The sequence below is a fragment of the Lepidothrix coronata genome, unplaced genomic scaffold (genome assembly GCF_001604755.1).
Source record: "Lepidothrix coronata isolate B3197 unplaced genomic scaffold, Lepidothrix_coronata-1.0 Scaffold24, whole genome shotgun sequence".
In the NCBI taxonomy this organism is placed as follows: domain Eukaryota; kingdom Metazoa; phylum Chordata; class Aves; order Passeriformes; family Pipridae; genus Lepidothrix; species Lepidothrix coronata.
The window spans coordinates 964,567-1,035,024 of record NW_016690204.1 but is presented as its reverse complement, the minus strand read 5'-3'; the positions used below and the strand labels follow the sequence as shown (position 1 = coordinate 1,035,024).

The window sequence follows — 70,458 nt, the reverse complement described above, 5'->3', positions numbered from 1 at the left end:
GAGATGACTTTTGCTGGGTGCTGCTGCATCTTGTGCTTTTTTTCCCTCAAAAGTGGCTGCTGGGTGCCTTGGGAAGAGTCATTGTAACGGTTCAGTGTAATAAAAACCCAGGGAAAACATTTCAATTGGTGAGTGCCCTGTGGGAAATCAAATCCCTGAGCCAGCCCCATGGGATTTCTGCCAGGCAGCTCTTCAGGAAAACATCCTCAGGACGAAGGACTCTGAATAAAACCACTATTTTGCTGTGAGCAGAAGGAAATGATAAAGTCCTGAAAATGCCATCGAATCATAGAATCATTAAGGTTGGAAAGGACCTCCAAGATCACAGTCCAACCATTCCCCCAGCCCTGACAGGACTATCACTAACCCATGTCCCCAGGTGCCACATCCACATGGCTTTTAAATCCATCCAGGGATGGGGACTCCACCTCTGCCATGAGGAAATTTTCCCAATATCCAACCTGAGCCTCCCTTGGCACAGCTTGAGGACATTTCCTTTGGTCTTGTCCCTTGTTCCCTGGGAGCAGAGCCTGACCCCCCCCGGCTCCCCCCTCCTGTCAGGGGGTTGCAGAGCCAGAAGGTCCCCCCTGAGCCTCCTTTTCTCCAGGCTGAGCCCCCCCAGCTCCCTCAGCCCCTCCTGCTGCTCCAGCCCCTTCCCCAGCTCTGTCCCCATCTCTAGTGCAAAAAGCTGAGTGTTTTGCTTGTGGGGAGCTGGGTTTTGGGAGCAGTGAGGATACAGGGATGCTCAGGGCTGGTGCAGGACTGTGGAGCATCACCCACGTGTGGCTGGAACTGCACCTGCTGGGAGACGCCTCCAAAAGCCTCTGTGACATCTCAGCAGAGAAGGACAAACTCACAGGCATCATGTTTTTGAGTTTTTAAGTGGGATGTTGGAAGACGGAGACTTAGAAAACTCCGAACTATAATCCAAGGAGTACTTTTAAAGAAGTACTTGTAAAGAGTTTTTAAAAAAGTGTCACCTCCTTGATCTTACTCAGACCCCCTGTGAGGGCCGTGGTGAGAGCTCTCCAGCCCTGGCACTGTGAGCAAATAAGGTTTCAACAAAACCTTATTGTCACCTTCTATTCCAGCTATTATTATTTTTCCTGACTCACTGGTTATTACCTCCTCTCCAAAGCCTGAAAACAGCCTGTGTTTTCCACCCTCTGCTGTGCTGCCTCCTGCTAAAACAGCTTCCACTGTTCATTCTCCTCCTGCTCTCCAGGAGGATCTCACTGCTTCCTTCACAGTCCTGTTGCGTGACACCTTTTCCAGAGGGATGCAAACCTATTCCTGGCTGACAGGTGCTGCAGAGTTCCCCAAAACACCCTCATTGCCCACATAACCCTCCATTTTAACTGTTTCCAAGTTGACTACCATTAAATAGCTCTGGGTTTGCTCGGATTTTTGACAAATTCAGAGCATGCTCGATCCTATGCAATGACTTAGTGGAGATGGGTCACATTCTTGACCTAATGTATCATAGAATCACTGATTATGCTGAGCTGGAAGGGAATCATAAGTCCAACTCCTGGCCCTGCACAGGCACCCCAACAATCCCCCCCATCCCTGAGAGTGTCGTCCAAACGCTCCTGGAGCTCTGGCAGCCTTGGTGCTGTGCCCACTGCCCTGGGGAGCCTGGTCAGTGCCCAACCACCCTCTGGGGGAAGAACCTTTTCCTGAGATCCAACCTGACCCTGCCCTGGCACAGCTCCAGCCATTCCCTCAGGTCCTGTCTCTGGTCACAGAGAGCAGAGATGGGAGCTGCCCCTCATGATGAAGCCACAGGCCCTGACGAGTTTCCCCTCACTCTCCTCTTCTCCAGGCTTCTCCAGGCTGAACGTACTTTGTATTTTAAATATGAAAGTGAGATTTCACTCCGTATTCAGAATTGGGAGTGCAGAAACAACCTCCATAAGCACGACAGGATGGAGAGACAGCGTGGTCCCTGCACCTCTAATGGAACCTGATTTTAGTCTGGCAGAAACCCCTGATGCTGTAACCACCTCTGGCATTTTACCTTGATAATGCCATGGGATTTACAGCCTTTTTAACACACTTCATGACAAACTGCTGGTTTGTACCTCGTGTTCTCAAGAGCAGTGAGAGGTAATGAGGACCTTCTGTCATTTTCTGCCATCTCCACAAGTTCCATGTGCAGGGATTCAGGAAAAATGGGGTTTGCATCTTGTCAGGTGGGAGGCACAGACCAAGAGTGGTGTGGGGTTGTCATGATCATAGAGTTATGGAATCATTTAGGTTGGAAAAGCCCTCCAAGATCATCGAGTCCAACCATTCCCCCACCACTAACCCATGTCCCGAAGTGCCACATCCTCATGGCTTTTAAACCCCTCCAGGGGTGGGGACTCCAAAACTGCCCTGGATAGCCTGACCCAATATCCAATCTTAACCTTTCCTGGTGCAACTTGAGGCTGTTTCCTCTGGTTCTGTCCCTTGTTCCTTGATCCCAAGGAGCAGAGGGAACACCCAGGTTTCTTGTCCTGCTGCATCTCAGTCCAATATTGGAGCATTTTTTTCCTTCCACTGAGTACAAGTTCTTCCTGCTCCTCAGCACTGCACGCTGGGCACCAACATATTTTTATTTTGAGTAAAAAAACCAGCAGAATGGTGTCTTAAGATTGGAAGTGGGTATTCCATGGGTGGTTTAGCTGCATCCTGGGTGTCTGAAGCACCGTGCTTTCCTGTCTCCCTTGGCATAGCACAGCTTGTATGTGTTTGTTAGATGGGCTTTAATTGCTAATTTTTGGGATGAGCAGCCATGGGCAGCTTCTCCCTGGTCTCAAGGGGCTGCCAGGGCAAGGTGGGTCACTGACACACAGCCCCAAAATTGAAAAAAATAGGGAACATGGGCATAGAGGTCATGGGAGAGTTTGTTGTAAATGATGGGGCCCATGGGTCTCATTCTTGGAATGAAAATAGGGTGTTTTATAATGCTCCATATAGGAGTGTTGTGGTTTAACCCCAACTGGCAACAAAGGACCAGGGAGCTACTGACTCACTTCCCAGCCTCCCTGGTGGGGAGGAGAATTGGAAAGAAAAGATAAACTTTGTGGGCTGTGTGCTGGTTTAAGAGTTAACCAGCAGGGGTAATGAACCCAACTCAAAGGAGAGATTATAAAATCAGAATAACAATTTATTAAAATAATACAGTAAGTACAATCATACAAACAAACAATTGGTCTTAACCCACAAAACCCAAATGTATAACCCAGTACCTTGGGGGCATGAACAAAGTGGTGTTCCCTGGGCCCCGCTTAAGTCCAAAGTAAAGGGAGAGGGGAAAAACCTGCTGGTGGGAGAGCTGTTGCAGTCTGGTCAGAAGCGGTGATTGCAGTCCAGCTGAGGTTGAGAGCGATGAGCTGCAGTCTTCCTTCTGGATCCCACGAGTGGTTGAAAAGTTCTGAAAACTCCAGGTTTATATATTCTCCAGTTCAGGCAGGAATGGTCAGTTCTTTCCTTCAGGGAGTTCCATAAAAGGTAGGAGCATCCTCCTATCTCACAGGCCTCTTAACACCTAGTTTATAGCCTGAGGAGTCAGGCTTTTATGGGCAGAGGTGCTAATAGTCTATTGACAACAGTTTCTGGGAAATGGCATGGAAGGCTATAGAATACACAGTTTTGGGTTACACCCATACCATGATGAACTCAGCTGTCCTAACTAGGACAGGCTGAGATAAGAACAGTTTAATAATTAAAACAAAATAAAATATAACAATAATGAAAATGTAGTGAAAAGGAGAGAGAGAGAGAGAATGAATACCCCAGGCAGAGAAGTGATACCCAATACAGTCTCTCACCACCCACTGCCCCTTAGCAGGCTCCTGGCAACCTCCCCAGTTTCTGTACTGGGCATGATGTTCCATGGTCTGGAATATCCCTCTGGCCAGTTTGGATCAGCTGTCCTGGCCATGATCCCTCCCAGTTCCTGTCACCTCCTCGCTGGCAGAGCATGGGAAATGGAAAATCCTTGACTTAGGGAGAGCACTGCTCAGCAACAACCAAACCATCAGTGTGTCACCAACATTGTTCTCATCCTAAATCCCAACCAGAGCCCTGGACCAGCTTCTGGGAAGAAAATTAACCCTATCCCAGCAAAAGAGGGACAGGGAGCCCATGCCTTTCCTGGGGGCTGTGCATCCCACTGCCCCCTTCCCAGCCCCGAGTCTGCTGGTGGGGAGGGTTTCAAAATGATCCTCTGTGGCAGGACATCCCTCCTGGAATATGACCAAGACAATGATCTATTTGCCAATGGTTAAGTGGTGGGCTCAGAGGGGCACCAGGAGATGTTAAAACCAGCCTGACTTCAACCCCAAATTAACATCCTGGTGGTGAGGCAGCCACTGGGGTCAGGTGACTGTCAGTCAATCACTTTATACCGTGAAAGTCCAGTCCCCTTTCATACAGGCGGGTTCTTCTAACATAACCCTTCTTGGGGTGTCTGAGTGCAGATTCCTCCCCGGGGTGGGGATGCCCCTCAAGGTCACTCCTCGAGGTTGAGCAGTAGAGATGTCCCCACAAGCCTTGGGGGGTCTGGATAACATCAAATCTCTAAGCAGTAATTACTTCTTTTTGCTAGCTTTAATATAATTGCTTCAAGATAGTGCACTATTTTATCCTATACTAAACTACTACTAGTTTTAACTTTCATACTGTGTAGCAAATAATTCTGATTAAGATCTTTCATCTATTTATTCATCCGATAATTTGTAATAATAAATGATTTGTTTTATATAAATGTTCTCAGTTTGCCATCATTAAAACCCGAGTGACAAAGGGGTTCAATCACACCTCTATAATGCCTCAAATTTAAACTGTTGACAAAATCCAAGGCTGAGATTGGATCCAGCTGCACCCAGGCTCCTCTGGAGAAGGATTTTGGAAAGCAAAAGTGTCCTTTCTGCACCTTGTGACTCAACAGCAGGGCTTCTTTAATAAACTAAAAGCCTAAAGGCTGCACTGCCCCATCCCCCTGTGACAGCAGGAGCACAGCCCGGCGGAAGGAGCCACCTGTCCCCGGCGGGGCCTGGCACGGTTGTGGCACCGGCGGCTCCGGCCCATCTGCTCCTCACCCTGGCGGGGGGACAGCAGGTGGGATGGCAGCAGGGGCTGGGATGTCTGTGCTGAAGGGTGGAGGGGTTTGCCCCATGGGCTCTGGCTGGGCACGGTGCCAAGATGTCCCTGGCAGGTGCCGAGCACGGTGAGTCCTCTGCCATCCTCCCTTCCTGGCTCATGGCAGCCCTGGCTCAGGCTGCTTCAACTCCTCAGCCTTGGGGCTGTGCCCACTGCCCTGGGGAGCCTGGGCAGTGTCCAACCACCCTCTGGGGGAAGAACCTTTTCCTGAGATCCAACCTGAGCCTGCCCTGACACAGCTCCAGCCATTCCCTGGGTCCTGTCCCTGGTCCCCTCAGAGCAGAGCTCAGTCCCTGCCCCTCCTCTGGCCCTGCCCAGGGAGCTGGAACTGCACTGAGGTCTCCCCTCAGTCTCCTCCAGCTGAACACACCAAGTGCCCTCAGTGTCCTCACATGGCTTCCCCTCAGGGCCCTTCACCATCTTTGTGTTCCTTGCTCTCTGATGGCTTCATGTCTCATCTTCCTTACACTGCAGTGCCCAAAACTGCACCAGTGTTGCAGGTGAGGCCGACCCGGGTCAGAGCAGAGCGGGACAATCCCCTCCCTCGGCACAGGCACAGACACACCAACACCCACACCTGATGGACAGGCACGTGGGGTCCTGCTGAACACAATCCCTCTGAGCCTCTACAGGCACCAGCTGCCTGACTCATGGAGAGCTGAGCTCAAGGCTCAGCTCTGGCAAATTCCATATGAAAAATGGGACCAAATTACAGGGTTTCTGTGCCTCAGTTCCCTTTTGCCCAGGGAAGAAAATACCTCCTTCTTTCCTTCAGAGCATGAGCTCCTCTAGTGGAAGGTGTCCCTGCCCATGGCAGGGGGTGGAACGAGAGGAGCTGGATGTCCCATCCAACCCAAACTATTCTGTGATTCTATGATTTTCAGGTCTTGCATCAAGGCTGAGGCTCCGGGCACTGCTCCAAAAACCTTGCAGCCAGCAAAGATGTTTATGAAGGGTTTTTTCAGGCTTGTGGTAAAACTCACATTATTTCTAACCCCCACCTGGGGGACCTGCCATCCAGTGTCACCAGAGGTTTGCCCCTGGGTGTGGGCAGAACACACCACATGGTGCCATGGTGCTTTGCAAGAACCCAATTCACTTAAGATCTGCTCTGATGTCCTGGTGCTCTGACAAACAAAGTGAATAAACTCTGAGCTGATGCAGGAGATACCTTGAGCAGGAAGCACAGCTGGCCTTTTCCAGGGCTCTGGAGCAGTCTCTGAACTGGGACTGTATGTGGTGACACAGGGAGAACCTGCCATCCCTCAGCATAGCTCTGGGGAGGGATTAGAATTGCTCAAGAAACTTCAGGGGGAGCATTTGGGAGCCTGGGAATAGTCACAGCATTTGGAACCAGAACCAGGAAAGCAGAGGGATGCAGGCCCATAGATTTATGAAATGATTGGGATTGGGACATTAAAGATCATCCAGTGACACTCCCTGCTATGGGCAGGGACATTTTCCACTAGCCCAGGTGAATCCAAGCCCTGTCCAACCTGGCCTTGGACACTTCCAGGGATCCAGGGGCAGCCACAGCTTCTCTGGGCAACCTGTGCCAGGGCCTCACCACCCTCACAGCCAAGAATTCCTTCCCAATATCCATCTAACCCTGCCCTCTGGCAGTGGGAAGCCATTCCCCCTTGGTCTGTAAAGCTTTGGCCTTTGACCACCACCAACATCTCTGTTGTGCTGAGCCCCTACCTCTCTGTGGTGCTTTTTATGCTACAAGATCTCCAAAATCCTTCCGAACCTTAATCCATGCCCTTAATCCATGTAAAAACCCCATGGGAAGGTGATACAAACCCAAACCAGGGCTCAAGCAAGCAGCAGTGAGAGGAGCTGAATCTCTAATGAAGGAGACTCCTGGTGATCTCATTTTGGAGGTGAGCAGTGGCCTCACCCCTCTCTCCACCCACAGCCCCCAGGGCCCCCCTCCCCTCCTGCAGCAGGGACAGGGAGCTCCCCAGAGCCACGGGGACCTTCCTCGGAGCTGCTGGAGACACCAAGTGCTGCAGCTCCGTTTTCTGAGGGGAAACCCCACATTTAAGATATGGTTTGAGTTTGAGTGATGGCTTTGGGACTTTGGTTCAGAGCTCCCAGGAGAAGCTGTAGCTGGTGGGACATCCCTGCAGCATGGCTACAGGGCTGGTGCAGGGACATTTCTGTGACAGCAAGTCCTGCATGCACACAGACCATCAGAAACTGCATTCACTTGGAAAAATATTCTCTAATTGTCCATTTGAGGCTTCCTAAACCAAGATTAGAGCAACCCCATGGGAGGGAGTGCTGAGTTAGATGGTCTGTTTGTCATTTTAATGTTCCCAAAAGCCTGCTCCCAATGCCCACTCTGTGCCTGGCATTCCACCCCTTGTCCCTGCCCTGGGAAGACATAATTTTCCATGCACAGCTAGGGAAAAAAAACTGTTAAAATTTCCATTTGTGTCCCTGCACAAAAAATACCTGTCAGAGGAGTAAATAAATTAGTTGATTAGCCATGAATTCAGCCCAGCTGTCTCGGAGTTACTCATTATTTTGCTGGCAGCTTCGGAGTGGAGCCAAGTAGCCAGACTTGGCCATTCCTGCACCTTGCTGGGCACGTGGACTTGTTTTTGAAGTGCAGGGAATGGTGATTTTTGGTATGGATGGATGTCCCAGGCTGTGCCAGGTTCTCTGCTCACTGCTGGGATAAGGAGATCAGTACTAGTGCTGAGAGCTGTGCAGGACCATGGCATGCCTGGACCTCTCCTTCTGGCTGGGAGAGCTTTGCTAGTCATGCCTGGAGTTTCCAGGCCCAGCTGATACCTGGACAAGCAGCAAAAATAAATGTGTTTTTAAGTCTGTATGGGCTCATGTAGTAGGGTGGAACACGTGTCCTTTTTCAGGGGGTGCAGGCACAGCTCAGACATGCAGCTGTTCAGGAGCAGGATCACCTCTTCCTCTGGCTCGCCGGGAAAGGGGACACAGCACATCCCCAGCTGATGGCATGTGTGGGGACCTCAGGTGCACACCCCAGCCCAAAATCCCCTTCCTTGGGCAGGTCCTTCCCTGCCACACCAGCCACAGCAGTGGTAGAGCTGAGTGGGCAGAGCAGGGAATGTCCCCCATCACCCTTCTGGGTTCAGGCATCACCCCAAGGTGACGTGGTGGCTCTGCTTCTCCATTAGATACGCCAGGATCCTCCAGCAGCTGGGAAAAATGGTCCCTCTCTGGCTGTCCCTCTGTCACTGCTCCTCTGAAGGGCTCAAGACTTCAGGTTCTTCAGAAGGGAATGGGAATAGGAGTCCCCATGGCCCTGGTGAGGACTGGAGACGGGGTATCCTGGGGAGACTGGAGCTCTGGTGGGAGCTCCACCTCCACCCTCTGCAGCCAAAGCCATGCAGTGGGAGCAGACTCACGTGTCAGCCAAGATAAGAAACAAATGTCAGGCTTATTTTAGGGATGCATATTTTTATTTTTATGTTTCCCTTTTGTAACTGTTCCCAATCTGGCAGCAACGATTTTTAACCCTTCCCTTTGACGCCACAAAACCTGCGCTTTTCTCTTGAAGCCTGTTCAGTGTTGAAAGGGGATTTAGGCTGATCTGGCAGAAACAGGGCATAGGACTGTCACAACAGCTGAATACATGAATGGGGATGAGTCGTTGTGTGCAGAGAGTCTTGGGGAGGCACTGGAGGCAAGGTGAGGGTTTGTAGGATAGGGAATATTCCTGCTATACTGGAAGAGCAGTGCCTGGTGAGGGGTGTTGGTGCAATGCAAGGGGCAGGTGGCTTTGGGAAGCAGGTGCCTTGGCACAGCCTTTGAGCCATCTTTCATCCCTGCATAACTCCTGCCAGTGGCACAGAGGTGTCTGGCAGGGGCAGGTCTCCAGGCAGCAGTGCTGTGCAGGGTGGCACTGCCGGGCCAGGCTGTGGCTCCAGTGCTGGGAGGGTGGGGAAGCAAAGCAGAGGAAAACTGGTGTCTGAGTGAGCTTGACAGGTTTATTAATTTTTGATTCTGTTCCCCTAGAAAGGGTGAAGAGTGTCTCTTAGCCCCAGATTGTGGTAAGACAGCCACAGCACTGCCTTCCCAGGGTGCTTTCCTGCTTCTGGAAACAGGCGGATCTGGCTGTGCACCGACAGCTCCTGTGCCAGCACCTCAGCCGGGATGGGAACACAGCATCTGAGTGAGCCACCTCCCCAAAACAGTGCTGGGGTGGGACATCCAGCCTTTGGCTCTGCTGTGATCCAGGGCTGGGGCACCCAGAGTGGTGGGTGACTGCCGGGCCCTGCATCCCAGGAAAAATGCCATGGTGTGCAGGGGGATGCCTGGGTGGGGGAGATGGGTGGGATACAGGAGTGGGATGGATGAATGGGGTGGATGGGATACCCAGATGGGATACCCAAAGTGGGATGCCTGGACAGAATGTCCTCTGGAACCTCTGCAGCTTGCACAGGGAAGGGACCCAGGCAGCTCTCACACATCTGCAATGTCTGGCATCAGATGCCAGTGAAGGAGGAGGAGGAGGGTGAGGTGGTGGTGGTGGTGGTGGTGTCTGCCAGCAAGCACAGACCCACCAGCTCTACCCTGCACACTGCCTGAGAAAGAGCAACGTGGGGTGGTGCCAGCAGGGTGGCAAATTCTGGATCCCCGGGTCCTTTGTGAGTATGGACTGACCACTGGGGGCCTTTCATCTTTCAGTTTATTTGCTGAGCTGGGCATAACTTTACCAACCATCTATTCCTGCAGCCAAGAAACCTCCCTGATGCTGTTTAAGGAGCTGAATTTCCCCAGGACTTGCCGTTCAATCAGCGTGTGCAGTGGCCGCAGCCCCGCAGGGGAACCTCCTGGAGTCTGTCCCTCCGGCAGCAGGAGGGATTGTGTGTCTGTGCCTCTCACTGCAGAACTCAAATCCCTTAAAACTTTCAACAGAAACAAAAGAAAACCTCAGTCTGTGCAGGACTAGGCAGGGTTGTCACTTGGACCCATCCAGGCTGTCTCTGGGATGGGCTCCACCTGGGCACTGCCCTGTGGAGAGCTGCCTCGAGGTTATTGAGAGCAGGAGAGAGGGGATTTGGCTCCGGGGAACTGGATTTGAAGATCTAAGAAGGGTGAGACATAACGGGGCCTGACATCAGACATTTTGGGCTGGCTCCAAGGCTTTCCTTGGGTGCACCTGGACAACCCATCTGCACATTCAGAGTGGGGGGAGAAGGGCTGAGCACTTTGAAAGTGAGATCAATTTGGGCAGGATCAGGAGCAGGGCTGCTGGCCCCAGTGGTCATGATGAGCAAGGTGAGAGCAGAGGGATCTGCAGGCAGCCACAAAACTGCTTGCTGAAACATTAGAGCAAGAAGAATGTAATAAAAAGTAGTAATGATAAAACCGAGCTGGCACTTCAAACCCTCAATACATGAATGCATCACTGAGCATCCCCCATGCACTGCTGAGTCCCCCTGGCAGGAAACCCCTGGTTTGCTAACCCTGAGAGAGGCTGAAACCAAAAACTACAGATATTTAAACACTCTGAAACAACAGTCTGGGCTCAGAGCCTGCTAAACTTATCACTTGCCACAGAGCAAGGCTCTGTGACATCGTCTCTTCTCCTAATTGCTCATAGAAGTAAAGCTTTGATCAGAGCTGAGGCTGAAAGTGTCCCCAGACCTCCCAAACTCTGTGGGTGTTTGAGCCTGGATTTGTAGGGCTGGGACTCCAAGCCCTGGTATCCTAATATCCCACTATCCTGAGAATGGTGGCTCTGTGCCATGCACACTGTGACAAGCAGCAGCTCCCGGGGCTGTGGAGCACGCGTTAGTCATGGAGCCAGAGCCGTCGGGATCAGAGCTGTGGGCAGGGAGGGTGGCACGGGGCCTGGCACAGTCGGCTGTGTCCCGGGTCCCCGGCTCCCCGGGCGCTCGGCACAAGCTCGGCTTTGCTCCTGTGTTTCCCCACTCGTGGCTTTTGGCCTTATTCGCTGTCTGTGCTGTGCATGGACAGCCTCCAGCTGCCGCGGGCCGGGAGCGTGGCTGCTCTATAGCTCTTGGCAGCGCTGCCCGTGAGCAGGAACCCGGAGAGGGGCTGGTTTCGGGAGGCCCCTCTGGGTGCGGGGCCAGCCGGGGCAGGGCAGCAGCGCGATCTGCCGCAGCCTCCGCGTCGGGGCACCAGGGCATCCGGAGAGGGATCCTCCTGCACGTCTCACGCTTCTTTTTTAGGGTCATGAGCTCAAGGCTAAATTCAAAGAATGGGAACACGCACTTTTTTTCAAAAGAAAAAAAAAAAAGAGGCAAAAATGTATTTGCTCCTTTTTGCTGCACCTCTAGCTCCTTCTCCCCAACAGAATTGCTCTCAGACTCCCACCTAAGCCACACCTAAGCCGGGCAATGTTGCTGCGAGCTCACAGCACGATCCCCTTCGCCCTGGGAATCCCTGCAGAGGGGACATGTTCCCCGGGACATCCCCGGGCTGGCTCACCCGCACGGAGATGGAAAGAGCCCGAGTTCCTCCTCTACCTGCCGCACCGCCAACAACAAACCCCCAACAGCCGCTGCCCCCTCCAGTCCCCTCTGCTCCCCGCGTTCCCCCGCCGCCGCCAAGGTCCGCTGTTCCCCGCCACGCTCAGCTCCCGCCCTCCCTTGTCCCCCACGCTGTCCCAGGGGCTCCGTGCCAGGCCAACCCATTGCTGTTCGCTGCCTCCCGCAGCCCCACACCCGGCCGGCCTCGCAGCTCTCCGGGTGCTCCCCGCACCCAGAGAGTTTCTTTCGAAACTCCTGTTCTGCGCCACAGGGAAAAACCACCAGAGGACAGAAGTAACGCTGGACTCCTCCGACACCGAGCGGGGGTCGCGGGGCTGCCTCGGTCTCCCTGCACAGCGCAGCGCCGGGGGCTCGCTGCGGCTGCCGGGCGGTGCGGGCAGGGACAGGTCCCTGTGCGGTGACTCGCTCCTTGGCCACTCTCTGGGCTCTTTCCATGCCGGTCCCGGGCAGGCGAGGCCGGGCTGCCCCTACCCCGTGCCGGGAGCGGGGATGGCCGGGCGCTGGCGCGGGCGGCTCGGCGGGGTGGAGAATGACGGCAAGCTGACCTCGGGCAGGGTCCGGACCTCCGCGGGTGCGACAAAGCCGGTGCTGTCACCCCTCTGCTCGCGGAGAGGGGTGTATAAGCAGGGGGCTCCGGGTGGAGCTGAGCCTCTGCCCCCAGCCCGGGTCATAGGGCTCCCTGCTCTAGGGCCACCGGCTCCTGCCGGTGCCGCTTGCGCTGCCGCTTGGCCCGCCAGCACACGTAGGCGGCCACCAGCAGGCCCACCCCGAAGATCAAGGTGGCCACCGAGACCACCTTAGCGATGTCCATCTGTGGGCCATTGATGGTGAAGGTGATGCACGTCGCTGCGACGCCGATGACCACGGAGACGATGCCGAAGGGGAAGATGCAGCGGTACCAGGATTTCTCGGTCCCGCCCGTGGCCAGGGCCAGTTTGTTGAGTGTGGCAGTGGAGTCGGTGGCCGTGGCCAGCGGCAGCCCTGGTTTTCCTCCCTGCAGGCAAGTGAGTGAGTTGGACTTGCAGCCCATCATGTTGACGAGAAAGCCCAGGACGGAGCAGCACGACGCGCGCGTGGGATGGACGCAAGTCTCTGTCCCACCACGAGCCGCTGCCGTGCCGGTGACGGAGGGAAGATTACGGATCCTACATGGTCGCTTTGTCCGGCGGCTCGGGGGGCAGACGGGCCGGGGTCTTGTCTGCTGCTGCTCTCACTCTCAGCTTTGGCTCCCGGCTCCTTTGCTGCCAGACCGAGCGAGGACTGGAGGAGGACTGGAGCAAGGATTGGCGGTGGCAGCGGTGATCTCATGCCGGTGGGAGGACCGGCTCGGCCTGGCTGCCTGTTAACTCTTTCGGGCTGTGAGCAGGCAGCTGCCTGCAGCCCAGCCGGGATCACTCCTGAGATGTGTTTTTCCAATCTGCATCGCCAGACAGCGCTGGGGCAGGGACGCTGGCCCAGCTGTCCCCCGCCCCCAGGGCCACGCTGCTGCCGCCCCATGGCAGGTGAAATACAGAGGGAACGGGCAGTGGGACTTCCAGACACTCCCCAGAGCCCCTTTGGCTCCTCTGTGTGCAGTGCCAACGACATCACCTCCTTCCAAGTTGTTCTCTCTCCCTGTGCCAGCTTTGTCCCCTGCTTGGGGACCCTCACTGGGAGCCCATGGTGGGGCACCCGGAGGTGACACTGGGGGGGGACAGAGGGTGACCAGTCAGGGGACCTGGAAGGAAAGGGGCTGGAGCTGAGGTGCAGGGGGATTTGTGGTTTGAGATGTTGCTGTCCAGGCAGGGCAGCAGCAGGGTAAGAGCCAGGAAGGCAGGATGCTGAAAGGCCGCTGGGAGCTGGAGATCAGCAGAGCTGCAGGAAGGACAGGACACCTGGGAAGGAGAGCTGGTGCCTGCCACAGGCTCTGGGAACTGGCACCGTACCCACTAGGGACCCCAGGCACTGTTTCCTTTCCCTACAGTGCCCAAATCCTGACTATCAGGATTAAATATTTTTAAACAGCAATGTTGAGCACAGGTAGGTGATGTTGGCTCTGTGCTGCTCTGGCACTGAATCACACACTTGCAGCACATGGCAGAGCACAGAGATGCCACCCGGGGCTCCTGGGCAAGGAGAAGGAGGAAGGGGAGGAGGAGGAGGAAGGGATGGACACACAAACAGCCTGGAGGAGGTTGAGCACAAAATCCCGCTGCCCAGCTCTTACCATCAGCAGAGACTTATTTTTGTGGGCAAAATCTTTTGTGCCACCTTTACCATGAGTGGATCAGGAGGTACTGAGACCAGAGATGGCACATACAGTTCCCATCTCCTCTGGCTTCTCCTGCACTGTTTGTTTTTTTTTTAAAATTGGTTTTCCTGAAGGAGAGAGGAAAGGAATGAGCTATTGCAGCAAACGTAAGAGACCTGGAGCCCTTCCCAGGTCAGAGCTTCCCCCGAGCCGATGGGGCCCAGCTGTTTCTGCATCAGCTGAGAGAAAGCCAAAAGTAAGGCAAAAAATCCACACTGTTGGAGAAGCAGAGCTGGGCAGTGAGCAGGAGGCTCTGGGGCAGGTGAGATGGAGAATCAGAGGAGCCAATGGGACTGACACAGGAAAGGGGAGGTTTGGGCATTAGTCTGGACATGGGATGTATTCTCCTCCTTTTTTTTGTGGGCACTGCTTTTGCCGACAGCATCCCCGGGGAAGCCATGCCACTCTGGGGAAGAATACAGCTGGTTTGGATCAGACTTTGCCCCTCTTCAGGCTGCTCTGGAAAGCTGTGTGAGACCTGTGAACACCAAAAGAGAGGGGGCTGGGTCTGCAAGAGCCCTGGCATCTCTTCTTGCTCCCAGTTTCTTAAATAACATCCATGAATAACAAAAGTGGAGGTTGATTAGGTATCAGATGAATTCCCAAACTGTGCTCCCGTGGTACTGCTGGAGGCAGGCAGCTGCAGGCACCCCGGACCTGGGCACAGGGGTCTGGCTATGCACAGAAATAGCACTGGGAAAATAGCTCCAGCTAAGGCAGACATGCAGCACATGGTGCTCTGCAAACCCAGTTTTGTTATTTACTCTCCTGATTGCTCATTAGAGGGGAAGAAGAGCAGCAGAACTCCATGAGTCAATGCCCTCTGAAAAGGGAGGGCAGAATGCACCCTGAAGGCTGATACTGCCCAGCACAAGCTCCATCTTCAGTGTCATGAAGCTTTGTTAATCTTGAAACTGTTCAGGCTTAAATTGACCCCAAACTGAACCCTTGAAGCAAATTTCAGCTGAAACAGTTCAGCTGCTGCTGAGAGTGGGGTCTGGAAGAAAATACCCCAAGAATGAACCTGGCAATGGGCAACTTCCCAAACTGCTTCTCAGGAAACCAGTAATGTGATGCCATCCCTAAACACAGCTCCAGCCCCCCTGTGCTGGTCCTACCCCCCCAGCATCCCCACACCTCCAGCCTCCACTCATGGGGTTGGGAAGGACTCTTGTTTTCCCTCGCAACCCACCAATGTTAGTGAGCTGTCAGCTGTACCAGCTTTTAAGTGGTGCTGAAGAGCAGTGACTGGCCTTGAAAAAGCAGGAGGTGAGAAAAACAAGCTCCAACTGGTTAGAAAGCCATGACATTTTCATGTCTCCATTCTGATCCACGAGGGATTTGAATATTTGACTCAGCAGCACCAACGTGATCCTGCTGTAGCAACCCTGTGCCTCCTGCACCAGGACCAACTACTGCATTTGCTACCACTTCAATTACACAGGAGTGAAGCAGGATAGATACATGTATGTACCAAACTCCTCCAGACATACGAGTTGTAGCTCACCAGAGAGTGTTTCCCAAGCAGCAATGCCTGCATGTCTGACCAAGGACCTCTAAAACTCCACAGATGCTTTAAAAGGAATTACCTGCAGAGAGCAGAGCACAGGTCACAGGGCCCTGCTGGCTGTGCCCCTGGTTTGAAAGGAAAAGCAGGACCAGCACAACCCTGCACAGGGCTCAGGCTGGGACAGGGTCACCACCAGGAAACTTCTCACACTCACATGTGGATGAACTTCCCCTTCTCCATTCAAAGAGGACAAATTCAGGCAACTCTTTGTCTGATTTTGCAGTGGGTTTCTGTAAAATTCACAAATGCTCTAAGGGAGAGAGGAAGAGGCTTCAGGATGGGCTGCCTGATGTGAGACCATATTTTTGGGCACTGAATCTTCCCCCTTTGGTGGGGCTGACAGGCCTGGGTGCTCCACTCCTTCCCTCCACACTCCTTCTGGAACTAACAGAAGGGTGTAATTTTCACAGCAGAAATAGAGACTTGCGTGTCCTCCTCCCTCTTCCCACAGGAGGAGCAGAAAGTGCAGCTGGGACTGGATGAGTCACGTTGCAGGAGCAGAGATGGATGACACCCCCTGCACACACAGACACCCCCAGGGACCCAGTGGGGTGATGGATGGGGCAGCAGGAGCTCTCCCTGCTGCCGGAATGTTGCCCAGAGCCAGCTACAGTGCCCTTGGATGGGGAAAAGGCTCCAGAGTCTGGCTCTCAGGATTGCAGCAAAGAGCTGCAGGAAGGAAAGAAAAACCTGGGAACAGAAACTCCTGTTGAAGACAAAGAGAAAGAACAGAGAGAGTGAATGGCTTTGGTGGGTGAAAGAAAGGTGGTGTTTAGGCAAGAAACTCAGATTCCTAGGAGGGAATGGTGAGGAAAGAAAGGATGAGGAAGCCAGGATTCTTCTAAAACAGACTAATTACTTTGATTTTGAAGCAAGCAAGCCCAGGATCAAATATGATGCTGAGCAGCAGTAGGGAATCCCAGGAGAAGCAAGGTATGGGAGGAGATCCACGTTCCCCAGCACCCAGTGTTTCATGGTAGGCCCATAATTAGGTGGGTCACCAGAGACATCAGATTTTCAAAATAGATGTTGGAGAGCTGACATAATTTGGAGACCACATGGAAATGCTAAAAAAAAAGAAGGCAAAGCCAGGATGCAAAGACACCCATGTGCTGCTTGCTCTGCTTAGGGCCCATCACTGCCAGGAATTATGCCTTATTTTCTCCAGAATTTGAAGGTAATGGGGCTGGAAACAAGAAGAGAAAACAACTTATCTTAAATAACACTTCTGGGCAAAGACAATCGAAGACAAATCTCTGTTATACAATCCACATATATCCCTGCAGGAGTCTAAGGAGTAATACTCACTCCTGCCCACCTCACTGCTCATTTTCTGGACCCACAGCTCAAAACTGGGGTCTGAGTTGTAGAAATCCAGCAAATGGCAGCCCTGAAGCCTTCTCACATGGAGAAGTGACCCTCACTCGGTTAAAAGGCCAACAGAGCACAGGCATTGACTTATCACACAGAGGAATGGTAAAAAACAAACCCCAGCAGTTTGTAAGAACTAAGACATCCCCACAAGGTTTTTTTTCCTGTGGTCTGTGAGGAAATTAATAATTTTGCCTTTATTTGGCTGCTACAGAATCATGAAATTGTTAAGGCTGGAAAACCCCCTAAGATCATCAAGTCCAACTGTTAACCCAGCACTGCCAAGATCACCACTAAACCTTGCCCCCAGGTGCCATGTCCACACATTTTTTGAACACTTGTGGTGATGGTGACTTCCCCACTCCCTGGGCAGCCTGTGCCAGTGCCTGACCACCCTGTCCATGAAGAAAAAACGGTACAGTCCAAGAGCCACACATTAGATTGAGACGAGACAGGAAATACTGAATATTTATTGCACAACAATCCCCCATAATAAACAAATTTTGACTGCAATGAAGAGCTGCAGTAAAACAAGAGCAGGTGAATATGGCATCAGCAACCACAGAAGCCTGAGGAATAAACCCTGGCAAAGCCAGCATTAAGTTTTGAGCAGCTCCATTAATTTTAAGATAAAGAGCAGGGAAGAAACTCCTCACGCAGCAGGAAAGCGTCATTAAAGCACACGTGGCATCTCATAGTCCATTTTAAGCTGCCTTGTGCCACGTAAAACTGGAAAATAGGCAGCAAAATAAATCAGGAGACACAATCTTGGATTCTCAGTGACCTAAGAAGTATTTTCCAGGTCTATGATTCAGCAAAAGGGAAATAAATAAATAATCAAAGGGGGGAATACAGTGCCAACAGCCATCAGGAAGTGCTGGTCTGAAAATAGCAGCCAAGTGTCACCTTGATCCTCTCCAACAAAGACTTCGGCAACAGTGACAAGTTGCTGGGTGACATGGCCCTGCTATTTTGGGCCTGTGGCAGTGGAGAGCCCCACCTGTGCCCCATTGGCACAGGAGGGGACACCAGCACAGCCCCACCTTCCAAAGGAACTTCCAAACCAGGGATGGTGTTTGAAATGAGGGATTCACGTGTCTTACAAGAAGGACACTTTCCACGGATTCAAATATGGATGGCAGCAGACGAAAAAGAATTGTCATCATCATCATCATCACCACCATCATCTACCTGGTGGTAGCTATGTTCCTTCCCATGTGGGGTAGACTGAGCACGTCCAGACCTTCACACCTTTTGCTGCTCCTCTCCGTCACCCACCAGCCCCACCTTGGGCCACAGCAAATGTCAAGGGCACAGCATCAAGGCTGACAGAGCTCAAGGAGCATTTGGCACAGGAAGTGACTCTTGGGGATGGTTCCGTGCAGGACTAAGGGTTGGATTCGATGATCCTTGTGGGTCCCTTCCAACTGGGCGTGTTCTGTGATCCTGTGAAGTACTCAACACAAACAATACTGAGAACCAGTATGATCCAGACACAGGGGAGAACTCCTAACCAGGAGAAAAGCTGATCCACAGTAATTTTGGTGGTGTCCTGTGCCCTTGAAGATGCTGTGGATTCTCAGGGCACTGCCTGGAGAACTGGACAGGGCACCAGCAGAGCCCAGTGACTCATAGGTCACACACACCGGTTTTACAGCTCACAGAAAAGAAATACACCTAGAACATAAGAATAAGCTATTTTACCGTAATTACTGCTTAAAAAAAAACCCCAAAATAATGCCATTTGCATTGTCATAAGCAAGGCTCTGAATTCCTCCCTGTGGTAGGAGGGAGATGTGATCACACATGATTCAAATCACTTATGGTTTGTTCAGTCAAACAACTCCATTAAATCCGGTGAGTTTGCTTTTGCAAGGACAAAGGGATCTCTGCTGAGAGCTCTGTCACCTTCAAGAAGGTTCCAGAGCAGCACAACACAACAAACACCATTTAAAACTCAACAAACCCAGGTAGTTAAGACTGAAAATAGTTGCAAGGATACTGCCAAACACCCCAAATTTCCTAATGACACTAAAAGTGAGCCTGGATGTCTCACAGAAACACATGGCTATGTTTAAATTGATATGATCAAACTTGTTTAAATGTAAAAAATACTTTATCTGATTCATACCTGCATCCAGTAATTTGAATTCTGTCCCATTATGCAGTCACCACCATATTGTAATTAAAGCACTGTAGCCTATTTATGGTTTCATTAATTTTTTAAAGGTACTTTTTTGTTGAGTCACCATTCCTGGAGGGATTTAAAAGCTGTGTGGATGTGGCTCCTGGGGACACGGTTAGTGGTGGCCTTGGCAGTGCTGGGGGAATGGTTGGACTTGAAGATCTTAAAGGTCTTTTCAACCTTAATGATTCTCTGATTCCTGTGCTCTCTCCTGCACGTTCCTGTGCCTGGTTGGTACCCAATCCTTCACTCCTGGAGGCAGTGAGATGCCCTCACCTTGCATGACAGCACCCAGCTGCTCAACAACTTCAAAAGCAAGATTTACTGCTAACATGTCCTCTAAGAGACCACCTCAAGAGAAAGCTCTTGTGTATTCTGGAATTTAGAACGTGAAACAGGAAAACAAACCCCAAAGGGTGAAATCTGCAGATAATGCACTTTTCCAAGCTGCAGAGCTGCACGGCTGGGCCAGCTGCACCAACAGCTGGGGCACAACAGCTTGGACAGAGGGAGCAGGATGCTGAGGTGCTACAGAATGTCCAACCCGGTGTCATCTGCTGAAGTTTTACTGACCTGACACACACATTAGGCCTCCCTCATTTCTTCTTTCTAAGCTGGAGCTAAAATGAGACCAATAAATTGTTTCCCAGTACAACATGTAAGGGCCGAGGACAAGCCTAGTGTTGGCACAGCTGGCCCTGGTGCTCTCAGAAACCAGGAGGGAAGACTCCAGAGAGGCTTTTCTCCAGGGCCAGGCTCCTCCACTGACTCACAGCTTGCTTCCATTTGCTTTTTTCCTATCCAAACTCCGGATCCACTGATTATCTTTCTTGTTCTGGCTAAAAATAAGTCAAACATCTCCGTTTGCCTGCCTAAATAGCCCACTGCTGTAATCTCTCACCTTCTGAAATTACAGTTCAAAACTCCCTTTTAATTTGCCCCCCCTCCCATTCCCAGCTCTTCATCCCCTGGCAGCTTCCTGCCCTCTTCTTTCTAACTGAGCTCAGATTAATTAACCAGATTTTTCTAGATTACAATGCTAAAGCCCTTCTTTCTTCACAGATTAAAACCAAGAGAGGAACCTTTTCTTCTGGTTGGTGGTTACGAAAATAGTATTTTTGTATCTGCAAGGTGGATGATAGAAACTTTAATACCTATTTAATGAATTGTTTTTATGTTGGACTGAGTCATGATTAGGGTTTTTCTTTTGTGAGATTGTTTTTAATGGATGTGAAGGAGGACCAGGAGGCTGCCAGTGAAAGCAGATGTCAACTGCACCAGTCCCAGTGTATATGCTCAAAAAACCAACCAAAACCCACCAAAATGAGAGGCCTTGCTCCAGAGAGTACAGACTTGCAAAAGCAAGCTCATGAGCAAGTGAAATAATCTCAATCTCCATTTTACAGGTAAAAAGTGAAGAGCCCTGGTGTCAGATCCATCATCTGCTGCAGCCTCTCAGTGACCCCACATGGTGACAGGACTCAGGATTGGAAATGCACACCCATGAACTGGCTGCCTGCCCACAAAAAAATCCCAGTTGGCCCCTTCTCCTGGCTTTCACAAGGCTATTAAACCATTTCCCACTCATTGCTTACAGTACACTGAGAATTAGACACCCTGGCAGTGTCTGGAGGAGTATGACACATCCTGCAGTACCCTCATCCAGCATCCTCTGCGTGCTCTGCACTCACATGGAACCCAAAACCATCCCTTTCGGATTCAGCAGAAGCAGACAAAATTTCTCAGCAAAGCTTCACCTAGAAATCCCAAGCTCCCTCTGAATTCTGGAACTCAGGGAGAGATTAGAGTAAAAAAAATCTAAAAACTAAAGGATGTGTGTGGAGGACAGGCAGCTCTCCCCAAGAGCTCTTCTACAATCCAACCTCTGTCTCAGCATTTTGCAGCACCATTACTCCTTCTAGAACCCCCTGACTGGCACAAGTTGCTGAGTCAGGTGTTAATGCTCCAGGCTTGACTCACCCAGTGCTTTAATCAAGTAACTTGCTCTCTGGAACTCACAGAAAGCTCATTTAGAGAATAACACCCCAACAAATTTGTCATATACAGAGAGGGCTGGAAGCTTTCCTCCCACCTCTTAAACTGCTCCTTAATGAAATTCCCTTATTCCTCACACAGCTCCTCAGGGTTTGTGCTCCTGGCTCAGGGAGCTCCTCCTGCCCTTGCCCAGGGGTGTGGGGTGCACACAGCCACGCCAGCAGGTTCTCATTGCTCACACACTGCCAGACCCCTCAGAAAGGCTGGAAGAGGCAGAACATTCCTCCACACCACTCCTGGTGCCTTCTTTCTTACCAAGGCTCAAATTATTTCTGCTTTAGATGGAGAGCACCCCTAAAGCCACACTGTTGAGTCTCTCCATGAGGTATCTCCCAAGGAGGAGCTGCAGCAGCACTTTGTGTAGGATCTATATCATAAAGCCCTCCGAGGGTTCAACATGATGAACATCCAGAACTAACCACAACTCAGGTTGTGGCTGCCCCATCCCTGGAAGTGTCCAAGGCCAGGCTGGACAGGGCTTGGAGCAACCTGGGCTAGTGGGAGGTGTCCCTGCCCTTGGCAGGGGGTGGAACGAGATGAGCTTTAAGGTCCCTTCCAACCCAAACCAGTCTGGGATTCTGTGATTCTCTAATTCTAACCCAAGACAACGTGCATGTGAAATCATAGGAGAAGGTCTGCTGACTACAGAGTGCACTGACAGCAGCGTTTGCAAAAGAAAAACAGCCCATGGAGAAGTTGCAGATGGGAAGGAGAGAAGGGAGCCAGTGGAAAGGACAAACTGTAGCAGCTGGAAATACTTAAACCCACAGATTCTGGAAAGAAAAGGAAAAAATCTGTCTCCTCCCTAGGATCCAGCTTCCCATTCTTCAGTAGGATAAAAACAAAAACCTTTTAAAACTCTGCTGTAGGGAACAAAGAAGGAGTAAGAGCTGTTAATCCTCCCTGACCCTCGCTGCGCTTTCTCTCAGCTCATGTCTACACAACACTGGGATCATCTATCACTTTCCAAAAATACTGCTCATTTCCTGTATTTCTGTAATTCTATCCCCTGGCATCAAACACTGCCTTTTGTCTTTGTCTTCTCATCTCAGTTCGATGTACCAGGATAATTTCTTTCTATAACAAAGGCACATTTTATAACAAAGACCCCTCAACCTCTGAATTCAATTGCTATTGACTCTCAATCTCTGCTATAGCACAAGACTTGTTTGAAAAAGTGAGTCATTCAAATGATTTAGTCTTACACGTTTATGAAAACTATAAAATGCGGTGTAGGAAGAGTAATAAAACTGCACCCAGAGGTACAGAACAGTCAGTTTGCACCCCTTCTGCACCCTGCTACAGTGTCAGCTTGTATTTTGAGTTTTTAACAACTCCTGTGACCCCATTTTTGTGGGCTCAGTCTGCTTTACCCAGCACTTTCACACCTCTGCAGCCCTTGCTGTGGCACTGAAGTTGCTGCCAAGTTCCACTGGACTGCTCAGTGCCGAGAAGCAGATGCTCCATGACTCATGCAGTGCTTGCAGACACAAGTTATCCATAACAGCACCATAATTAACAATACCAAATGTCAGCTCTAAAATTCAAACATGCAGATGTTCGTGTCCATGGCCTATGACCACGCTAATTTAGGAGACAGTGTCTGATCCTGCAAGTGTTCTAGACCAGGTTGGACAGGGCTTGGAGCAACCTGGGATAGTGGAAGGTGTCCCTGCCCACAGCAGGGGGGTGGAATGAGATGAGCTTTAAGGTTCCTTCCAACCTAAACCATTCTGTGATTCTGTGATAAAAATATAAAGTGGAAGTAAGAGGTGCTGATTTTCATCTATCATATGAATGATTTTAGCAAATTTTGAGTGTCAGAAAGAGCCAGACATTCTGAACAGACAGCAAACTCTGGCCGTGAAAAAAGATAACGAATAAATAATGACTGTCTTAGCACTGCTAAGAGCTAAATCCCCCTTCCCCCCAAGCAAACAGTCCTAGTCCAGCTAAGAGGTATGGATTAAGCAAACTGGACTAAGCTGTGGCCCTTCCTAAATGGAGTTTTCGGTGCTCACAAGCAGAGGTTTTCCACTTCACTCGAAAGCTTTACCTGGCACTGAAATTCCGGAGGACTTAAATGCAAAACCCCAACGTTCAAGAGGAAACAAACCCGGACGTTTCGCTAGGTGACAAGGCCGGAGCTGCTGCAGAGGTCGCGTTTTCCAAGGGCGGGGGAACATTCCCGGAGTGGCTTCGGTTCCAGCGGCACCTGCGCAGGTACCGCCAGGGACCCAGCGCCACCTGCGGGGCGGGCCCGGCCACTGCATCCCGACACCATCCCGACACCATCCCGACACCATCCCGACACCATCCCGACATCATCCCGACATCATCCCGACACCATCATCCCGACACCATCCCGACACCATCATCCCGACACCATCATCCCGACACCATCATCCCGACACCATCATCCCGACACCATCATCCCGACACCATCCCGACACCATCCCGACATCCCGACACCATCCTGCCACTGCCCCGGGAACAACTGCCAGATGTGACAGAGCAAAAATCGCAGTCACAGAACGCGCGGAGTTGGAAGAGACTCACAAGGGTCATCGAGTCCAACTCCTGGCCCTGCACAGGACCATCCCCAGGATTGACACCCCCTGCCCCAGAGGATCATCCAAACCCTCCTGGAGCTCTGGCAGCCTTGGGGCTGTGCCCACTGCCCTGGAGAGCCTGTTCCAGGGATGGATGGGGCAGCCACAGCTTCTCTGGGCAACCTGTGTCAGGGCCTCCCCACCCACACAGGGAAGAATTTCTTCCCAGTATCCCACCTAACCCTGCCCTCTGGCAGTGGGAAGCCATTCCCCCTTGTCCTGTCCCTCCAGGCCCTTGTCCAAAGTCCCTCTCCAGCTCTCCTGGAGCCCCTTTAGGCCCTGGAAGGGGCTCTAAGGTCTCCCTGGAGCCTTCTCTTCTCCAGGTGAACACCCCCAGCTCTCCCAGCCTGTCTCCAGAGCACAGGGGCTCCAACCCTCCTGACAGAAAAGAAGAAAAAAAACCCAACGAAAATTAAGAAAAAAACCCCATAACAAAAACATCCCCCTGGACTTTAGCTGAACAAACAGGCAGAGTAAAGAAGTTCATGGAAAAGATTTATTGCTCAGAACTGTCTGTGTGTGTGTGAAGGACTAGCAGGAGGCTCCCCTGCTCAGTCCCCCAGCTCATCCCTCACCAGCACAGGGAAGCTCCTGCCCCCCTGGCAGAGCTGGGTGTGGATGGCACGGAAGAGCCGGGCAGAGCCCTCCGGGCACGGGCTGGGCTCCAGGACAGGCAGCAGCTCTGCCATCAGCACCTGGGCAGGACAAGGGGGACACGTCACCAGAGCCAGCACACATTGCCAGGACTCCTTGAAGCGAAGTGGCTGCATAACAAGTGAAATCTAATCAGAGCAGTATGACTAATAACGTGCTCATTGATTGACAGATACTTTCTTTTGTCATATTTAACAAAGGCAGAGTTGTTCATCCTCTGCTCATGAGCTACACTAGCAGCCACCGTGTTCCCAGAGCAGTGAGATAAGTGGAGACGCTGCTCCTCTGCCACAGGGAAGGCCCAGCACTGGGATGAGATCATACCCTGCAAGAAGTTAAAGCTGGTGTTGGCTCAGGAGCTCTGCAGCCACACAGTGAAGTGCTCACTCACCCAGCAGTAAGTTCAAGCACTCAGGACTGTTCCTGTCACCTCCCAGCTAATCCAGGACAGATGGGTGAGTGGCCAACTTCAGCCCAAACGGGCTACAGGGGCTGCTAGAGCTGCCAACATTCCCTGCCCTGGTCTTTGGTCCATTAAGCCTAGCTCAGGATCTCAGCCCACCTCAGCTCAGGTCCAACACCACCCTGGTGCAGCATCATCAGCTCTGGGACTAGGACTGTGAGAGACAACTCAAGCACAGGTCACTTCCAATCAAAGGACAGAAGCTGGCCTTTGGTGCCCCACTCTTGAATTAAAGCTCAGGCAGACCTCCTCTGGGATTTTCATACTGCTCCACATATGTCTGCACAAGGACAGGGAAGCAGGACACAGTTGGTAATCTTTGGGAAGTCTCTACAGACATGAAAGCTACCTAAGGGGAAAGCTGCACATGAAAGAATGCTGCCCTGCTTTACTTCCTAAGAGAGATATCCTCTTTTCCATCCATCTGCTCTGCTCCTGATGTGTAAGAAGAGGAAACAGACCTTCACCACCAAAGAGAGTCTAAGAGCTACCAGGAGTCTCTGTAGGAATACTTAGCATTCCTCCATGGAAAGGCAATGGACAGGCTTGGCCCAGAAATAGGTACATCCTTTCCCAGGGGATTTATCTTGTATCACATCCACTCATTTCACCTGTTCCAACAATTTCACTTATCTTCACCCTGCAGAGCTGCTTCAGACCCTCAGAGCTCATCTACCACAAAACACCTATTTGGATACATGTGCAGAGGAAACTGAGTCAGTCAACAGAGCAGCAGGAATGTGGCTTTGGTCACCACTTCATTTTGGGCAGATAAAGAACCCAAAACCTTCACAATCCATAATTCAGGACTATAATGCTGAAGTCCCATTTGAGGACAGGCAACAATCTATCTTCAGCCAGAGGGAGGAGTGCAGCCAGTTATTAATAACTCCTCTGTGGCTTAGAAAAAATTACTTTTCCAAAGCCTCTATCATTCAGGTCAACAGGGGATGTGATTTCACAGATCTTCTCTGCCCTTTGCTGCTGGTTGAGAAGAACAAGTGATCTCTGTGCAGCAAGCTCTCTGCTCGGGCTGCTGAAGAAGCTGACACCTCCTACCCTGCTCTCACAGGCTCAGAATGGTCAAATCAAGATGAGCAGCACAGTGGTTTGAGGTTTAAAAGGAAAGGAAGAGAGAGCAGAGGAGTTCACTAGCTGGAGGTCACACAGGAGAGAATGACACAGTGGGTGCCCTCGTGGGACTGTGAAGGGCTGACAAAAGGGGCCTTCAGGCATTACCAACATCCTCCACTGCCAAATTCTTTCAGAACAGCTAAATAAAACCTTATCAGGAGAGGGTCAGACACATAAAGGCCTCTGCTCTGGCTCTAACAAAAAACAGTCAGTTCCATTCACCTACAAAGACAGCAAGGCACTAAGGGGACTTGGACAAGAGGCATAAACACAGAAACACGACTGGGGAACCTTGCTGTGCTGCTGCTCCCCATCAACACCCCATCCAGCAGTTGGTGCCCCACAACTGCCCTTTCCTTTCCCTGCTCCAGGAGCATTAACACTTTCCCAGACTCACCTTTTGTAGGGCAATCTCTTGGTGCAGCATTGACACTTGCAGCTTCAAGGCAAACAGGTCCCTCAGCTCCTGGAAGCTGGAGTAACACAGGAGAGGCAGAGCCAGCACTCCTGCAGTGTCACATATCTGTCCCCTGGCAGGGACACAGGCTGGGGAGCAGCTTCCCACATCCCCAGTGCAGTCTGGGCGCAGCCTCAGCTGGGACTCCAGAGCTGACAGGGGGCAAGAACAGGCAGGAGACGAAACCACACAAGTTAAATCTGTACTTGCAGAATTTATGATCTACTTACTGTTCCCAGAAATGAATGACTAATGACAGTGTATTATTCAGGGTAAGCTCCTCACACATGGCACAATCAGGACATCCTAAGCTATGGCATCCAGTGTCCCCAGCAGCTCCTTCCCCAGCCCTCCTGAACTGCAGCAGTTAAAAGCTCCAAGCCTCTCCTGAACACAGAGGGGTGGCACACAGATACCATGGCTTTGTTTGCCACCAGACAATTTCACGTGCTCCATTACCATTAAGGATAACCAGGAGAAAAATTACCTTGTCCACAGTGTCCTGCACAGATGGAAAACCACTGTTCCAGCACATTCACACCTGACCACAAACACGGGGACTGACTCACCTGCTCGAAGAAGCTGCAGCTTCTGCAGGCACTGAGCAACTGTGGTTTGCAAACCCTCCAAGGTCAACAGGCTTTCATACTCCCCTTGTAGAGAGGGAGGGTCTACAAGAGAAGCAAAGGAAACCCAGCAGGCATGAGCATACTGGAACCTTCCTCCCCAAACACCAGTTTCCAGAGCGGTGTTGGGTTCACCAGCCCTCATTTTAGGCAGGCAATGCTCCTGTCCCTCAAGTCCAGCACATGGCAAGGACACAAAACAGATGGAACTGGAGTCCAGACCATCCTTATTCCACCTTCTGCCCCTCCACCCCCTTTTTTCCTTCTTACCTGCAGTCTCAGCTTCCACATACTGCCTCAGACGGGAGGGGACATCCTGGAGGACCCTCAATTCCTCCTCTATCTCTGCAGGACTGAAGTCTGCCTTCGGTGAACAAAACTCAAACAGCAGCAGCTTAAGGAAAGTTCCACACCACCAGCTGAGTGCAGCATCCCTGGCCAGGCCAGCTGGGAGCAGGGACAGAGGGAACAGCCCAGGAAGTGGCATTGCAGGGGGAAGCTGAGGATGGCACAGCACAGCTGTGTAGGGCATGTTTGCCTTGTGGCCATGTTTGGCTGGATCAAGAGTTTTGTAAGTGCTCGAGAGCTGTACTATGAAAAACCCCACTTCCCAGAGACCCAGCTTGAAGTGCTGGTATTGGAGGCATTACTCTCTCCAGCTGGGAGCTCACTGTGGAGCAACTGTACCCGGAGCCTGCTGGGAAAGGATACAGTTGTCTGGATCCTCTCCATAAAACGGGCCCTTGCAGCTGCTGCATCTGCACTTGTTTGGCACAGATGACATTTCTCCCATGCCCTGAAAATTCCAAAGGGGCAGGAGGTGGAAGTTACACTCCTTTGTACCAGACAGTGTTCACACTGAGCCGTGACACACCAGTGTGACACATCAGTGCTTTAATTACAAGTGTCTCCATCACCCCCCTCTCTCACAGGTTATTTACTAACCATTCCCAACTCATTCCCACAGCTGGTATTAGATCAGCAAGGACACCCTGCAGAAAGCATTAGACACTGCAAAACACCTGTTCCCCTCTCCACTTGTTTTAAAGGGAAGGATTTACAGCCATCAGAAGCACATTTCCAGAAGCAGAATGTGAACTTGCAGTACATCCCTAATTCTGTTGTATTGCCCTGCCTATGTTCATGTCCCATAGGAAACACCAAATCTTCCCTTCCTTTCTTAGGAGTAAGTCACCTGCATTTCTGCACAGTTGTTCTGTTAGTAAAGGTGCACAAAAAGAAGAGCAGACAGGACAAACTCTCACCCCAATTCCTTCATATGCCAAACTTCCTCAAGATTCTCCTTTAATCCTTTTTTGGGGGGACAAAATGCTATGTTTGGCAGGCAGTATGCCAGCAGTGTGTCAGCATCAGGGATGCAAGACACAGGCTAAAGGACAGTAGCATGAGGAAGCTGGCCAGGAGTTCACACCAGAGTCCAGTTTTTTAAATAAAGCACTACACAAATAACAGCATTACCAGAGAGATGCATTTCACTTACAGAGTTCACCATCCCCATGGATACACAGTCCCCATAATATCCTTTACTTAAGAACTGGTTTAAAAAGCCAATCTCCCAAAATCTGCTGCAGTGAGAGCCATCAGGAGGAAGCTTAAAATAGTTCTGCAGTGCCTGACTGTCTAACTCATGTGCATGTGTCTTTTAAATCATGTTAGGAACATGCAGATTTCAGAAATACATTATGCAAAGAAGTGGGAAGATTAATGGAACAGGAGAGAACAGAAGTTCCCAGGCAAGATGCATTCCCTCTACAAGGGTTCTTTAGTGCAAAGGTTATTCTCAATCTGTCACTGAGTTGAAAGCAATAGTGAGAAGTATAAAATTACACCAGAGCGATTAGAATGCTGAAAGGCTCAATTTACAAGTGAAAATTAAGGGAATAAAGTCTTTACAACTTGCTGAAGGGCAACTAACAAACTGGTGGCTGATAAATGACAGTTCCCAAGAGGAGGAGGAATTCTTGAGGGCAGCACAAGGGGCTATAGTTAGAGTTAAGACAGGGTTTAAGCTTAACATCTGAATTAAGCACATAATGAGAAATCTGCTGAATTATGGCAAGATTTCTCAGAGTAAATGTGGGAAACCCTTCCAGAAGACTGGAGAATGCACCAGAGCACTGAGCTCACCAGAAACCCAACCACCTGCACCCTCACTGCAGGAACTCTGGAGTTGGCTCTCTGTAAGAGCTGAACAGCAGGAACAGCCTCAAACACACATAGCTGTGGTGCTTCCAGAGGTGTCCCAACAGGGCAGGGCACGGCTGTTTTGGGAATTGTTCAGTGGACAGGGTACAGAGGCACCCACCCCACAGGGTCTCCTGCCTCCAACAGGTGTCTGCTACCAGCAGAGGCTTCTGCTGCACTGTTAAACCCACAAATAAAGCATTCCAGTTCCTTCATGACTCAGTGAGCAAGAGTAATTAGCACTCTGAAAATAAATTCTAGCAGCTAGAATAACATGAGCACACACATCCTCAGCAAGAGCCTTGCAGGGCACTCCTCCTGCTCCCAGTTCATCCCCACACCCCACGGGGTCACTGCCTGCCCAGGAACCACCACCAGCCACGTCCCCCTACCCGGCCCCTCCTCACGGCCCTTAAGCAGAGGGACTGCACTAGTCAGGCTGGGCTTACCTGGAGTTCCTGGAATAGGCTATCCTGTAGGGAAGGGGGAGCTTCAGCTGGCATCTGCAAAACAGGAGAAGGATCAATCCTGGCTGCCAGGGAGCAGCTGAGCCTTGTCTTCCAACAGGGAAAATGATATTTTGTCAAAATCTGGAATTAATTTAGCTGCAATGGGAGATGTCAGCAACCCTGGAGACTGAATCCACCACTGCCTCCAGCTTGTCCTCAAGGAAGGAGGCTCAGGCTCCTCTCTAATTTCTACAGACATCACTGAGCTGACCTGCGGGAGCTCCTGCATCCTGCCACCAGCTGTCAGAGGCTCATCCAAGGTGGGAAGCTGGGAGCAAAGCCCTGACACGGCTGAGAACAGGCATGGAAACAACTTGTTCAGGGAAGCTGGTCTGCCCAACCCTGCTGCTCTACCTGAGCAGGACAAGGCAGCTTTGCTTAGCACCACATCACACTCAAAGAAATGGGAAAGGGACATTCCAGCTTCCATTGGAATATAGTTCTTAACCCCGAAGTAAAATAATCCTCAAGTTGTAACTACAAAAACAAATGGGTTGGCAGTTATTAGTCACATGCAGACTAGGAACCCAAGGCCACAGTTGAGATTTTAAGTACGCAAACATTTGAATCCAGATCCCTGTTCCCCCAGCAGCTGTCACTCAGTGTCCTGTGTCCCTTCCAATGCCAGTGAACAGGGATAATTTCCTTCCTGCACAAACACAACAGTCTGGGTTGTGGTAGCTGAGAGATATTCCTCAAAATTTTCCTGGGACATCAGAGCTGACCTTCACCGTGTCTTTAAAGCAAACAGTACACAGAAAAGAAATTCTTTAAACAAGACAGACTGGCCTGAATGCAAAGCCAACATTCCAAGTATTATTTTGCCACTTTTCCACAGAGAATCTCAGTAACATCCACGTCATAATCCTTCCCATACCAAACACTTGAAACAACTGCATTCTAGTCCAGCCTGATTTGTGTAGTTACATGGGCAGTGTCTTACAGGTTAACCCAGATGCCATCACTGCAAACAGCATTGGGCACCTGCTTTAGAGAGAGTGCAAATTCATGCATTATGTATTATCACTGTGTAAAAAGAACAAATAAAAAATCAATATGCTATAATAGAAAGTGCACTCAGAGGAAAACTAAGGCTCAAGAAAGCTCTACAGAGACAGCTTTCCATAACAGTCACAGGGGACTATGAAATACCAACAGTCTTAATTGAAAGGCTTTCAAAGTCCCAGCCATCCAAGAAGAAGCCCTTTAAATTAAAACCACTTGCTCAACCACAGTAAAGGCTTTTAAACTGTACAGGATGCTTCCTCTTGAGAGGGATGGGAGGACGGTGAAAGCAGGCTGGGGCCCCAAGGAGCAGCAGCAGCCAGCAGGGTTTGGAGATGTGCCTCTGAGTGTCAAGTGGAACACGAAGAGAGGTGCCCACCTCCCACACTCACCCTTTTTCCCACAGGGTGCTTGTCCCAGGTGAGAGGCTCCTTCCTGATGCACCTGCAGTGTCCTCCTTTTTGCTGGACTCTCCCAGGAAACCACAGCTTTTCTTCCCTGCATCAAATAACTCCTGGCCAGCAGCTATTGAGTTCTTTCCCCCAGCTGAATCCCCCACAGAAAAACTTTGCTGCTCATTTGGGGCAGATTTGGACGAGCCAAGTGTCTTTTGGGGTTCAGCTGGAGCACAGACCTCTGTGGCACTGCCAGTTGCTGTCCTCTGACTCCCTCTTTGTTTTGAAGCCACCCCTTTTGAGGAGCTCTTCCCAGATGTCCTGGGACCTTGAGAAACACATCTGGCTGGGGCTTTCCTTTGTGGTTTCTTCACATCTGGGTCAGTCCTATAAGGGGCTCTTAGCTGGTATGCAGAGGGCTTCTTTGAAGAGCCAGGCTTTTTGCTTCCAGTTCCCACCTTTGTGCTCTCAGGAACATCCTCAACAGGTACAGGCACCTGCTGCTCTTCAGCCTTCCTGGCAGCAGGTCCCTCACCTGCCAATTTCTTTCCTGTAGCTCCCGGGGCCTCTAATGGACTTTTCAAGATGCTTTTCCTGACTTTCAGTGCCTTCTCTAAGGCCCTGTTCAGCAGTTCCAGCTCCTCCAGCTCCTTGGGTGAAGGCCTGTTCTCTGCAAGAGGAGACGACACGTCAGAAAGTCCAGCCCTGGATCTTGCCCATCTGTCTCTTCACCAATCTGCTTTGCCATGTACTACAGAAGGGAACCAGACACGATGAATGGTGCAGGGGGTATTTTTTTTGGCTGTGGGAGCAGCCAGTGATCAGAGGATGCAGGCAGGCTGCAGGAAGCCTTGAACACAGGATGGGTGTGAGCCACAGAAGAGAGTTCTGCAGAATCAACCTCAGCAAGTGACAACCCCACACCTGGGTCAGGCCTAGAGACACTTCACCACCGACCTGGATTACCGAGGCGCGACTCCAAGCTAACTCCAAGGAGGAAAGTGGGAGGGAAAAGGCAGAGGGGGGGTTAAGTGGCAGAAAAGTGGAACGGCTCCTAACACCGAACCTGGCTCAGCCCCGGTGTGACCTGAGGGGCTCTCGGGCCGGGGGAAGCGCTCACCGTGTCCAGCGCCGGAGCCGGGCTGCGGCTGCTCCTCTTCCTCGCCGCCCCTGGGGGAACAAACAGCGCCGGGGCCGGCGATGTGCTCCGGGACCCGGCCCCGCGGCTGCGGGACCAGGCCCGGGGGCCGCAGGGTGTGCCCGGGGCCGCCCCGCACTCACCACGGCCGCAGCAGCGCCCGGCCCCGCTCCGCCCGCCGCTCCAGCTCCCGCCGCCGCTCCGCGCCCGCGCCCAGCGCCGCCCTCAGCGCCGCCGCCGCCCTGCGAGGCCCAGCGCGCTCAGCGGGGCCCGGCCCGGTCCCAGCCCCGGACCCGGCCCAGCCCGGCGCCCCCGCTCCCCCCCGGTCCCCGCTCACCGCCCGCCGCGGCCCGCGGGCAGCATCGTCCCGGCCGGGTCCTGACGGGTCCTGACCGTTCCCGCCGCTCCGCCCGCGCTCCCTCCCTACGGCCCTGCCAGGACCTGCGGGGAGGGCGGGGCGAGTCCCGCGCGCGGCCAAGGGCGGGAGCGGCCCCGGCCCCGGGGAGGGACCGCGGGATCCTGGACAGCCCGGCCGGGGATCGCCGTGCCTGCCCGCGGGATCCTGGACAGCCCGGCCGGGGATCGCCGTGCCTGCCCGCGGGATCCTGGACAGCCCGGCCGGGGATCGCCGTGCCTGCCCGCGGGATCCTGGACAGCCCGGCCGGGGATCGCCGTGCCTGCCCGCGGGATCCTGGACAGCCCGGCCGGGGATCGCCGTGCCTGCCCGCGGGATCCTGGACAGCCCGGCCGGGGATCGCCGTGCCTGCCCGCGGGATCCCGGCCCGGGGGTCGCCGTGCCTGCCCGGGGGTCTCGAAGGGTCCCGGGGGTTTGCATCGGCAGAGAGGCAGATTTGTGGTTTTTTTGATGGAGGAATCTGCCCTGTCCTGCGGCTGTGAGAGCTGCCTGTTGGTACCGCTGGGATCCCGACAGGAATATTGCTGCGAAGTCCTGCAGTTCCCCAGAAGTGCCCATAGCTGGCACTCGGCGATGCCAGTTCTGGGCAGCCGAGCAGCAGGAACCCAGTTCTCCCCTTTGCACAGCACAATGAAAGTTAGCAGAAGTTTATAAAGAAGGAAAGAAGTGGTTCTTTGCTTTCGAGGGCTGAATCTTCAGGCTGAGATGCCTGTGATTCTCTGCAGCCATTCTTCTAAAGACAAAAAGTTCAGAATTACAGGCAACACATGGAGACAGGGCTTTCAAAAAACCTATAAAATATTACAAGGTTGGCCCCATCTTGCCCCATTCTTGCAACTGTGCGTGAGTTCACTGTCAGAACACTGTGAACAGTTCTGCTTCTGAGGCATGGACCAAGATAGAGCCCAGCTGGCTCTTCCAGGGCTGAGCGGGCTCAGCAGGGCTGACAGGGGGTATAAGACACACAGAAAGTAGTTTAATCAGCAAAATCATGAGCTGCAATGCTGTGAGACCTCGGGGAGCAGCAGTGGGACAAAAAGAGCTCGTTTACACACAGCTGCTTCTCTAGAATCATAGAATATTCTATGTTGGAAGGGATGCACAGGGATCATCAAGTCTAACTCCTGACCCTGCCCAGGACACCTAACAATCTCACCCTGTGCCTTAGAGTGTTGTCCAAACATTCCTTGAGCTCTGGCAGCCTTGGGGCTGTGCCCACTGCCCTGGGGAGCCCATTCAGTGCCCAACCACCCTCTGGGGGAAGAACCTTTTCCTAATATCAAACTTAGCCCTCCCCTGACACAGCTCCAGCCGTTCCCTAGGGTCCTGTCCCTGGTCACACAGAGCAGAGATCAGAGCTGCCCCTCCACTGCCCTTCCTGAGGAAGCTGCATGCCCTGATGAAGTCTGACTTCAGTCTCCTCTTCTTCAGCTGAACAAGCCAAGTGACTTCAGCTGCTCCTCATACAGCTTCCTCTCTAGACTCTTCACCATCCTCCTTTTTTCCAATACCTTCAGATCCTTCTCATATTGTGGCTCCCAAAGCTGCAGCCAGGGCAGGTTGATTCCTGCAGCTGGGACTGGCTGAGAGATGAAGTCCCATCACAGCTCCTGGAGCCACCAGCATTGCTCAGGAGGGCACAGCTCCTCAGACACCTGCATGCTGTTGACATTTAAGTAATTAAAAACAACCAAAAAAGGCATCAGGCTGCTGTAATCTGGGAAAGTCACCTGGGGCTGGAACAGCACTACTGACACCACTACCTTCTGCATCAAGTCTCTGTGGTTTAGAAGTGCTGAAAATGACCCCCAAACCCCAATGATCCCTTTGTATTGAAGATGAACCAGGCGTGCAACCCCTCCTGAGCCTCTGGTTTTAGCAGGCAATAAGATTCCTACTAAAGGACAAGAAAGCTTTATACGAGTCCTTTGTTGTTGTTCTGCACTTTGCTGGGAAGAAGGATGGGTGACTGTCTGCTTGTTGGCTTGGAATTAAGATCAGGGTGAGGCAAATGCTGCTGCCATCACAAAATTAGGAGTGGCAGCATGGCAGGAGGTGGGGAGGGTGAGGCTCTACCTGCCCCTTCCAGCTGCAGCAAGAGGTGGTTAAACCACGGGGTGAAACCATGGCAGAGGTGCTGGGGTGAGGTGATAATTAGCAGAAACTTCCTGACAGAGAGAAACCCACTCCACTGCTGACACCCAGGGCTCAGAAGGTGCGACACTGACACTGGGCATCACAGCCCAGCTGCTCCCACACCCCTATCCCACTCCCTCCACACCTCTGTGATGGGTTCCTGCTACCTCACATTCTGAGGAGTCTTGCAACAGGGCAGCTGCTGGGTAAATCAGTTCCTACCTTCTCTTGTGGGTGGTTGGCTTCCCAGTAGATCATGTGGCAAACCAGCTGAGCAAAAAGGCCAAGGTGTGTGTATCTGACTGTCTTCACTGACAGCAGCTTGTGCTAGAAGAGGCAAATGCAGCAAAGAGCCGTATTCTGTTAATGTAGCAATGAGACCCTGCCCCAGTACAGACCTATTCTGGCCCAGTTGGCCTAGGAGACATTTGTGCCAGGGACTGGATTTTAAGCTAACAGAGTCTAAATGTGTTTCTACCTCATGATATTGCTTGCTGAGGAAATGCTAGGTACCTCAACAGGGCACACATGCTGAGTAACCTTTCAACTGGTGCAAATTACTACTTAAAGATTTAATTACAAAAGATATATAGGTTAAAATACCCATGTGATGTACAAGGGGCAGTGGCTGGTAGTCACAGCTCTGCCAGCAGTTTATTTTTGGGACCTGCAGTGAAGAGGCATCTTGCATAGGTGAGATGTAGCAGAAGTTACAGTGTCAGCACTCATTGTTCAGGCTGACATCAGGTGATGTTCTGCAATACATATTTCTTTTTTACTGAGAGTCCAGTACCCATAGGCTGATAAAAATAATCTTTCAGGCCCTGGGATCTCCTGCTGGGTGTCTTTGATAGCTCTGTCCATAGCCCAAGGGTAAAATGCAAGGAGGCATCACACTTCAAAGAACAGCAAGCAGGAAATAAAAAGAAGCAGGAGATAAACTTCATCACTAATAAACCTCCCCACACTTTTTTCTGATGTTATATTACATCAACTTCCTTCTCCCGTGTGCTGCCCATGGAGAACAGTGGTATTTGCTGAGCTGACACAGGAAAATCCTCCCTGTATATACCAGGATGTCATAGTTGAACCTCAGCTGTTCACTCCTCCCCAGAGGGAGGGAAAGAGAATCATTAAGGGCAAAAGTGAGAAAACTTATGAATTGAGATAAAGGCAGTTTAATAGGGAATGCAAGAGCCACACAAGCAAAGTAAAACAAGGAATTCATTCCCCTTTCCCCTGGGCAGGCAGGTGTTCAGCCACCCCCAGAACAGCTGGGCTCCATCACATGAACAGTTACTTGGGAGGGCAAAGGCCATCCCTCTGGATGTCCACCCCTAACTTCTTCTTCCCCCCAGCTTTGTATGCTGAGCATGATGCCAAATGGTCTGGGATGCCCCTGTGGTCAGTTGGGATCAGCTGTCCTGGCTGTGTCCCCTCCCATCTCCTCGTGCACCCCCAGCCCCCTCGCTGGCAGTGCTGGGTGAGGAGCAGCCGAGGCCTTGAGGCTGTGTAAGCCAGGCTCAGCGGTAACCAAAACATCCCTGGGTTATCAGCTCTGTTTGCAGCACAATTCCAAACAGCCCTGTACCAGCTACTCTGAAGAAAATTAACTCTACCTCAGCCCAAACCAGCACAGGGGTAATGTCCTGTACAAACCATTCATTTTTGAGTCAAGGAAGAGGAAAATCTCCCAGTGTTCCCAGTGTAAGCCTGAGGATGTTGCTATGCTGCTGGAAAAATACATAAATATCCAAGATCCATCTTCAGCTCTTCTTGTCATTTCTTTGGAGCAAAGATTCCAGGAAATGAATCTGTAGGAAATACAGGTTATAAATAGATTCCCAGACCCTGTATCTTGCTGCAGCCAAAATCCCTGCAGAATTCCCATGGCTATCAGCAAGATGGGGTAGGAAAGGACAGCCTGAGTAACCTGGTTTAGTAGAAGGTGTCCCTGTACATGGCAGGGGGTTGGAATGAGATGATCTTAATGCTCCCTTCCAACCTAAACCATCCTGTGATTCCATGCTTCTGTGTGACATGTCCTGGAGAGACGATGTTCTGTGGCACTCAGTGGCAGCTCAGCTGGCAGTGAAGGGTGTCGGGGTGCTGTGGGCACACTGATCTTGCTGGGGTTCCCAGGAGTTCAGCAGCAGGTTCCCAAGCTGCAGGCCACAGGCTACTTGAATTCATAAAATCATAGAATCATAAAATCATTGAGGTTGGAAAAGCCCTCTAAGATCATCGGCTCCAACCATTAACCCAACACTGCCAAGGCCACCACTAAACCATGTTCCCACGTGCCACATCCACATGTTTTTGGACCCCTCCAGGGTGGGGACTCCACCACTGCCCTGAGCAGCTCATGCCAGGGCTGGACAACCCTTCCAGTGAAGTAATCTTTCCTAATATCCAACCAAGACCTCCCCTGGCACAACCTGAGGCTGCATCAGCTTTGTAAAACTGGTTCACTGAAAATGCTGAGAGCATAGACACTCTTGCTGGGAAATACTCTGTATCCTCACCCTCTTCCTGGATGTTACATTGGATCAGCCCTCATTGAAATTAAATGCAGAGGACAGTGGAAGTCTCCCTTCTGTGAAACCATGAAATAGGTGGGGCTACAGTGTGTATCCAAGTTGGAAAAGAGAACAAAAAAGTATCAGTGTATACTGTTTTATATTACAATCCTACATGTGTATTAATATTGCTGACTATCAGAATTGGCACACATTAATTACCTACTTTCTGTTTTGAAAGATGGGCAGGCAGTATTTAGAGAACTAGATGAGCAAGGAGGCTCCAGGTAGGGCAGGATGCCTCTTCTTTCAGCAGCAGAACCAATGTGCAGACATAAGAAGTGTAATTTTCTCTCTGTTGAGGCTACAAAGAGAAGTCTGCTTATTCCCTGACACTCCTAGATGTCAGAAAAACTATTAAAACTGAAAAACTATTAAAACTGCTGGAGACTCTGAGTTTGAAATCAAATTGCTTCAACAATATGTTAACATAAAATATGTGTTAATGATACTAAAGATAGGGTGGAGTTTCAGTTTAAGTATGCATTAACATCTTATATTTTGGGCAGCTGCATGTAGTGAAATGTGTATAAGCCAGGCAGGTATATTACAAATGGGTATTTTTGTTCAAATCTATCTAGAAGTTTTTGCATCAGTTAAAATGAACCAAGATATTAAATGTTAAATTTAAAAAATCCTTTCATACAAGACAGAGTACTTGGGTTTGAGGTAGGAAGATCCAGAAGAAAAGGGAAGGTCTTTCTAAATGTGGTCTCCTGAGGCATGAGTGTCCAGCTTGGGGTCTGGGTTAGGAGAGAACTCAGTGTGGGGAATGCAGGGCTCTGGCTGCTGGCTTTCCCTGCTCTGTGTTTCCTCAGGCTCCAGGAGCTCTTGTGCTGGATGTGGCTGCAGCTCCTTCACCAGGACACACTCACAGGACGTCTTCTCTGTGGGGACCAGGGGCAGGACCCAGGGAAGGGCTGGAGCTGTGTCAGGGCAGGGTCAGGTTGGATCTCAGGAAAAGGTTCTTCCCCCAGAGGGTGGTTGGGCACTGACCAGGCTCCTCAGGGCAGTGGGCACAGCCCCAAGGCTGCCAGAGCTCCAGGAGGGTTTGGATGATCCTCTGGGGCACAGGGGTGTGAGTGTTGGGGATGGGCCTGTGCAGGGCTGAGGGTTGGACGTGATGATCCTTGTGGGTCCCTTCCAGCTTGGCATGCCCTAAGATTCTGTGAGCTGGTGGGATGAGCCTTGTTCCAGAGGCTCTGACTTCAGCCCTGGAGCACAGAGCAGGGAGGGGAGGATCTGCTGTCCCACAGGAATCTCTGCCAATGGCAGAGGCCGAGGTGATCTCTGCGCAGGCTGTGCAAATCCAGGGCGGCTCTCAAGAGATCCTGCTTGGCCATGTGGGTGGAAGGAAGTGAGATACTGTGGTTTGTGGGGAAAATGGTGTTTCAGCAAGGAGAGCTGGGCTGTGGAGTGAGAGCTGGGGAGAGGGAAGGCTTTGAATCTGGAGATTTGGCCAGGGTGTTTGGAAAACATCTGCAGCAATTCATCACCCAGTCCCTGTGAGCACCACGTGCAGGAGTGTTCTGCCTCTGCTGTGTTACTCTGCCAGTGGTTTGTTTGATGTGCTGCAGTAACAGGGTCTTTCCTCCCATGTCCCAGTAGAAAATGATGCATTTAACACATGCAGGTTCCCATAAAACCAGGCCAAGAGTTTATAAACCACAGGGCAAGCTGTGGATTAATCCCACAGCCAAGGAATGAAAGTGTTAAGGATCATCACATTAGCACATCTTCAAAATCCTGATCCTGGGCTGAGGTCTTAGTTCACACCAAATGAAAGCCATGCCCTCGGAGGTGTGGGACAGGGGAAGGCCCTTGCCCAGTTGTTTGTGGAAAGCCCTCATAACACTAAGGTATTTATGGGGCTGTTTTGCCCTTGAGGCTTCTCACTACCTGATTTACAGTCTGGGAAAATGCAGCCAAATGGAAACCTGAGGGATCCTTCCTTCTCCTCCCTGCCCCCCACCCCTGCCCTGACCTTCTCACAGGACAGAATGTTGGGAAAAAGAGGAGACCTGTGGGACAAAGAGCACCCACCCATTGACCAGAGCCTCTCCTGCCTTAACCAATCCTGCTGGCAAGCATGGCTGTGAGATTTGCACAATCTCTTGATGCTCTGAGTGTTTGCACAGCAGCAGTTAATTCCCTGGGAAGTGCAGCTCCTAGGGATGAGGGCTGAACTCTGGGCTCATCCACTGGAGGCTGCGGATACCAAAGATTACAAGGGTTAAAAGGAAAGAAAAAAAGAAGCTATCAGCAAAACTCATGGGAAAAAAACACCAGCAGGAATGAAATGCAAATATCTGAGCTGTGGGGAAGGAGGTCTCTTTTCCACAGTTTGCCAGGGAAATAACACTGTGTAGTGTCTGGTACCCCGTGCTTCTGCTGTTCGCTGTGGGTAGAGACAGGGCTTGGTGTAATCACACTTGTGACCCTGAATTCCCTGTCCCTCACAGAGCACACAGCCAGCAGCCTCTGGCCCATGGTGGTGTTCATGTATTCATGAAGCTTGGAAGGGAACACAAAGGCTGGGGGTGGTGGGAACATTGGCCACGCCAGTGACTCACTTGGGATGTGACCACGAGCCTCTGACAGCAGCGAGCTCATGCTCGGGCTGACTCTGAACTGGAGCCCTGTGGAGGATGGAGAGGAGCAGGGGCCTTTTCTGATTTCTCTCAGAGTTGCTGGTAAAGTGTACAACAGACTTACTTTCTGTCTTACACTATAATATTCCTGGATAACAGCTAAAATGGTGTTGGCTGCTTCTTGGAGAAAGTTCAGACAAGGGGGTCCGTAGCTCAGAGAGGCACAGCTTCCACTCAAGCACATTTAGGTCTATTCCCAAATGCCTGTTTTCCACCTGAAGAAAAGAACACCAAGCCTTTAACATTGACAGGACCTACATTTCCCTCCTCAGTGTGTTTTGGGCCAGCACAGTGAGGGTTGTTTTGCAGTGGATGTTTGCCCAGTGTCTGTGCAGGGGATGGAGGAGAGCACAGATGGGCTCTCCAGACATGCCACTGCCCCTGCCAGCTCTGGGGGCATCTCACCAAGGCCCCACAGCCTTCTCTGCCCAAAGCCAGCAACTGGGCAAGCTGGGAGCTGCTGCAGGAGCCCTTTTTGGTTAATGCCCAGGCACTGAGCTGCCTGCTGAGGGAGGTGATGCCTATGCTGTGGTGAGCAGGGCCTGGTGTGACTGTGCACAGTCCATTCTCCTGTGGTACAGAAGATTAAAATGGGTAAAAGTTCAAAAGTTTGGAAAAAAAATGTGGTGCAAGGTGCAAAAGAGGAGAGAGCTGGCAGTAACTGTACAAATAGATCTGCTTCAGTGGTGACTGAATTGGAGCATAGACTGAGAAAGGAAAAACTCTGGATATTCCTGTATCCATGTAAACAGAGATCCAGAGTCAGAATCCACCTGGCTCTGACAATAAGCCATGGCTTTATTAATTGCTTTTCCTCACTGCTCCTTAATTATTTTCCCTGTGTAGCTTATAACTAGGAGCCAGAGGAGAAGGGAAACGCCAGCTCTGAGTCTGGGGTGTGGTGACTGAAGCTAGAAGAGGTTGCAGTAATATATTTAGATTTTACTAAAGAGGTTGACACTGTGTCTCAAAGTCTTCTGCACAAAACTGATTAAGTCAGACTGTATGTGAAAGCTGATGATGGAAAAGACTGCATCAGGTGGAGGAAGGGATCTAAATTTCTGCAGACATCACTGCCAGATTAAGATTTGATTAATCAATTCAGATTAATGTCATCTTCATCTGCTGGTCTCAGACAAGACCTTTCAGCTCCAGGCCATCACATCATCTATTGCAGAGGTAAGAGCATTTGATGAGCTCCATCCTGCTCCCTGTGGGCAGCAATCAAGCTCAGAATCGAGCTTGTTGTTTCCCTTTATTCAGTTTCATCTTCCTCTTCAAGAATTCAAAAATTACTGCAGATCTCCATGTGCTGGAAATCTCCTTTTCATTACTCCTGAACTTGATTTAAGACATAAGTCGGAGTTTTTCAAGGCACTTGAAGTTCACTTACAAATTGAGCTGTCCATTTTGCATCTCTCTGGGGACATTCAGCTGAAAGGGAGCAAGAATCTTTCATATATAGCAGTGTGGATGTGCAGACACGTGCATGTCATCTCTGGAAGGACTTTGGATTCCTCCTCATGTCTCACACTCAGTTTCTCCCTCACACATCTGCTCAGAGCTCATCCTTGTATTCACTAGTGAGATTTGTGCTAAATGACCTTCCCCTTCTCAGCCTTGTGGGGAAAGTCAGCACTATCAGAGTTCCAGCTCAGATCTTTTCAGAAAAGTTCCTATCTGCTCTTTCTGATGTTACAGAAATAAAAATTCCTTTCTTGTATCATCATTTTAATGCCTCATCTCAGGAAAAAAAAAAATTAGTGGTGGGAACCTGGAACATCTTGGAAGGGTTGTTGTTTCCATACCATGTCATCTGCCCAAAGCAGGAGTTCTTCATGTCTTGAACAGCTCCATACTCCTATAGTATCTCCACTGAGTGCATGGAGAGACGGAAATTGGGTGGTTATTGGTTCCATGGAGGCAGCTCTATCAGCCTGCAGATGAAAAAGTTGCTCCTCTGTGCTTTGGAGCAAGGACTGATAAGGAGCCATCAGAGGTGCTGTCTTGAAATCAGCAGCTATGGCTTTTACAAGTCAGCTTTTTTAAGACGGGCCAGCCATGGAGACTGTCTTCCACAGCACCCTAATTTCCCCAGGCAGTTTGGTCATGCCCAACACTCTGGAAGATCATAGCAACTTTGAACAGCTCTTGTTTCCATCATATTAAATCAGAAGCATCATTCCAGTGGGCAGCACTGGATCTGTATCACACTTGGCTGTGAAAACACAGGTGAGTTCCCTGTGAAATGGGTATTTGTCTTTATAAGGGCTGAACCCAGCCTTGGCCTGAATGAGGAAGGCCTGGTTCAGCTCCTGTGAGGAGAGCACAGGCATCAGTGCAGAGCTGCTGATGGGGTGACTGAGATGGTCTCCAAGACCCTGCTGCTCCCAGTACATCCACCTGTACTTCATCAGGGAATCACAGAACTGTTTTCGTTGGAAGAGACCTTAAAGATCACCTTGTTCCAATCACCTGCCATGGGCAGAGATGCCACTCAGTAGATCAGATTCCAGGAATGTGTTTTACCCCCTTTGTTTTCGGTTTTCTCTCGAAGTTGAGGCGACAAAGTAGTTCTGGCCTTACAACAGGGAGTCATTTAGTGGCCCTGGCCTCCATTCAAATTCAAAAGCTGCAGATAAGGGCTGATTATGACTGTAGTGATGTGGTCTGGGAGATGTTCCCCTGACAGTGAAACCACCTGGAAAAAGACTGATGAGAGGTATTAGAAACTGGGAATAAAAAATTTTCTCTGTGCCAGGTGAATTCAGCTTTAGCAGGAGCTGAAGGCAAGAGGGAACTGTCCCAAAGCTATGGTTCTTTCCCTGAGCCAGGAGAACGGATGCATGCAGTGATGCTTTTGGGTGCCTGTGATTTTCTCCCGTGGTGCCCTCCCCTGCCAGGCATGGAAGGTGTCAGTGCTGTGTTGGAAACTCACTGCACAGGCTGTGGCTGGGTTTGGGGTCAAATGAGTCAGTTTGTGTGTTCCAGACCTCACATGGCTGAAGAGTTAAGCAGGAGGATCTCAAAGTGAAGTGGGAGTCCAGAAAGGGAGGATTAAGCACCTGCATGTTGGGGAGATGCATAAGTGAACCCAGGGATCAAGTAGCTTGGACACAGCCTGAGAGTTTGTGGCCTGGCAAGAAGTACAGATTATCAGGACCAAAGAACTGCCTGGACTTGGTTGTATTCAAGACTGACGAGGATTCTGCAGCTCTCATTCCATCATCTCTGAGGCAGGAATCTCCCAAACCACTACAGGGACTCTGCACCTGGTCCCATAGCCCTGAAAGCCCTCCTGGGCCAGATCCATCCCCCTGCAAAACCATGTGCCAGGCTTGGTTGGGCAACAGGTTGCAGGCTGTTGGGAAATGAAAAAAAAAGCCCTTCTTCTTCTTGGGAAGGAGGAGTGTTGAGTTTATCCCAAGTCTGTGCTGCAGATTACAAGACATCTTAACACTCTTGAGCTGTCAGATGGCATTTTTAATCAACCTGAACTTGATTTTTCAGAAATTGTTAATTACACTCTCCAAGCAGAAAGCACAGGGCTTTGATCAGTGCTTCTCAAAGCAAGTATCATCCTTTGCTGCATCTTGTATCAGCTCATTAGGAGCTGCCTTCATTATAAACCCAGCTCATTAGCTGTGCATGAAGTCCTGGACATGGAAGCCTGTGAAGTAAGAGGGGAGTTAGACGAGGTTCTGTGGCTGGGTCTCAAACCACAGACAGCATAAACATAAACATGGTTTATGTTTTATAGACACATCAACATAGTTTTTCGGAAGGAGGCCTTGTGGGGAGGCTGCAGCCACTGATGAGCAGAAGGTAAGGCCCAGCAGCTGTCCCAGAAGTGAAGTAGGTCTATCAAAAGGGATGATTTGTCATTGTTTCATCTGCAACTCCAGGCTGGGTTTAATAGTACCTGTGTTTGAAGCACGATGAGCAGGAATGCACATGCACCGGGTTTCTTGGAGCTGAACTGCCAGGCAGGATTTGGGGGTGCACAGTGTCAGTGTTGATGTCAGTGTTGTTGGCCAAGCTCATCACACAGACTGGTGCTTTAAAGCAGAGCTGGTGTCTTGATTCTGAAAAAGCAACACCTTCCAGAAGACTTGTCCATGAGGCTGCCCTGCCATCACAAAATCATTGCCCTTCATAAGCTTATAGAGGACTGGAAAGGGAGAGACTTTCAGTGTTAATTATAGCTCATTTTTCTGGTAACCCACTGTTCCACAGCAGATTTAGAGCTGCCTGGAGGGACGTTAAGAGCCACTTTGTCCAACTGTCTGGAGAAGTGATCTAAAATAGAATAGTGTGATGGTGGAGTGTCATGGAGGCTTATGAAATTGAGACAAATAATGTATTCAAATGAGATTTATTTTATACACCAGTTAAGCCAGATTAACTGAATTTATTAAACCAATTAAGCTTCATCAACATTTGAATACAGATTTATGGTGTCCAATGGAACTGGTGCTACCTGACTGATTTCAGAATTCTTGAGGTTTCAAAGGGTAACCCAGAATGAGCAATCCCTCGCCCAGTGGGGTGAGGATTCTCAGCCTCATGGACTTCCCTGGGGCAGCACCTCAACTCAACAGGAGAGTCCCTGACTGCAGACCTGCTTGCTGTTCCAAGGAGGACCCACTCACCTGACCCCTGGCTGGGCTCCATCCATAGCCCAGTCAGATCTGATTTGTGGTCAAATACGGTCATGTTAACCCTCACTGGCTGGGGTCTGACCTTCTGCCCCCCCAGCCTCCATGGACATGTCATAGGGGTTGGCCATGACTGGCCAGACTGGGGTCAGTGGCAGGGCAGCATCTGCAGGGTCACAGTCCTGCAGGGAGAAGGATGCTCATGGCACCATGACACATCCTTGCAGCAGCCTTTGCTCCCTGCTAAGGCAGAGTGGTCAATCACAGAATCACAGAATGGTTTGGGTTGGAAGGAACATCAAAGACCATCTAGTCCAACCCCCCTGCCATGGGCGGGGACACCTTCCACAAGACCAGTTGAATCCAAGCCCTGTCCAGCCTGGCCTTGGACACTTCCAGGGATCCAGGGGCAGCCACAGCTTCTCTGGGCAACCTGTGCCAGGGCCTCTCCACCCTCAGAGACATTAATTTCTTCCCAGTATCCCATCTAACTCTGCCCTCTGGCAGTGGGAAGCCATTCCCCCTTGTCCTGTCCCTCCAGGCCCTTGTCCAAAGTCCCTTTCCAGCTCTCTTGGAGCCCCTTTAGGCCCTGGAAGGGGTTCTCAGGTCTCCCCAGAGCCTTCTCATCTCCAGTTCTCCCAGCCTGTCTCCAGAGCAGAGGGGCTCCAGCCCTTGGAGCATCTCTGTGGTCCTATTGAATAGCAATATTTGATGCAATCTAAAATCAATTAAGCCAAAAAGCTCATCAGCATTCCTGCCTTCCTTCCACTTGTCCTGAGGCCTCTGCATTGCTTGGCTTTCAGGATACACAGATTTTGGACGTCCAGGCTGGGCAGCCGTGCCCTGCTACCATTCCCCTCCTGGGCTCCTCCCCAGAGCAGCTGTGCAGCATCAGGAGAGCCTGGGGCAGAGTCAGGCCAGAGGGGCAGCCCCTGCAGTTTGCTCTGCTCCAGGTGGGCAGTAGCACGTCCCAAGGGCTGTGAAATGCACCCAGCAAAGCCTTTCAGCCCCCCTTCCATCCACACCCAGTGACTATTGACTGCACAGCACCGTGTGGGTCAGGACCTGCCCTCTGTGCAGTTTGAGGGCTCAGGCTCAGTCTCTCCAGAGAAGCTGCTCAGCCTGAGTGAGGAGCCACTTCCACCCCCCAAGCCCTCTCTTGGAGCCGATGTTCTGCATCAAGGCTGCTCTCGACTGAGAGGGGAAAGTGTTTTCCCTTCCATACCCAGAGCACGCCTCGAGCGTTTTGGCTTGGGAGCTCAGCTCATACTGCAGGTCCTCTGCCAGATGTGGGCTTATCATGAGGTTTTTTCTGTTTAATCATACAAAGAAAAATGCATTTGCTGTTCTCAGCAGACAGTTTCCCTGCAGTGTCTCTTTCCTTGTCCTAGAGTATATTTTCCCCCAACTAAATCACATGGTTTACTTTGTGTGTTCGTGTTTTGCCAAATATGAAGTGTGAGAATGATGCAGTTTTGGCGACAGACAGATGAGGCCCTGCTATTCCCAGCCCAAAGATTAATGCTAACACAGGGTTTCATGGATACTCCTTGGGCTGCCCATCAGCTCATTTATCTCCACTGGTAAATCCCAGAAGCCTTAACCTCCAAATCACCAGGCAAAGCCTCATGTCAGGGGCATTGCTGATGAGAGGCAGTCACATAAACCCTGGGCTGGCAGCACAGGCTGATGATACACATCATCACTGGTTGAGTGTTCTTAGAATTTTTTCCCTGGAATTAAACACTCCACGGCCCTGCAGCATGGCAGAGGGATGTGCACAAAATACCAATGGGAAGAACGTGGCAAATTTGAGCTGTTCAGTGCCTGAATTTAACAGTATGTTATATAGTTATATATATAACTATATATGTATATAGTATGTCCCAGGCTTAACACCCTGTTGTTTTGTCCAGGGAGGCACTGTGTCCCTACCTTCCCCTGGTTCCCAGCCCACCCTGCAGTGCCCGTCAGCTGAGCATTGCTGAGAAAACCCCATCTAGCCCCAATGACTGGACAAAGCCAGTTTTTGGGCTGGCTGAGGGGGCTGCATAGAGAGGGCCTGACCCTGCTTCCATCTGCATTGCCATAGACTGGTCTGGGGCAACACAGCAGGAACTGAGAGCAAGCTGCAGCTCGCTGTTGTTCAGCACTGAGCTGCAGGGATGCAGTGGTGGCAGGGATCTGATCCACATGGCACTGGCACACAGGGATGTGCAGCCACAGCACACAGAGGTGCCTAAAGGCACTCACCCAAACCCATCAGAGCTGTCTGCCCTGCCTGTGCCTCAGTGCATGTGAACACCACGAGGGGCTGAGGTGGGTTTGTGTCTGCAGGTGCCCCAGACAGCAGGCAGAGGGGTGCAGAGGGGCTGGGGACTCCAGCTGGGAAGCATTACCAGCTCCAGCTGCATCACCAGTGGACAGCAGGGCAAGTGGTGGAGGGGAAGAGAAATGATCAGCAGGGATGGAGGGAACACAGGGAAGAGCAGCAGCCCTCAAAGAGGAGTTTGTAATGATGGCAAAGCACCGTGGCCCCTCGGTTCTCTGGTTTCTCTTAGGAGAGCAGGGATCCCCAAGCCATCAAAGCTCTGGGTCTGGCACATTGCTTTGATGCACTTCAAATCCCACATTGGAGCCTGTGAAGCAGCACGTGTGCTGCCTGCAGCATCCTGTCTCTGTTCACCAGCACGGTGGATTCGCATGACCTAAAATGAGCATCTGGCTTGGGACAGCGTTTCACTTTCTCCAGCCATCCTGCTCTAGCAGATTCCACCAGACTCTGAGGTTAGAACCGTAACCACTTAACTAAAAAAAGCAGCAGGCCGATTTCCAGCGGGTGGAGTGCGTGGGGCTGTCACCCTGCCCGTGCCCGGGGGAGGCTGTCACCCTGCTCGTGGGCTGTGTGTGGGGCGCGGGGTCTGTCACCCTGCCCTGCCCGCACTCGCGGGGGCTCGAGGGTGGCTCGGGGCTCCGGTGTAGCTGCCGGTGCTCCAAGCGCTCCCCTTGCCCTCCGGCGGGCTCGGCGGGCTTTGCTGCTCCCGGCACTTTGCACAGCGATTTCAAACCGGTTTTGTTAAACTCGGGAACAAACCGCAACGGAGCAGCGAGTTCCCGACCCAGCCGAGCCACGGTAAGCGCCGCTGCCACCGCTCCGGGCAGGAACCCCCGGCCGGGCCTGCGGACACGCACCGGTTCCCATCGCATCCCGGAGCCCTCCCCGGGGCGGCGGGACCGAGCTCCGGGCCGGGCGGGTCCGTCCCGGCCGAGCATCCCGGGGCGGGGCGGGCCGGGCCGTGCGGCGGGCGGGGGTGGCTCCCGGGGCCGCCCCTCCGTCCCCACCGCCCGTTTCCTGCCCCGGGCCCCGGCCGGAGCGCGTTCCCCCAGCGGTACCGGGACAGAGGGACGGCGGAGCAAGTGAGAGGCTTCTACCCCCTTCTCCCCCTTCCTCCCCTTCCTCCGTGGTCGTCGGGAGCGCAGGGCTCTGCCGCGGGAGCCCGGGAGTTGCAAAACATCTCCTGACTTTGCAGCACGTTTTAATTTTTTTTTCTTTTCCCTTGCCTTTTTCCCTTTACACTTGGAGTAGCTGATTGTTTAGGAAAACACGAACTGCAGGGGTGGGATTACTTCATGCTCTTGCAATGCTGTTTTGCCGTTCGATTTCGGTCCTTTCGCGTGAATAGCGGCTGCCCGGCGATGCTGCCCCGGGGCGCGGGAGGGGCGGGCGCTGCGGTGCCGCCCGCGCCTTTTTCCTCAGCAGGTTTTCACTTTAAGGGCGATTTGTTGTCTCTCTTGTTGCGTTGGTTCCGGAGATTTGCTCTTTTGAACAGCGTGTCCCGCAGTAATCCCGGTCCTTGCTGTGTGCCCAGAGGCTTCCTCATCTGGCAGGTTCATTCCATCGCTGGGGCTTCTTTTTCTTTAGTTTCGAGATTTCCGTAGAAAATGTGAGCTCCAGGGAGGTGGCAGTGCAGCCGCGGGCTGTTTGTTCCCAGTCTGCTGGCTGGTGTCCTGGCTCCTGCCGCCATGGATTGTCACGGTGTGGAGCACCTCTAATCTTCCTTCTCTGTTGGTGAAAGCTGGATTTCCTCAGGTTTGTCTGAGAATGGGGGGACAGAGGGATTTCTCATACAGGTAGCACTGAAGTTCGGCCAGCCAAACTGGCAGAAATCCTCCCCTGAGAATACAGAATGTGCAGATGTGGTCCCTGAACAGCTTATTCTTGAATATGAGCAACATGTTATGTGTATTTTGTAGAAAAGAGCACTGATGAGGTGAGTGCTGGGTGTTAATTCCTTAGGCCTGGAGCCAGCAGGATGCTTCAATGTGGGGATGAGAGCAACCTAGAGCTGCTCCTTGGGTTGGCCAGATGTGTTTGCACCACTGGAAAATGTGCAGGTGCGGGACCAGTGTGTGTCACGCTCAGCTTCGCTGGGTGTTCCCCTTCAGAAGGGGATGATGCACTGTGGTGAGCAGGAACTCTCTTCTGCTTGTTATCTTCCCCCTACGGGTACTTTTTCTTGCTCTCAACTGACAATTCCAGCAGTAAAATAGGGAGGGGGCTATTTGACTCCCTTCTTTATTGTACATATTTTCCTTGTCAAACAGTAACCCTAAAAAAGAATTAAACCCAAGGAAATTTCCTTTGTGCATCTTAAACCCGGGCTTCCCCTGGTGGTCTCATCCTCTTGGGTGTGGCTGTTCTGCTTTACTTGCCTGAATTAATTCTATTGTGGCAATGAGAAACTCCCCTGTGGTCTCTGGAAGTCGTCCTGCATTTTGAGGAGTTCAGAACTTGCTGAGTAGCTGCTTTTCTTCCCTGAAAGGTAGTGCTGTTAGGTGGGAAATTTCCTATCCCTGCCTGTCCCTGGGGACCTGAAAGTTGGCTTTTGCAGCTTTCACCTCACCAGAGGTGGGCTTCATTGATATATCTTTTTTAAAGTGACTCATGTTATCTAAAGTTATGAAAAGATATTTCTGATAATAGTTGGATGGATTTATTGGGTGAATTAAGATCTTCCTGCTCCCCTTCTGCTAAGTAAAAATCCACTTGGCAAAAATCCAGTAACAATTGTTGATATGCTTCCCAGCCCCAGGGAACGTAGAGTCCATTCCTATTTGCTCCCTGGAGCTGTGTCAGTCTTGGAGGGTCTTCCCCAGGTGTAGGGAAGTGCTTTTGGTGAGGTTGCTCTGGTGCTGCAGAAGAGCTAGAGCCCCTGCAGGGAAAGTGATGTCACCTTGGTACCTCTTCCTGGAGAACAGCTTCCTTTGGGATGAGGCATCTCCATCCTTGTGCAGTGCCAGGAGCTATAACAGCTTTCTCCAGTGACAGCTGCTGTGATGTTCATGGGGAGCCTGGGGTGTTCATCTGGGAGAGAACTTGGGAGCAATGTATTGTGTGTTCCTACAGGATGATTTAACCCTGAGATTGGCTCCATTGGTTGGAGCCTGGTGCTAATAATGCCAAGGCTGTGGGTTCAATCCCACCCTCCTTGCCATTCACTGAAGAGCTGGATTTGATCCTTGTGGGTCCCTTCCAACTCAGAAGACTCTGTGATTAGAAGAGTGGTCAGAAGGGGGTCAGATGAAACCCCAGTGAGGCAACAGCTTTGTCAATCCTCAGCCCTTTACCTCCATCGAGTTATAACTTGAGAGCAAACACTCTTGTTGGCTTTAAGGATTTAATTTTTGAAGAGGGCAAATCATTTGCACAGAGCGCAGCCACACTAATTCCCGTCCCTGCCCTCCACGTGCAGCATGGCTGGCGTTGGGAATGGCAGGGAGCAGTGCAGGGCTGGGGCACAGGCAGTGTCTGGAGCCAGCAGCAGCGTGGCTGGGGAATCCCGGGCAGCCCTGGAAGCAGAACTGCAGGGAATGTCACTTGTGGCAGGGAGCTGAGCCAAAGTGTAACTGAGAGCCCTGGCTGTCCTGGCTCCGGGCAGCGGGAGCTGGCCAGGACCTGGGGACACCCTTTGGGGCACCACTGGCAGGGCCTGGCTGCTCTGGGGGCATGGCTGCAGCTGCCACTTGTGGGGCTTGTGTCCATCCCACAAGGAGAAATGTGTGTTGGCAGCTTCCCCAGCCCGGGGCTGTGCTCAGCCTGGGGAGGAGTTTCTCCTTGCAGCCAGCATCCTCTCCAGGCTGGGCTGGCCCTTCCCTTCCCACTTGCTTCAAGCTTTTCCCAGCTTTAAGGTTGATATGTCAGATGACATCTTTGTGGTGAGCTGTGGCAGGGGAGGGATGCTGTGTCCTGCTAAGGCCATGTGAAATGAGCCTGTTTGCTGCAGCCCTAAAGCAGGAAAGGAGCCAACTCCTGCAGCCCCATGACCCTGTTGCTGCATTCTTGCATCCCTGTGCCTGTCTGCTCAGTAAATGCTGCAGGATCCTCCAACTTACCTGTGAGACACTTACCTGGGTCTCATTGGGTCAGAATGAGAGCATATGGGCCAAATCCTGCCTTGGTTAGTACTGCTTTGTTTTTTTGGGCATGCAAAATGTATAAAGAAGGGCCACATAGACTGAGGATGGGCACAGAGCTGGGGGACAGCAGTGCCATTTCAGTTGCACTGAACTGTCCTGGCAGAGTCCCAGGTTGGGCTGGATGCTGCTGCTCAGGTGGAAGCAGTTACCGTGGTCTCTGCTTGCCTTCAGCTGCTGGGCAGGGTGGGAGAGGGACCTGTGGGCTGGGGCCCTCTGACTCCCTTACTGCTCCCATCTAAGCCATGCTTTGCTCAGCCACGTGCTGTCCCTGTGAGGACAAGGGGCAGGATGTGGCTGGCTGGGATCACCTCAGGGGTGGCCTCACTCCAGGATGGTGCCCATAGGAAAGGCAGAGCACAAGTCCCCCTTTTTTTGGTCTCTGTGCCAAGACCCTCTGCACAAGCAGGGGAGGATTGTACCACTGAGGGTCTGCTTGGGGCCCCTTGGGAGCAATGGCTGATGTTTGGTGGTACCAGATGTTGGCACAGCCTGATCAGACTGCAGTGGAGATGCCAAATCACCCCAAGTCACCCCCTGGCACTTGCAGCCCTGGACAAGCAGGGCTGGCACAGCTGGCTCTAGGTGGAGTGTTTGCACTGGAGAGCCCAAGCTTTCAGAAGCTTTAATAGGAAGTTACTTTTTGTGATAAATTGATGGCTTCATTTTTTGACCTTTCAAAGCTTTTCATGCATTAGCTACATGTAGGAAATGTAATTTTCCATGCTGAGAAGCCAGCTCTGAAGCAGAATGACTGATGTGATCTTTTTTTGGATGTCTGGCAGACCAAATTTAGTGTGAAACAAGACTTGAGTCCCGGGCTGAGCTCCTCTGCCTCAGAGTCTGTGTCTGCATGACAGCAGAGTTGAAAAGGGGAATGGGAAGGATTTAGTAGAATTGTTTTCTTTTGATGGCTGTGAAGCTCCCGGAGAGACACCAAGGCACAAGGGCTTCCAGACTTATAGAAGGATTTCAGTGATTGAAAAGTAGATTGAGGGGAAAAAAAGAAATGCTAAAATGAGGGAGGGTGAGCACTGCTTGGTCCTGAGCCCCTTAGCCCGCAGGGCTCCTCTGATGCTGTTCCCAGTGGCAGCAGCAATTGGGGTCTGGTCCTGCTGTGTGAACAGTGCTGACAGCTCCAGCGGTGCTCTGTGCAGTGAGGCAGCTGTCACTGAGCTGTCATCTCTTCCCCTGCTGTTCCTTTAGCTTCCTGGGGATGCAGTGTCTGTGCTGGCCCTGTTCTGGGTGCTTTGGGGTTAGCGTTCAAAAGCCCTCTCCCAAAAGAAAGGCAGCAGCCTGCCTTGTGCTAAGGAGTTGTCCCTGTTTCCCCCACAGCTGCCGTGGGTTACAGAGCATCTGGATGAACTCTGTGTGTGTCTGCAAGTCACTGTGGTGCAAGTACCCAGCCTGGTTTTGGGGATGTGTAACCAGTGTGACACCCGGGCCTCGGTCTGTGTTTATTTACAGGGACATCTCAGCAGACTCGGCTGTGGCACAGGGTGACTTTGGTCTTGGAGCAGCTGGAGTGACACTGAGAGCTGCCCACACACCGGAGCCTGCCAGTGGTGAGAGTCGGGCAGGGCAGCTGCCTGTCCTGCTTTTAGTGCTAAGAATGTGTCACACGGATAACAGAGCCCAGAAGTGTCTGGGATGCTTCTTTCACTTGGAAGTTCCCCTCTGCCATATATTAATGTGCCGGTTAAATCGGAAGAATGAGTTGCCCTCTGGCCATTCTTGAGCTTCTTAGATTGGATCTCTTTGCTACTTTGCTGCAAAAACATCCCTTTCTAACAGAGCGCAGAGGGGAAACAGGACTAATCGTTTCCTTAAATTCATTTAACCTGCGTATGAGCTTTGGCTGGGGACTGTAAGGGGCATGCACACAAAACCCTCCATCACCTCACAGCAGATGAAGGCAGCCTGCCCTCCTAGAGCAGCCCTGCAAGGTCGTGTGTGTTGATCTGCTGAGCTCCAGACATGCCTCTGGGGACCACAAACAGAATCACCTCCTCCTTTTGTGTAGGTTTTTCCTTAAGTGAGATGGAGAGAAGGGATTTCCCAGGCCCGCTCAAGAGCAGAGCTGTAAGACCTTGTTAATTAGCGATTAGCAAGTGCTTGGAGGTTTTTGGCTGCAGGGCAGGGGCAAAGGCAGGCTAGGGGATGGGGCTGTTATGTGGAGGCAATACCTTGAGGTCTTTTGTTCCTGCTGTTGCAAGTGTAGGGAAAACCTCGGCTTGGCCTTGGAATGGGAGCTGTGTTGTGACTGTGCCAGAGGTGGTGGAGCACGGCTCCGGGAGGAGGAGACTCGATGGTACCGGTAGGTTAAATCAGGCCCTGACTGCAGGTGATGCCGAGTGAGGAGTTTTTTAAACCCTCATTGCCTGCTGCTGCCCGCTGGCATCCTAATCCTTCTCCCTCCTGAGCAGGAGGATCCTCATCCCAGCCCTTAGGATGTCAGTCAGGGGGTCTTCCCTCTGTCCCTAAAATCTGACAGACTCGATCTTCTCCTTCTTGAGCATGAGAAAAGCCACCCTTGCTGGGGCAGCTCATTCCCCAGGCTCTGAAGCTGGTACGTGATGAGCTAACGCGGCTGTACCCACGTTTGGGAGTCCCTGGGGTGTCTGTAAGCACACTAATCCTCCCGAGAGGCAAAGGGGAAAACATCATCTGGAGAGGTGGCTCTTCATGGAAGGAATTAGGAAGGATCCTTGTCAGTGTGCTGGTGCCTGCTGTAGGAGGTGGGACTAGTAGCTCCATTTAGTGGCTGGTGCCTCGTGAGAGGGGAGGTGTGAGAGAGCTTTAGGGAGCTGCTGCTCAGCTCAGCTCAACAGGGTGTTTCTTGAGGTTAATAACTGTGGTGTGAAGTGTGTCAGATCTCTGTGAGTCCTCGCAGTGAGTCTGGATGGCCGACGTTCTTCTCTTCATTCAAAAAGAAGAGAGGAGCCGCGGGTTTGTGATAGAGGAGGAGGAAACCTGCTGTGCAGGTCCGGCAGGGATCTGCCTTGGCTGGGATGTACCTGCTTGCCCTGGTGCTTGCTTTGAAGAGGCACGGGAAGGGAAGGAAGGCTGCTGCCAAGGCTGCTCCCCACACCGGCAGCGGCACCTGGGGCTATTGTTCCCGGCTGCGGGCTGATGTTTCTCCGTGCTCTCAATCCAGATTGCTTCCCAGGGAACAGCCCCTGGATATGCGGGTGTTGGCTTGGATTTCCTCCTATGCGAATGAGTTTATAGGAATGTACTAAGCTCCTTTACAAAACAGCTTGAGCGCTAATGAAAGACATCACTGTGCAAGAGAAAAATATTCTTAGTGCGTTAGTCCCCTCGTTAACGAGGTCGGATCACTGCCTTGGAACCAAATTAGTTTGTTTTGCTCTAATCAGTTTTAGTAGCTAGAGTGCTCAATAATTACTCATGTCCTTGTGAAAGGGATGGGACAGCATGACTAGAGCTGCTGGCAGACTGTTCTGACTCTGAAAGGAATTATGCAGATGATTTTTGGGAGGGCATCTTTCCAGTGCCCCTGGAGTGATGCTGCCAGAGTCCAGCTTCAGTCAGGAACAGTCATGGCCCATAGCACTGGACTCCTGGAAAGAGCTGTACAGAGGGGTGTTCAGAGAGGCATTAACAGCAGGAACGTCTTTGGACTCTGCTGCTTGTCTTCATGTTTATGATCTTATTTGACTTGAGGCATCTAAGTGACTCTCTGAACTCTTCCTTCCTATGTAAATTGTCAAGGCCCCAGGGGCTCTCAAATACAGCTGCTCTCTAAACCAAAGGATGCATTCCTGGGTATCTGCACCTCTATTTATTTTTATTTTTAATTTTAGTTTTATTTTTGTTTTTAATTTTTTTTTCCGATGTCAGTGGTGTGTTCCTGAGAAGGCAACCTGTGGCCACGAGGCTGGATGGGCAGGGTGCTGAGAGCCTCTGCTCTGGTGGTGCCCTGGTTCAGGAGGAATGCTTGTCAGCAAGCCATGCTTCTCCTTACAGATGTGATGGTCATGCATGTGCCCTCTGCATAAGCAACTGCTGTCCAGCAAGAGAAAAGCAGCAGGCACCTTCTGGGCCTCACTCAGGGGAGCCAGGGTGGGCTATGAGATCACAGGATGCACTGTGCCCTTGGTCTCTCTCACTAGATCTGTACCTGTAAACAGAGAGAGAGTGTAGCTTCTGACCAAAAGCCAGGCTGAGCTCAACTATCACACCCATGCTGGAGATGAGTGGTTCTTCTCCAGCATCTGCCTGGGAGCGTGGGGCAGGAACAGCACAGCTGCAGCCCTCTGAAGTTGGTGCAGGGAATGGTTCTTGCTGGCACTGTGACCTTTTCATTGTGCCCCCCCTTCTCCTTGATGGATCCTCACAGGAACCTGGGTCAGGCTCACAGAGCCACAGCTCAGCAGCTTCTACTTAAATTGTCCTCTCCTGCAAAAGGATGAGATTGTGTTGGAGCCCCTTAATCCTTCCCCTTAATCCGCTTCCTGACTTTAGCTAAAACAGTGTTAATCCTTGGTATACTTTCCATTTCCTTCCTGGTGTTTCCTTCTGGCCTGGTTCAGATGTGTTTCTCCTCCTGAAGCTGAGGGAGCTGCAGCTGGGCAGCAGCTCTCTCCTGGAGGGGTGCCAGGGCTGTTGGAGCTGAGGCAGTTTGAGGGCTGTGATCTCTGCACCTCAGGGTTTGCCTGCCTGGCTGGCCATGAGCACTTGTTGGGAGCACACAGGGGCCTCACTGGCTCTGCTGCTCCACCACTGCTCCCTCACCACTTGTGAGGGCTCTGAGAGGTGATGCTCCAATGGACTCTTCCCTAAACAAGAACTGAGGGGAGGAAATATTTGAATACAGTTTGTGTAGCTGATGCCACGTCTGTAGGTTGTAAATCCAGCTCTGGAGGTTTGGCTGCAGCATGGACCTGCTCCTCTGCATTGTGAAAGCTCCTGACACACTGACTGAGGCTGTGGCTGCTGAGCTGCCACCTGTGGCAGCCCTCCTGCTCCTTCCCATACCTTCACACACATTCTCCTCCTGTGGTGAGTCAGTTCAAGGAGCTCAACAGACAAAAAGACTTCTTGATGAACTTTGAGATTCCTGATGGTCCTTTTTTCCAGCCTGTCAAGATACTTTTAAGTGGCAGCACAACCCTCTTGGGCAGACTTGGTGACTTGATGTTCCTCCTGGGTCACCTGTTCTTGCTCCCACTCTTTGTGTATTTCCCTTTAAGCTCTGAGTTCAGCTCGAGCTCCTTGCCCATCCATGCAGGTCCCTGTCACTACAGCTTGGTTTCCAGGAAGTGGAGATGGATTGTTCTTGGGCTTGCAGGACATGATCCATGGCAATCAGTGGGGTATCCTGAACTGCTGCTGTCCCCAGGACTGTATCCCATGGGATTCCTCCAAGCAGGTCCCTGAACAGGCCAGTGTTTGCTCTCCTGGAGTCCAGGGCTGTGGTCTGTGGGCTTGTGGCCCTGTTCATCCTTCTTGAGATCCTGACTCTCCCATCTCATGGGCACTGTAGCCAAGACTGCCCACCACCACCACACCCCTGACCAGTTCTTCCTCATTTGTAAGTACTAGGCCCAGCAGAGTCTCTTCCCATTGTCCCCTCTCTCCTGTGTCAGGAAGCTGTCCCCAGTACTGCCCAAAACCTCCTGGCTGGAGTCCCGCCGTGCTGTTTTTCCAGCACAATTTGGGTTGTTGAAACCCCCCAAGGACCAGGATCTGCAGACGTGAGGCCTCTGCCATTTGCTGAATGTCTGCAGTACTTTGCCCTGATCAGGTGGTCTGTTGACAGCCCCCACAATGTCACCTGTGTTGATCTGTCCCCCAGCCCTGAGCCTTAAGCTCTCGACTGGCTCATGGGCCATCCTGAGGCACAGCCCCGTGGGCTCCAAGCAGCTCCTCGCTGTCCTACAGGTCCCATGGCAGCACTTGGTCACCTCAGCTGTCCCCCCACGTCCTGGGGAGGCTGTAGCCTCAGCTCTGCCCCAGCCCTGCCTCCAGGCAGCCTCCTGGGCTGTGGGGACTTGAGCCCTGCACTGGCTGCACCATTGGCCTTTCCCCTAATCGGGGTTGAATTTCTCACATTTTAATTCCATTGAATGCCCTTAATTCCCGTGTCATGGAACAAGAGGGCTCTGTCCAGAAAAGCTCTGTTAGAGATGTGTATTTTGGCAATTCTAAAAATACACCTCGCTCGCCGAGGCTGTTGCAGAGTAGCCATGGCAACGTGGCTCCAGGAGCAGGGTTAAAAACAATTGCACCAATTAAGGGGGAGATAGAGCTGTTCAAGCTTATAATACCTAAAAATTAAAAAAAAAAAAAAAGAAGTAACAAACACCATGTGTGATGCTGTGGTCTCTGGACCATCTTGCATTGGCTTGATAGAAACTGTGCCCCTTCCACTCCTAAGAAGCATCTCATGTCCTGGGGGAGCTGGGGGTGTTCATCCTGGAAGAGAGAAGGCTCTGGGGAGACCTTTTAGCCTCCAGTGCCTAAAGGGGCTCCAGGAGAGCTGGAGAGGGACTTGGGACAAGGGATGGGGGGACAGGACAAGGGGGAATGACTTCCACTGCCAGAGGGCAGGGTTAGATGGGATATTGGGAAGGAATTTTTCCTGGCTGTGAGGGTGGGGAGGCCCTGGCACAGGTTGCCCAGAGAAGCTGTGACTGCCCCTGGATCCCTGGAAGTGTCCAAGGCCAGGTTGGACGGGGCTTGGAGCAACCTGGGCTAGTGCAAGGTGTCCCTGCCCATGGCAGGGGGTGGAATGAGATCATCTTAAAGGTCTCTTCCAACCCAAACCATTGTCTCTGTGAAAGAGCAGCCTGGCTGAGACTTGGGGATTGTTTTGAGGACAAAAGCATGGTGTGAGGAGCAGTTTTGGCCTGCAGAGCTGGCCTGTGTGAGGGGGCAGGTGGATGTTAAAATTCCTGTGCTGAGCCAAAGTCCCTCAAAATCAATGGAGATGCTTTCAATGAAGGATTAGCTCAGGGCTGGGAATGAAGGCCTGGTAAAAGCCACCAGATGAGTCTGAAACCAAAGGGCTATTATTTCTAAACTGCATTTGCTTTAATTGTACTTGCTGAGCCCTGGCCAAGGGCAGAGGAAACCTCAGAAATATCAGCTTGCTGGGGATGGTACTGGAGTGTGTGTCTCTGTCTAGTGGAGCTAACTGGGCAAGCTGGTCTTTCAAAAAGCTTGTAATAAAATGACTTCAAGTACCTTTTTGCTGTGCCTCACAGAAAAATATAAAGAAGGATTCAGAGCATCTCTTTCCAAAATATTTTCAGGTTTTTGCAGGTCTTTTCCCTCCCTAGCTTCTGTGCTTTGCCACCCCGGTGTGCTGATGACATGCCAGGTTTTTTTGGGGATGGACAAGGGGATTCGGGCGCAAATATTCCCCTGCCTGATGCTCTGGAAAGTATCTGAGCCCGGAGCAGAGAGTGGCAGTGACGCTGCTGCCTGTCCTTGGGCTCGAGCCTGGGCTGGTGAGGGATCCTGCCCTGCCTGTTCTCCCCAGAACTGCTCAGCTCTGGTCTCCATCAGTCCCACCAACTCTGAAGAGTACCTGGAAGCTTCTTGCTGTGTCTGGAAGCACCAGAGAGGAGGATCCCAGGGAGGGCTCCCGGTCACTCAGTGGTTTGGCTTGTTCTGGACAGGTGGAGGTTAAAACTGTGCTGGGCTCGGAGCGTGGACTCCAGGCAGAGTGGAGAGGAAGGAAGTGGGGACTGTGCAGCTGTGTGTGGAGGATCCTGCGCCCGCTGGAAAGCAGCACAAGGCTCTCCTGAGACAATTTAGGTGAAGGAAGCTGCGATGAAGTCACTGGTTTACTTGGCTTGGTGTGGCAGGAGGTGTTGTTAGCGGTGCTGGCGGGGAGGAGAAGTTCAGGTTAAAGGTCCTAAGAAGCAAGTGGGCCCATCTGATGTGATCAGGGCACTGTCCCTGGGCTGGCAAACCTGCTGTGCAGTGCCTGAGCTGTCCTCCACACTGGGAGGCCTGTGTTTCATAGAAGCACAGACTGATTTGGGTTGGAAGGGTCCTTACAGGTCATCTTGTTCCAACCCCTGCCATGGGCAGGTTTAACACAGCCATCACCAGAGAGGGATCTCTGCTCTCCAACATCTGGTCCTTCCCCTCCCTCCACGGGGTGTGAGTGAAACCTCAGCTGTGTCCTATGAACACTGGTTGTGCTGGTGGTTTGGGGATGATTTTAGGTGGGTGCAGCAGGGCTGGTGTTAGCCCACAGGGAAGGCAGGTTTGGGTGTCCCCACGGCTCCTTGAGATGCTTGCTTTGCTAGGCTGGCAGTCTTTGGGGTTGGCATTGGCCCAGCTGGTGGAAGTGCAGCAAATCCTTCTGCTCCGGGCAGGATGGATTGGAGTCTTTAAACTGGTTTAGGCAAATTTAAACTATTTTAGGGTGGATGTCTAACTCTCTTTGAATTCTGGTTTGCATGAATTTGGGTTAATGGAGCTGGAGGCCACCCCTAGTGTGGGGTTTTTTTGCACAGGTTAAACCAAGAGCTGTTCTGGGAGCTGGGCCAGGCTGGGAAGAGGCAGAGCTGGCGGGGGAAGGCTGGAGCACGGCTGGTGGCAAAGCTGGCGGCGCACGAAAGTGCCGGGAGCCTTCCCAGGCTCCAACTCGGGTGCTGGCTCCTGGCCAGGGCTGGTTTGGTGGGTGAGGAGTCCTTGGTGAAGCTCCTGTGGTGGGGATTGAAGAGGGCCCAGGCAGCCGTGTGCTGGGGCAGCAGCGAGCTCCGGAGTCAGGCTGGAACGGGCCCTGGCTGCCCTCGGAGCCGCGGGAGCACCGGCGGATGCAGGTTTGGCTCCAGGCCTGGTCGGGTGGGAGGGAGGAGGGCATTGGGATTTCACCTTGCTCCACAGGCTGCTTGGAAGGGCTCTCCAAGGCTGAGCCTTCCCACCTTGGCTCCTCTCTATCTGTCCCGTCTTGCACGTGTGGCACAGCTCCAGCGGGGCCCAGCACTGCTGCTCTGTGTTACTTTGCGTGGTCATTGCGTGTTACTTGATGTACATCTGGTCCATCAGATCTCAGTGACCCTTTCCAGTGACTCTGGTGTTTGGTGTCCATGTGCCCTTCCCTTCTTCCTTGCCATGGAAGTGAAATCCTCCACCTTCTTCTTTCTATTGCCACCCCTTCCTCAGTGGCCGTGGTCCCCTGGGAAAGGCCACTGCTCTTCCAGCTCAGTCTGCACAGGGGCTGCAGGGGGATGAAGTGTGTGTAGGGAGAGGGGAAGAGGCAGCATAAAGAGCTCTGTTCTCTCCCTGTGAGGTGTAATGTCAAGAGGATCTCTCTTAAAGTGTTCTTGCCCTATTCCCACAAAATTACAATTAGTTCTAATTAAGTGGAGGTTAACCTCCACTGTGCATGCTGCAAATTAATGGAATGTGCCATTACCTTATCTTGCAGCACTAGAGGTTCTTCAAAATTACTTGGAAAGAAGTGTATCCTTGTGTGTGGTTTGAATTTTTAATTTATGTTAATAGTTAAAGCTTGAATTAATTAATTTAAAATGACAGACCTTTGATCTCTCTTTTTTATTTTTAACCACTCCTGCTTCTGCAGCTTAAGTGCAGCTTTCCCCCTCTTATCCCATTGTAGTGAAATGAATTGGGTAAAAACACATAATGTGATAAAAATCTGCTAAATACGTCCTGAGCACAAGGCTGATGAAGCTGGTCTGGTCTCCAGGGGTGAGCCTGCACTGAGGGGTCTCTGCCAATGCCCCTCCAAGGGGGGGCTGCAGCAGGATCCACAGGTTCGGGAGAAAATATTGTGTTATATTGTCTTGGAGGGAATTCTGGGGACAAACCCCATCTTGTGGCTTTTTCCTTGGTTTTGAAGGTGATAATTTGGGTTTGTGGACGTGTGTTTGAACAGAACTTCATATTTTCTGGACAGTCTTTTGTTGTGTCACATTCTCTGCTGCAACACCCAGGGGAGCACAAGCAGCTCATGCTCCTCTGGGGTTTGCCAAGCCAGAGAGGATTGGAACTCCCTGGGGAAAGCCCAGTGTGGCCTTTGCAGGAAAATGTGCTTTTCTATTCACAGCAAGCCCCTGCCACTTGTGTTCCAAAGCCAGGGAGTCCTGTTTAAGGATCGATTTAGGGTGCAGCAGGTTCACTCGCCCTTCTGCTGGGGGTATTGGACTTGATATTTCATAGACTCGCAGAATTGTTTTGGTTGGAAAAGCCCTCTGAGATCATCAAGTGCAACCATTCCCCCAGCACTGCCAAGGCCACCACTAACCCATGTCCTCAAGTGCCACATCCATGTGTCTCATAAATCCCTCCAGGAATGGGGACTCCACCACTGCCCTAGGCAGCCTGTTCCAATGCCTAACTACCCTTTCAGGGAAGAAATTTCCCCACTATCCAGTCTAAAACTTCCCCGCTGCAACTTGAGGCTGTTTCCCCTTGTCCTGTCCCTTGTTCCCTGGGAGCAGAGCCGGAGCTCCACCTGGCTCCAAAGTTGTAGAGAACCAGAAGGTCCCCCCTGAGCCTCCTTTTCTCCAGCCCCCCCAGCTCCCTCAGCTGCTCCTGCTGCTCCAGCTCCTTCCCCAGCTCCGTTCCCTTCCCTGAACACGCTCCAGTCCCTCAATCTCCCTTGTCTGAGGGTCCCAGAACTGCCCCCAGGGCTGGAGGTGCCCCAGCAGTGCCAGCACAGGGATGGGCACTGCCCTGGGCCTGTGCCCACACTATTTCTGACACAGCCCAGGGGCCATTGGCTTCTTGCCCACCTGGGCACACCTGGCTCATGCTCAGCCACTGCTGACCAGCACCCCCAGGTTCTTTCCTGCCAGGAACTTCCCAGCCACTCTGTCCCAGGCCTGAAGCTCCATGGGGTTGTTGTGACCCAAGTGCAGGACCAGACACTGAGCTTGGTTGACCTTCATAAAATTGACCTCAGCCAATCAATCCAGACTGTCCAGATCCCTCTGCAGATCTTCCTGCCCTCCACCAGATCAACACCCCACCCAACTTGGTGTCATCTGTGACTTCATCCCCTTGTCCAGCTCATCAGTGAAGATTCTGAGCAGAGCTGGCCCCAGCAACGATCCCTGGGGAACACCACTAGTGGCTGATTGCCAACTGGATGTAACTTCATTGCCCACCACTCTCTGGGCCTGGACATCCAGCCAGTTTTCACCCAGCAGAGACTGTACCTGTCCAAGCCATGAGCAGCTGGTTTCTCCAGCAGAATGCTGAGGGTGACAGGATCAAAAGCTTTACTAAAGTCCAGGTAGACACATCTACAGCCTTTCCCCCATCAACTAAAGGGATCATCCTGCCACAGAAGGAGGTCAGGTTGGTAAAGCAGGACCTGCCTTTCATAAAACCATGCTTTATGGGCTGGCTTTATGGGCCTGACCCCCTGGTTGTCCCAAATGTACCGTGTGATGGCATCCAAGGTGATCAGCTCTGTGCCCTTCCCCTGCACTGAGGTCAGACTGACAGTCCTGCAGTTCCCTGGATTCTCCTTCCAACCCAATGGGCATCACATTGGCACCTCCAGGCAACTGGGACCTCCCAGTGATCCAGGACTGTTGGTAAATGATGGGAAGTGGCTTGGTGAGCCACTCCCTCGGCGCCCTGAGGTGACCCCATCTGGCCCCAACCTCTTGTGAGAGTCTGAGTGCTGCAGCAGCTCCCTGACTGTTTCCCCTTGGATTATGGGGGCTCCCTGTCTCCAGCTCAGGGGGCTGGGTACCTGGAGACCAACTGAACTAATTATTTGAGCCATTCCTGCAATGTTTTATAATTAAACCAGCAGACATCATCTCAGAAGATTCCCAGTCCCTGCTGGAGCATTGACCTTGTGGGGCTGGTTTCAGCTGAAGCAAAATCTGAGAATGGCTATTCCCCCCTTGCTTCCTTTCCCTGTGTGCTCCCAGGACATGGGGACCCACGGGTGTCTCTGAATGCAGATCCAAGCCTGCCCTCCCAGGTCCATGCTGATGGCCCTGCTCCCAGCAGTCCCTGCTCTGTCTCTGGTGGGAAGCTTTGGCTGTGCTGTTCCCAGCTCCTTATCTCACAGTGCAGGGCCTGGCTGGGGCTTCACTGTGGTCTCCATCCAGCAGACCAGTTTTCTGTGGGTAGCTGGGAGCTGGATTACCTGGGGTGATGGATTTCTGTGTGGGAAGAGCACATTTACTGGGGGGAAGAGCAGACCTTAAGGGTGAGCTCATTATTTTCTCAACACATGTGAGTGGGGTTTGGAGGAGGAAGCAATAGGGTGGGCAGCAGGGCTCTTGCTCTTTATTTTTGTGGTCAGTGACTGTCTCTGAAATGACAGTCATGGCTGCTGCCTGTGTGGCAGAGGAGATCTTGCAGGAGGGGGAAAAAGATGCTGAAAGGGGCCACCATGGCAGTCTCCTCTTCAGCAGAGTGCCCAAGGTGGACTGGAGACATTATTCCAATCCTGAATCACAGAATATCTTGAGTTGGAAGTGACCCACAAGGATCATTGAGTCCAACTCCTGACCCTGCACAGACACCCCAACAATCCCACCCTGTCCCTCAGAGCATTGTCCAAATGCTCCTTGAGCTCTGGCAGCCTTGGTGCTGTGCCCACTGCCCTGGGGAGCCTGGTCAGTACCCAACCACCCTCTGGGGGAAGAACCTTTTCCTGAGATCCAACCTGACCCTCCCCTGACACAGCTCCAGCCATTCTCTCAGGTCCTGTCCCTGGTCACAGGAAGCAGAGATTGGAGCTGCCCCTCATGGGGAAGGAGCAGACCTTGATGAGGTCTGTGCTCCATCTCCTCTCCTCCAGCTGAACAAGCCAAGTGCCCTCAGCTTCTCCTCAAACAGCTTCCTCTCTAGAGCCTTCACCATCCTTGTGTCCCTCCTTTGGACGTTGTCCTATTTAAGTCCTTCTGATATTGTCGCACCCAAAACTGCCCAGAGGACTTGAGGTGAGGCCGCACCAGCGCAGTCCTGGTGCTGGTGTGATGCTGCTGGGCAGTTTTGGGAGCCCCAGAATGTCCAGGAAAACAGAGAAGCAGTTCAAAACTCTAACAGTGATGTTTTGGAGCGTTGGGCATCTCCCGGTGTGGCTGTGCCATGGGCTGGTGGCACACAGGTCCTGACTGTGGCTCAGCTAGCCCCGGCCTTGCCCATCTGTTTTGGGGCTGAGGTGGGTGACTGTCAGTGTGGGAGGATGAGATGGCTGGGGCTGGATCAGGGACTCTGCTCAGCTGGAGCTGGAGGGGCTTTTCTTCAGCCTTGCAGGGTGGGGGAAGCTGCCTGACCTTTAGTGCAGATTTGTTTCTGCATTACTTGCCCTTTTAACACATGATTGAACACAGGCTGTAGGGGAGAGGGAGTCAGAGCTCAGAAATTGGGCTACTAGGATTGGTCAGGAGCATTTCTAGGAGAAACAGAGCAGAAAAAAGAACATGTAGAGGGAATAGATTTTGCTGCTGGTGACGGATTGCCTGCCTGTGTGGAGATATGGGACTGGCTCTGGGGTGTTGCCATACAAACCAAACACGAGGGTCACAACCTGTTGTGTCACTGTTCAGTATAAAGAGCTTGAGAACATACTGTCTGGCATTTGGGGAGGCTTTGGAGGAGGCTCCAGAGGTGCTTGCTGCAAACCTCGCCCCCCCAAAAGCACTGGCACTCACCTCCAGCCATTGCTTTGCTCGTGCTGGCTCAGTCCTGTGGGGTAGCTTCTGCTGGGCTGTGGAGACAGTGGGCACTGACATGGACAAACTGGGGTATGTGATCTGAACATCCATCTCTGGGGTTGGCAAGGGGAGGGTGACCAAATGGGCACAGGGCCCTGCTGTGGCACCAGCACTCAGGGTCCCCGTGTGCCCACGGATGCTGTACTGTTTCACTGTGGCAACAGTGTTTGTGCTGGAGTCTCATGAAATCTTTATATCTTAAGTGTACATTTATCTCTGGGCACTGAGTAAACACAGAGGGATATTGGATAAAACACTGCAAATATTTGCAGTTCCCTGGGAAAAGAGCTCGGTGAAACTTGAGGTTTCATGTTATGTGTGGTCCTTTCTTGCTCTGCTTTTCAGGTTCACACCTTGAAGTGCTTGGCAGAGAGGCAAGGCTGGTCTTCCACAGGCGGGGAATTGCCAGGCCTTGCCACTCTTGCCAGTGCTGTGCCGTGTGCCTTGCAGTCTGCACGGCACCAGGATCTGCCCAGGATGCAGCTGGACACACGCACCAGGCTCCAAACCCCCTGGCCAGGGGATGATACTCAGCCACATGTACAGCCTAGTGAAGTCCCAGCAGCCCGGCCAAGTTCTTGGGCACCTGGTGCAGGGATTCCTTCTGGACCATCCTTTGGGCCTGGCAGGAGCAAATACAGAGATGGAGCACAGAAATACTGAGGAGTTAGGCATGCCCTCCATGTAGAGAGGTGACCTGATGAGGTGGAGGAGACACCTCTTCCCAAGAGCAGGGATGGTATTTGGAAGCCAAGTTCTCTTCTTGGGGAGCATTGCAGAAAGCCCCATCCCTGACAGCAGTTGGCTGCAGAGGAGGCTGAAGTGCTGCTTCCACCCACCTTGGAGCCCTTCAAGTTGAAACCCAACGATGTTGGGCTTCAGCCACTGTTCATTGACTTTGAACTCCATAGTCTTTCCATTCCAACTCTTTGAAACTTGGGAGAAATGTTTCTATGCACCTACGCCAAGGGGATGGGGTGAGAAGGGAAGTTCCCAAGCTGTGAGGGTTCCGAGGGATGGTGGTTTGGGGTGCAGTCATGTGCTGCATCATTTATAAACCCCAGACACTTAAAAACAGGGAAATGGCAGTTTAAGGACATTGTAAACCTTACCTCTACCCATACCAGAAATGTGAAGAGCATTCTTCAAACCCTGTACAGGGAAGATTACAGCTTTAAAGGATCACAAACCCTCCTTTTATTGGGACATTAAAATTCAAACATAACTAGGAATCCTCCTGCAGAAGCAACAATTGCAGCAGGTCTCACCCTGGAATAAGGGCTTAAGTGTGAGTAACTTGGCTTGGCATAATCAGAGGGATTACCTGGGGCCAAATCCAGCGACAGCAGAGTTGGGGGGGAATTCTTGCCATAGCCTTTGAGGCTTTTGAGGAGAGTGGGGGCACCTGCCATGTGTGTACACAGCCGAGCTCAGGGTGTGCTAAACCAGAGGTGTGTGATAGCTGAGTGTGACTGAGGGTGCTCCCACTTTCCTTTCCCTTCTCCTGTCTGAGCTCTCAGCTGAGCCCTGAGCTGTCACTGGCTCCCAGTTTACTGTGAGCCACGTGAGCTGGATTTGCCATAACCCCCAAGTCAGAGCCCAAGGTTTTCCAGCTAAGCTGTGCTTACAGAAACATTCCCAAGAGATGTTTTCTGTGAGGACTTGGAAATTCAGTTGTAAACAGAGATATCAGAAACATGTGACTATGTTATCCCTCTGTTTCCCAGATGATGACAATGTTCCCAAGGGACAGAGCACTGCTGTCCTCCAGAGCCAGGGACTGGGAGTCATCCCTGCAGGGTGGCTTTGTGGCCACCTTTGGAGTGGTCGCTGTGGCCCTGTCTCATGGGGCTTTGCTGAGGGCATAGGTCTGGCACCATCTGGGAGTGCCCTGGGCAGAGCATTTGTCAGTGGATTTGGGAAGAAAACATCTCCTCTGTGTGCAGCTCCAAGGGTCCGGTTCATCCTGTTTGGTTAGAGCCGCCCCTACCCACTGGGCTTATGCTGGCTTGTGCTGCTTCCACAACCTCTGGAATTGTGTGATGAATGTGCAATTCCAGCTTTGCTTAGGAAAATTCCAAACCTCAGCACTAAAGTCAGTGTTTAGGAAATGTCCTAAAATAGGGCTCAGGTAGAGGTTTATACTTGTGTGTCCTCAGCGTGTTTTCAGACGTGTCCCTCAACAGGCATGAACACACCTTTGGTGTTTACAGCAAATATCTACACTACATTTCTACCCTCACCCCCTTCTCCGCCCTCCTCACTGGAGCTGAAATCGATACGAGACTGTTGTTCTGGCAGTTGTCCTCGTCTGGGTTTAAAAAGCAATATATGCTTTGAGTGGGACCTTCACAAAACTACAAGGTCTCCTCAGCTCTCGGCAATCATCTGGCTGAAAAATGTGGATTTTTTTTCCCCTCCTCTCTCTGGGTTCCTGCCAAGCCGAGTGCTTGGGGGTTTAGCAGATGTCAGGAAGCAAAGACGTAGCTTACACTGGGATCACAGGGTGTTTAAGCAAAGCCTCCTGGTGAAGTGGCTGCTGCAGCACAATGGGAGGCAGAAGGGTTTGTTTTCCTTTGCAGTGCTGATCTCCTGCTCTTTGCCCACGCTGGGGTTGTGCTGTCGGTCACAGCAGCAGGAGCGTGAGCCAGGAGCTTTGACTGAAGGATTCTGTGCTCTTGGCACGGGAGAATTGAGGGTATCTGAGCCTGATCCAGAGTCACAGAATCACAGAATATGGCAAGTTGGAAAGGACCCACAAGGATCATTGAGTCCAACCCTCAGCCCTGCACAGGACCATCCCCAGGATGCTCTGTGCCCCAGAGGATCATCCAAACCCTCCTGGAGCTCTGTCAGCCTTGGGGCTGTGCCCACTGCCCTGGGGAGCCTGGTCAGTGCCCAACCACCCTCTGGGGGAAGAACCTTTTCCTGAGATCCAACCTGACCCTGCCCTGACACAGCTCCAGCCATTCCCTGGCTGCTGTCCCTGGTCCCCCCAGAGCAGAGCTCAGTCCCTGCCCCTCCTCTGCCCCTCCCCTGGAAATTGGAACTGCAGTGAGGTCTCCCCTCAGTCTCCTCCAGCTGAACACACCAAGTGCCCTCAGTGTCCTCACATGGCTTCAAATCAAGGCCCTTCCCCATCTCCTTTGCCCTCCTTTGGACACTCCCTAATGGCTTCAGATCTTTCTTATGTTGTGGTGACCAGGCAGCTGGACACACAGGAGGTACACGTGTGCATCACTCCCTCAAGTTCCACCAGCCAGCTTTTTCATGGAGCCTGGTGTGTGTGCTGATGGGTCCAGGTGCTGGCTGGGTGGTGGGATGCACCTGGAGAGGTGCTCACACCTGCTCTTTTGGGAAAACAGCACCTTGGCCCCTTTGCTTGGTGCCCCTGTGGGGTTCAGCTCTGCTGTTTCTTACTACTGGTGCCCAGACACTCAGTGAAGGCAGGGTGGTGCTGAGTTGATGGTTGGATTTGATGATCTTAAAGGTCTTTTCCAATATTAACAATGCTGTGATTCTAGAAGGGTCTTTTAGGTGCTGGAAGGCGGTTGTGTGACAGAAGGCAAAGGGTTGGCTGCATGTCACCTTTGGGCTGTTAAGGCTGGAGAAGTCAGTGGTGGTATCACCTCAGGATTAGTGTGGGGGCTCCTCAGCAATCTGAAAACAGGAGTGAAATGAACTGTGTGTGGATTGAATGAAAACCAAAATGGAATGAAAAACTAGGCTTACAAAATCATGCAGGCTCTGAGTCACATGAAGGCGCAGCTGTTGCTCACCTTGTCTCTCAATTCTAAAACTAGAAGTTGGCAGCAAAACTTAGGGGTAGTTAATGGAAAGAGGGTGAAGGAAGGTGCTGCTTCACCAAGCAGGTGATGAGTGCTTGGACCTTGGTGCCCTTAGCTTGGGGAGGCAGGTGATTTGTTTGAAAGGCACTGGGCAGATTTCTTGGCCAGCAGGTCAATAGATGAGTCTAGAAAGGACTTGCCTGAGATATATCCACTGTCATACCTCATCCCATAGTTGTGGATGTTTAGAGAATCCAAGGAAACCAACCACAGGGTGCCCAGGCTCCTGTACTCCCCCTAAAAATCCCTTTGGAGAAGGTTAGAGCTGAAGAGCAGAAAAGCTGGCAGTTACTGATGGTCTGTGGGGTGCTGAAGGCTGCTGGGGACACCCCAAAGGTCAGGCCAAACATGCGCATGTCAAGAACTTGCCCAGTCTGTGCTGAACTCTTCCCAGCCATAAGATGTGCCTGTGGGCACTGCCAGGCACTGCTCAGACCAGGGTCTGCCTCCTGTAAGGACCCTTGTTTCTAGGCTGTAAACTGGATGTCTCTGTTATTTAACGAATGTTCTGGGCTGCAATGGATTTCACTTGAGGTCTGCAAAGGTGTTTTGGAGCCCAAATCCTCCTGAGAGTGCAACTTCTCTTCCCAAAGCCAAGGGTACCTGTGGGAGGGGCTGCTGGTGGGCCCCATGCCAGGACCAGGGTTGGTGGAGCATTGAAGTGCAGCAGAGGAAGGAGGGTCACAGGAACAGGAGGAGATCTGGCCCAGGAGGAAGGATGCTGTTTACACTGGTTTGCTGCAAGCCAATGATTTGTCCCTGGGTTTCATGGTAGAGCAAAGCATATTTACTCAGCTTGTTTGGCCAGTGAACAAGTGCTGGATAAGAAACTGTCAGATGGGAATCAATTAGAGACTCAGCTCTGAGTGAATGATCTTATTTGACATCTGAAGCCCTGTGAAACCCAGTAAGGACAATGCTGCTATTTATATGGTTCTTTTCTGGTTCCTTCCCTCCTTCCCTGTCATCATCTGTGCTCTAATATTAGAGCTCTGACCCTGTGTGTTGCTCCCAGAGCTGACACCAGCCCTTTCACGTGGTTCCTGTGAAGAGATCTTTTTGTTTGTGAGGGGGAGGCTGCTGGCCAAGCCCTACATCCCTCTTCCCTTCTCCCTGGGGACAAGGCAGTGATTGCAGAGGGCTGACTTGTGCTGTGGAGAGCCCAGCCCAGGTTCAGGTGTGTGCCCTGCAAGTCATTCTAGACGGGGTCTGAGCGGCAGCTGGAGCCCAGGCTGTAGTGCAGCAGGGTCAGGGGGTGTTGCCAGGGGCTGGTTGCTGTTTTGGCTCTGGGCTCTCTGCTTTGTGTGGCACTGTGGCCTTTTGCTCCTCTCCACTTGACTCCTTGGTATGTTGAGTAGTGACACAACTTCCCTGGCTTCTGCTGGGAGTTGTCTTGTCACAAGAGCAGATGAAGTCACTGTCCTGGGTGATGATGGTTTGTGTTATGAGGAGGTGGGAGTGGGTGCAGAAGAGCAGAGGGGTGATTGCTGTTACAAACAAGCTCCTGCTGTCCTGGAGATCCTGCAAGGCTCCTGTGTTAGGGGAGAGTCACTGAGTCCCTATCACCATGACATCTCCTTGCCTACGACTCAGCCCAGGCTGCCCAAGTGAGTGAGTCAGCAGGCAGTGACTCAGGAAGGTCACTGGACATATTTACCCTGCAGGCAG

The 70,458-nt window shown here is 51.8% G+C and overlaps 1 protein-coding gene across 1 annotated transcript; it reads right to left on the bottom strand.

Moving 5' to 3' along the window:
* Positions 1–24,221: 24,221 nt before the first annotated feature.
* Positions 24,222–44,826, bottom strand: CUNH16orf59 (chromosome unknown C16orf59 homolog). The gene is made up of 10 exons (XM_017808667.1): positions 44,763–44,826; positions 32,473–32,770; positions 32,312–32,361; positions 31,189–31,861; positions 29,732–29,785; positions 27,789–27,873; positions 27,348–27,456; positions 27,021–27,122; positions 26,392–26,603; positions 24,222–24,438 (listed from the first exon to the last, which is right to left on the bottom strand). The coding sequence occupies exons 1-10, from the start codon at positions 44,824–44,826 to the stop codon at positions 24,295–24,297; spliced, it is 1,791 nt and encodes a 596-aa protein (XP_017664156.1). The 3' UTR covers positions 24,222–24,294.
* Between the last annotated feature and the right edge of the window lie 25,632 nt (positions 44,827–70,458).

Coding starts and splice junctions, on each gene's coding strand:
- CUNH16orf59 (XM_017808667.1), bottom strand. CDS start 44,826: ATGACCGTATTTGACCACAAATCAGATCTGACTGGGCTATGGATGGAG. Junction 27,874..29,731: donor GCCTATTCCAGGAACTCCAG/GTAAGCCCAGCC, acceptor TGGAATTTTCAG/GGCATGGGAGAAATGTCATC. Junction 27,123..27,347: donor TGTGGAAGCTGAGACTGCAG/GTAAGAAGGAAA, acceptor CTTCTCTTGTAG/ACCCTCCCTCTCTACAAGGG.